Source organism: Nelumbo nucifera, chromosome 4 (assembly GCF_055504915.1).
Source record: "Nelumbo nucifera cultivar China Antique chromosome 4, China Antique-T2T, whole genome shotgun sequence".
Classification (NCBI taxonomy): domain Eukaryota; kingdom Viridiplantae; phylum Streptophyta; class Magnoliopsida; order Proteales; family Nelumbonaceae; genus Nelumbo; species Nelumbo nucifera.
In genome coordinates, this window is record NC_142652.1 from 11,393,484 (window position 1) to 11,465,572 (window position 72,089).

At 36.5% G+C, this 72,089-nt stretch overlaps 4 protein-coding genes across 10 annotated transcripts; 2 read left to right on the forward strand and 2 right to left on the reverse strand.

Moving 5' to 3' along the window:
- Positions 1 to 3,220: 3,220 nt before the first annotated feature.
- Positions 3,221 to 25,477, forward strand: LOC104587213 (phosphoglucan phosphatase LSF1, chloroplastic). The gene is made up of 11 exons (XM_010244730.3): positions 3,221 to 4,191; positions 4,523 to 4,629; positions 6,908 to 7,367; positions 9,477 to 9,548; positions 10,670 to 10,791; positions 12,207 to 12,422; positions 15,035 to 15,140; positions 15,367 to 15,479; positions 19,216 to 19,360; positions 21,674 to 21,839; positions 25,254 to 25,477. The coding sequence occupies exons 1-10, from the start codon at positions 3,865 to 3,867 to the stop codon at positions 21,791 to 21,793; spliced, it is 1,788 nt and encodes a 595-aa protein (XP_010243032.2). The 5' UTR covers positions 3,221 to 3,864; the 3' UTR covers positions 21,794 to 21,839; positions 25,254 to 25,477.
- A 1,384-nt stretch (positions 25,478 to 26,861) lies between these two features.
- Positions 26,862 to 34,638, reverse strand: LOC104587212 (AMSH-like ubiquitin thioesterase 2). 7 transcript variants are annotated; one of them, XM_010244729.3, is made up of 12 exons: positions 34,271 to 34,638; positions 34,076 to 34,140; positions 33,729 to 33,801; positions 33,405 to 33,509; positions 31,482 to 31,519; positions 31,008 to 31,293; positions 30,823 to 30,912; positions 30,011 to 30,073; positions 29,775 to 29,849; positions 28,724 to 28,786; positions 28,287 to 28,339; positions 26,862 to 27,336 (listed from the first exon to the last, which is right to left on the reverse strand). In XM_010244729.3, the coding sequence occupies exons 1-12, from the start codon at positions 34,361 to 34,363 to the stop codon at positions 27,162 to 27,164; spliced, it is 1,179 nt and encodes a 392-aa protein (XP_010243031.1). In that variant the 5' UTR covers positions 34,364 to 34,638; the 3' UTR covers positions 26,862 to 27,161. The 7 variants fall into 7 exon arrangements, with proteins under 7 accessions (XP_010243031.1, XP_088760556.1, XP_088760557.1 ...); XM_088904430.1 differs by having other exon boundaries at positions 30,823 to 30,933; positions 34,271 to 34,519; XM_088904431.1 differs by having other exon boundaries at positions 31,008 to 31,296; positions 34,271 to 34,519.
- Positions 34,639 to 43,761: 9,123 nt separating this feature from the next.
- LOC104587211 (carbonic anhydrase 2-like) lies at positions 43,762 to 50,558 on the forward strand. Its single transcript, XM_010244728.3, has 9 exons — positions 43,762 to 43,852; positions 44,770 to 44,831; positions 45,077 to 45,220; positions 45,660 to 45,708; positions 47,048 to 47,164; positions 47,287 to 47,340; positions 48,384 to 48,469; positions 49,458 to 49,563; positions 50,199 to 50,558. The coding sequence occupies exons 2-9, from the start codon at positions 44,779 to 44,781 to the stop codon at positions 50,361 to 50,363; spliced, it is 774 nt and encodes a 257-aa protein (XP_010243030.1). The 5' UTR covers positions 43,762 to 43,852; positions 44,770 to 44,778; the 3' UTR covers positions 50,364 to 50,558.
- A 3,380-nt stretch (positions 50,559 to 53,938) lies between these two features.
- On the reverse strand, positions 53,939 to 56,111 carry LOC104587210 (transcription factor WER-like). The gene is made up of 3 exons (XM_010244727.3): positions 55,527 to 56,111; positions 55,240 to 55,369; positions 53,939 to 54,573 (listed from the first exon to the last, which is right to left on the reverse strand). Exons 1-3 carry the CDS (start codon positions 55,642 to 55,644, stop codon positions 54,153 to 54,155), a joined length of 669 nt encoding a protein of 222 aa, XP_010243029.1. The 5' UTR covers positions 55,645 to 56,111; the 3' UTR covers positions 53,939 to 54,152.
- Positions 56,112 to 72,089: the final 15,978 nt, after the last annotated feature.

Here is a 72,089-nt window from a genome sequence, read left to right on the forward strand (position 1 = left end):
ATAGTAGTTTTTATGCAAATGGATCTACCAACGCATATATCACATGATCAAGCCCAAATCTGCTTTCCATAAAACGCTGGCCACGAAATCCTAGAGCCACAAGTCAAAACATCTCTCATACTTTACATTGTAATTCATGAAAAAATATTCCGGATGTGCGGTTACAGTGTCTTGAGCCCAATATGTGGCCAGCGTTTTGTAGTCAACGGATCCGAATCCCACATGAAGCATGCTACAAAGTCTCTTTCATCCTAAAAGTACAATACAAAGTTGGTCGGAAACGCTTTGAAAGAGAAAAGGGCCAAGATCTAAGTTTTTTTTACTATGCAGCTAGGGGTGTCAATCGACCGGTTTTGATTTGGATCTAATTCGATTTAAATTTTATTAAATCAGATTTGAACGGTCCATTATAATTATTGGATTGGGCCAATCCAAAATAAATTGGTCCATATTCTTATTAGTTTGAATTAGACCTAAACTAAATTACCAATAATTTGATAATGAGGTCAAACCCTTATCCAATTTGAAAACAATCAAAATTGAAAATAACATAAAATCGCTTTTATGAAAGCACTTTTATGAAAATATTTTTATACAAACATTTTTATAAAAGTAATTTTATGAAAAGTACTTTTATGAAAGCACTTTTATAAAAATACTTTTATGAAAGCATTTTTACTAACTTTTTGACTTGGGGGGAAGTTGTCAATACTTGGATGGGACAAAATTGCCCATTTTAATAATATTTTTTTATGGCCAAAATGGTCATTGTCTTATTTATCTAAGAAATAAAAGAACATGAGTAAATGCACTTACTCAGATAGATAACTTCTCGAATAACGGGGCCTTAAAGATAAAATGGGTTTGGACAAAGTTCAAGAACAAAATAAAAAACCAGGTTTGCAAGTAAGAATGGTTTGGGTGGGACAAGACAAATTTGTGGAACCCTGTTCCCCACGAGAATGCGGATGGGATTGGAATTTCCAACCCTGTGGGGGTACAAGGCAAGGATAAGGGTGTGGTATGTTTATTTGAGGTCGGAGAAAGGGCATGCAAAAACTGGCCTCACCCCACCCTAATGCCATTCCTACTTGACACCCTAAATATGGAGGCATGGGATCAAATTGGTGTAACCATATGCTCTCTCTTACATATGGGGTCATGTGCATCTAAAATTAATTTAAGTTTATAAGCAATAATCTATAGCCTTTAAGTATTAAACAAGATAATATCTAATCGATTAACAATTATAAACCTTTTAATTTCAAGTTTCGAAATCCAAAGTTCTCAAATTATTCAAATGACCAATCATAATGTTTTAGAATTTAAAAAACTCTCCACTATTAAAATTATTTTCACATGAGATCATATGATGAATTATTCATATAACTGATATTAGATTTATGGTCACCCAATTATTTAGAATATATTATTCATATAACTGATAATTACAACAGTACATATTCAAATGACCAATCATAATTGATTTGATTGCAAAAAAAAAAAAAAAAGAAATGAGACAAAGAGAAATTAAGAACTTTGGTCTTATTGTTTGTTTTTTTACTCTTTTTATTTGGTCCATAATTACTAGGGTAACTCTCTCATATTTTTTTGAACCATAAACATACATAAAATATGTACTTTTGTAATTAAGTCACTTAGTAGTCAACGATTATTTAGGCTTGCACCTTTTTTACACCTCATGGTATGCCTCACCCCTTGGAGACCGGATCTGCTCCTCACACTTAGCGCCTCACATGCACATCCTATCATGCATCGGGAACATTTTAGTTATTATTCATGGGAAATATTCTAATGCACGATGGATGTGTATGTGAGGCGCCCATTTGTGAGGAGCAGATCCCGCTTCCACCCCTTGAGGCTTGAGGCGTATTAGGGGTGAGCACATGGATAGGTTTTATTTGGAATCAAATTGAATTGACCTTGAACCAACTTTGAACTAGCCATACCCAATCTATTACCTGGTAGGGTGTGGAACTGGTCCCCACTTAGGTTAATCTAGGGTCTAGAGGTTTAGTATACCCAAACTGACATGGAAAACTGTCCTTAGAACCAAACTTGCCTTGAAATAAATCCCAATATACTTTAGACTTAGTTTGGAAGGAGCACAAATACAAATATGTAGAGCACAAAAATTTTCATTTTGTATTATTTTGTAAGTACTTGTATACATATTTGTAGTTGTACTGATCTTTCTTGACCACTGAGTCACTTAAGTCATTTGTTAATTTTTATTCAACTTGGGCCATATTTGGTTGAAAAAAGAAGACAGGTTTTCTACCCTTTCCTACCTTTTTCTTTTGAACCAAGCCCAACCTTAATACTTGAATTTGTATAATAAGAAATATAAAAGGTAATATTTATAATGATAAGTTTTGAAAAAAAGGTGATATTTACAAAATTTAAATTACAATAATAAGTTTTGAACTACATATTAATATATTATGATAATATATAAATTAAATTATTCAATTTAATCAATCAACATAATTTAAGTTTTGAAATATATTATATTATTGATAATAAAGTTTTTAAATAACAGTTTTCTTTTGGGAGGGAGGGGGTGTTATATACCGTAGAACCGATCTAACCCCTATAAGGTAAATTACAGGTTTTACGTTAGAACGAAACCAAACTAAACCATGTGGCGTACACAAGGAAACAAGCCTTACAACAAAGTTATTAGGTATAAAGCCTCCATATTTGCGTTACCTCTCAAGGTACGTGTCTCACTCCTAATTTTTTAAAACAATGAATGGTTTGGAGTTTGGACAGTGATTTGCTCTTATTTCTCCCTCCTAATAAAAAACCACTAAAATATTTACCAAGATATTGTACAATACCTTCCACCTGTTTTTTTTTTTTCTTTTTTTAAATTTTATTTTTTTGGTAATAGAACGAATCATTTTATTACACAACTGAACCATTTTATTCATAAGCTTCAATTAGTGTATGGAGCTCACATGGTATCTTCTGGTAATAGAACATTGGAGGACCCTGTGCTTGATTCTGGCCCACGAAGACCTACCGCAGGTGGGACCCATCTAATGCTACAACAGTCAACAGGGAAAACGTGGCGAGATAGATGGGTGGATACCAAGAATGCTGTTGGCTGCGTGGAGAAATCAGCTACTCCTCTTTGAGTAGCGCTGGGTTAAAACCATATTCAATCGTGGCCTTTGATGCATTTCTGTAACCTTAAGTTGGCTATCAAGGGCCGTGATTCGCGGTATTAACCCAGCGCTACTCCACCGGAAGTAGTTGATGTTTGGGCGTCGGTTGCTTAGTGCCGAGTGCCGGAGACGAAACCCCTTTCTAGTGTTGGGCGCGTAAAACACAAAGCCAGAATCAAATATCGCGTAGATACAAACAAAAGCTCCAATATCTCCTGGATGCAGACAAATCCGCTAGGTCCGGTACAAGTGAAAAGACGGGTGAGTAGGGTCCACCTTTACCGGCACAAGTGAAAAGCCAGAATCTTCATGTTCACAACTTGTCCTAATAGCCTGTCCTACGTGTCATACATCAGTATACGTGGAATGCAAGCTGCGGCCATCCTACGGGGAAATGCAAGATAACGACTCGATTTTCGCGTTAACGGGCCCACTTAAGTGACGTGGAAATAGACGTGGCTTCCCTTCCTCATCCCCGAAGCAGCGCCAACGCCAACGCCAACGCCAACGCCAACGCCAACGCTCCCCGCCCGCTCCCACTCCCAGGCCAGCGACCATTTTCACATCAACTTCCAAAATGCAAAAGCTCAAACTACAGCGATAATACACCACCTTTGTAGACTAGATTTCTTGAAGAATCCCTGACGATCTCCTGTCGAATTGTCTCTCCATGTCTACTCTGCAGCTCTCTAGTTGCGGAGCTTTCCATGAAAGCTTGTCTTTCTGCAACTTCACTTCACCCGAGAAGCTTTCTAAACCTGCGTTCTCTTCTTCTCTATGGGGCAGGGAATTGTGTTCAACTAACGGAGGTTTTAAGTTCACTGTTAGACGGAAGCTTCATTTCAGTCGGACGACAACTACTAGGGTTTCCGCTTTGTCCAATGGTCCCTTTAAGATGAATCTCAATGAGTATATGGTAACACTTGAGAAGCCACTGGGAATCAGGTTCGCGCTTTCCGTCGACGGCAAGATCTTTGTTCATGCTCTCAAGAAGGGGGTCCGTTCATTATACTTCATCCAAATTCCTTGATTATTACCTATAATTTCATTGTTAATGGCAACAACTTGTTTCCGTTTGGGAGTGTTCTTGGATTTTTTTTTTTCTGCACGGAGGAACTTAATTGATTTGGTTGAAGATCTTGTTATATCGAAACTCGGATGCATCTTTCCAAATTTGCACGATTAGTTCTTCAATTGTTATTCTGGAACATTTAACTTGATTTTGTGGAATTCATTATTCTTTTCTTGGATTGCAGTCAGGTTTATGCTGAGGAGTATTTTGCCATTTAATTTCTTGGTCACTTAAAATATATAGTCCTATTTTGCAGGGCAATGCAGAGAAATCAAGAATAATCATGGTCGGTGACACTTTGAAAAGAGCAAGTAATGTATCAGATGGCAAGCTTATTGAGATGAAAGACTTCGGCGACACACAGTATGGATTATGGAACTTACCTTTTCTTCGTGTTTTAGTGACGTCTAGCCATGAACTTTAAATTGCAGTCGTAATAATATTGTTGTATTGTTAAAATATCACCGGCCATGTTCTGTAGTTAAAGCTGGTGATACACATCTGCCAAGTACTAACAAATAATGGAAACTTCATCTAAACATCTTTTTATTTTCTTTTTATTGCTAGAAACCATATTTATTGTGCTGATAATTATAAGTAAGCAATTTCAAGGAACAAATAATGGAACTCGCCTTTTATTTGTATCTATTCATGTCATAGCGTGTTACGAATAGCAAATTTTCTTTCTTCGTGTCCAAGTGATGTTTAACCATGAACTTTATGTTACGGTGTAATGACATTGTTGTATGGTTAACGGATCACTGGTCATGAATCATTTATCTGTAGTTAAAGCTGGTTGTGCACTTCTGTCAAGTGCTAACTAATTATGAAAATTATATCTAAACAACATTCTTTTCTTTTATTGATAGAAACTGTCTTCAGTGTGCTGATGGTTATGGGTATGCAATTTCAGGGGAGGTAAAATGTGTTTAAGATTTGCATCTTTTCTTCCTTCTCTTCTATAATACATTATTACATACTCAAAATTCTAAATATTTAACATACTCTTCATTTATGCCTGCCTCTGAAATGGATCATAACATTCCACCTATTTGAAAGAACTCCATCATAGAGGCTATAAATTGATTGAGATCCTCTAACTAACAAAACCTTCTTGCACCTTCACATGACATCCATTAAACTCTGAATACCATTAGGATAAAGGCAGTCATTTCTATGGGACTTTCTTCCAATAGGTTATAGATCAGATTGTTGTCCCCAAGTATTTTCCTTTCCAATACCCTGATCCTTAGTTACTAGTTGCACTCAAGGCCATTAGTTCATTAAATTACTCTTCCACAAATTGGTTTTGAATCTAGAAAAGCATGCCAGATTTTTGAACATTTTGTTTTTACTAATATGACCACATGAAGGGAACTCTGACATCTACAGATATGCCACTTTTAATTATATTTCATTAACCACCTCACGAGGCAACTTGTTACCTATCAACCTGAATAAAATTTAATCAAGTCTAAGAGAAGCTTGAGAAACTAAAATAATTTTTAAATCACTGACGTATTTCCATATGTGTCTACCTGTTAAATTACATCATGACAGTAGGAATATGTACTTGCTTTTGTAGATAACAATCAATACTACAAATAGAAAAAAAAGAACTAATTCATGTGAAGTGTTCTACAGAATCTGATGGTAAACCAAAAGTATAGAAAGTGTCTGATCTGATGGAGAAGTCTAGTGTCTAATTTCCACTCGGGAAAGCATTTTCATTTTAATCTGGCTACATGCAGGCACTTTATTTTATATAGCAACTAGGCTTCTACATTTTAATTTCTCTCATATATGCTTCTGCTTCTTTTTTCTTCTGGGTACAAAGAGTTGATGCAAGTTCAAGACATATGCTTGGTGGAATTTTGCAATAAAACAACAATGAGTGAAATTTGAACTGCTTTCTGCTTATAAAATACAAGGAGCCTGGTTAGTTAACATTTAACTACTGATATGGATGGTTAGTTAACATTTAACTACTTATATGAACCTATTCATATTGAGTTGCATCATGCCTTAGGCACGTTTTTAACGAGTTACATGTCTTGGAGCATTCTATTTGCTTGATGGTCTTCAGTAGAATAATGCTTGGTGAAGCATGACCAAATACTGAAGTGTGGCATGATATTTCAAATGGCCTCTATTGTGTATTTGGTAGACAAACTGGTCTAGGACTATCATTCAATGGCCAAATCTCTTGGTTTGGACCATTTGGTTATGACCAAAATCATCTTGATTAAATGACTGACCAAAAAAGACTTTTCCTGGATTTTTCAATCAATAACTTAGAGGTTTAGTGATTTTCTGGATAAATAGAACCATCAATTTGGCTGACATTGCGTTTATCCAAGATTTCCAGTTGGAATCTACATGCTAGAAAGCCTAGGATATACATTGCATTTGTATGAACCACATTGTTTGGTTCCAAAATCAGAGTGTAGAAGATCATGAAACTACTTTATATCTTTATGCATTTTTCCAGCAGTTGATTCTTAATCATGCACCTAGACAGACCATTTTGTCTTTAAAATAGTTCATAACTACATCTAAAATAATTCTTCAGTTGCTTTATTTTTCTTTTTGTCTCATTTGTCTAAGCTCAGCTGGTTACTTGTCTTCAATGCTTCTTCAGGAAGATGCTCAAGGAGAAAACAGGATCCCTTAGCCTGGTCCTAGAGAGACCCTTTTCTCCTTTCCCAATTCAACAATTACATTTCATCAATGATCTTGAGAATATTTTCAACAGAGGTCGGGTTCCTGTGGCTACTTGGAACAGGAATATATTGGCATCAAATTTGCATCCATCATCCGAGGGATGTGGAAATTCTGGTTTTGTTATGTTTTTCACAAAGTTCCTAACATCACAAGGGTGGAAGCTTCTAAATGATCAAAACGGTCGTTCTGATTTGCATATGAAGAACAATGTTTTTCCTGCACCCATAAGCCAATTAGTTTGTATTTTCTCAGAAGAAGAGTCTGGAGATGTTGAGTGGGCTCATGGAAGTTTCCCCTTGGAAGAATATATTAAAGCACTTGATCGTTCTAAAGGCGAGCTATACTATAACCACTCTCTTGGTATGCGGTACAGTAAGGTGCGATGATCTATTTATTTTATGCACTACAGTGGAGAAAAAGGAATTTATCAATTGTTCAATATGATTAAAGTGTTAGTATTTAGCTATTTTTCAATTATTGGTTATGTACTTATTGTTTTTTGGGTAAGGTTTAAAAAAGCATACAAGTCTTTATACAATGTTGTGACTCATTTTTTCATAGTCCATTGAGATTTTATAGAACGATGCTCTTTTCAAGTGAACCAATGTTGTGATTCACGTTTTGATTTCTTGTGATGGTGTTATTCCAATCCCCACCCTTAGTTCATGGAATAAATTTTTTTCCCAGAAAACATTTTCATGTGTTCAAACTATGCTCTCTTAATGGGCATTTTAATTTAATCCAATGTTTATCAATGCAAGAAAGATTCAAATCTCATCATATACTTAGATCCTACCTGTAAATGGTCATTATTATTGGAACATGTTGGATTTACAAGACCTTGGTGTTGTTGCATAGATAACTTAATAGCCTATACAATGAGACCAAAATCATGCAAACTAGAGAAGTTTTGACCCTACAAGATAAACTAAAAGAAGTGATGTAATTGCAACTTCAAGTTTTCAGGCTTTTTTTCATGCTCTCTAATAAGACTTTTTAAACTAGTTTGATCCTTATTAGCCCTATTGATATGAAACCCATAAACTAAGGAAATAACTTTCAAAAAACTTAAATTTACCAAAAGGCAGATAACCCAAAAATTACAAAATTGCTAATGATGCAAGAATCTGAAGGAACTAAATTTCTTTTTCGCATGGTTTCTTTCCGTTTTTCCATGCTTGCATCATTAATGCTTCCCTAGATCACTTCCCTGGCATTGCTATACCCAGTGTTTTGCAGACTTTTGTAGGTGAAGACATGTCCATGTTGGGCATGTTTCAGTTTTCAAAAAACCATGGATTCCTGTTGGACACTTCTGGAGTATGTATTCATTTCTGTTTCTTGCTTGTTTGAAATGAATGGGAATATAAATTATTCATTCCATCTTTTGGTATAAATGTTTCCTGATAAGAATAATATACATGTCTATGTGTACATGTGTTCATAAGGCGCTAGCTAGCCTGCTAGTAAAGTTTTTGGCTGGTTGTAGCCAGTGTTTTCAAAGGCGTGGGAGGCGTCTCCAGGCGAGGTGCTCCCAAAACGCCTTGAGGCGTATGCCAGAGGCGCTGACACCTCTGAGGCATACGCCTCTTGCGCTTTTTTCATGAGGTGTGCTAGAGGCGTACGCCTCATGCACATCTGATATAAAAAGACAGAAAAAAAAGTAAAGGAAAGGAAAGGAAAAGAAAGGGAAGGGAAAGAAAAAGAAAGAGAAGAAAAAAAAGAGAAAAGGAAAGGAAAGGGAAGGGAAGAAAAGATAAGGGGAAAGAAAGTGGTTTGCCCCTTGCCCCTTCAGACTAATGCTATGCATCTTTATTCTTCTTAATATAAAAGATTTTTATTAAAAATAAAGAAAAAATGAGATCCCCCCTTCCTCTTCATCCTCCTCCTAACCCCCCTCCTCTTAAGGAGGCTTACGCCTCCTTGTGTTTGGGAGACTTGCGCCTCTTGCGTTCTGCACTATGCCTCATGCCTCTAGGTAGTGGAATGCCACACGTCATGCTTCCGCGTTTTAAAACATTGGTTGTAGCGGAGACCTAGGAATGAGTCAGGCCTTTGCCCAGGTTGGGAGGGTCTAGGGATTTGGGGGAGGGCTACCCCCCTGTTGTGTAGCCCATTTTCCTACAAAAAAAATGTGCAAACGTGTTCATTGTTCATTAGTGAAAATTTCCTGAACTGCGTCCTATAAGATGTTTTTTTTTTTTTTCAAATTTCTTGTTAGATTCCGTGGTATGCGTTCATTGTGTTGGATTCTGATGCTTGTATTTGTATTTATGCAACATCCAACCTAAGTGGGTGAACAACATAACTCCTGTTCCTCCATTCCACTATGCTTTATGCCATATCTTCTGTTAAAGAATGAAAATGTAATCTAACCAGTATTGGGTCCTATTTGATCCATTAGACTGACAGTTATGCCCTTCACGCTTAGTTTAGCAGATCTCATTTTACTATTCATTTTTCTGTTGCTGATGGTTTTGATACAGATAACAGAGCAAATATATGTTGGATCATGCATACAAAGAGAAGCAGATGTGGAAACTCTGTCTAAAGTTGTGGTATATGCTGCTGCCCTTGTTGTTGTTTCAGTTCAGTTGTCTTGCACTTTGGTCTATAATGTTAGAAATCCATGTTGTTGAGATCCAAACTTGTGAATTCTTCTTCTTCTTCTTCAAAGAAAAAAAACATAGAGCTGTTACAGTGTTACTATACAAAAGGGCCTCACCAATCCCAGATTTAGAAAGCCTATTAGCCATATGGTTAAATTCTCTCTATCCTAAAAACTTAAAAGATGCATCACTGAAGAGGGGATGGAATAAAATACCTTAGGAAACCATCTATCCTAAAGAATTCATATATACTTGAGAATTGTTGCTGAAATATCTTCTTATCCATAATCAGGATCCTTAAAGAATCTCAGATTCAATTGATCCTCCCTCATTGCTGTCATATAAATAAGGACAATAACAAGTTTGGACAAGCTTAATGCAAATATTGATAAAGAAAGGTTGGCTGATCAAAGGTACAGTTTCATCATTTGTAGAGAAAGACAAAGACTTTGTTCATTCAGGCATTTCAGTTCAACCAAGAGATATAGACTTAGAAGATTATGTAAGACAGAAAATTCTGACACTTAGTAAGAAATTCCGAAAAAGAAAAGAAAGGTTTAATAAGAATTTTCAATATTCTGACTGAGGTGGTAAATGGTCCATGTGATTGGAAAGGACATGATAGTGGCTCTCAGACTTGACAGTGGACCAAAAATAGAAGGCTGCTGCAGTGACAGAAAATTCCAACACAAATCTTGACGAAAATATTATATGCTTGGAAAGGGTGTTAACCCATATCATACCTTTTCTAGTACACGTGTAGGTTCTGATGAAGACATCATCATTGAATAGTTGTGGATTTTACGTTCTGAATTTGTATATTTTCATCCTTTAAGTCATAGTTCTAAAGCATGTATTTTTTATTCTAGTAAATTTAGTTTCTTTGTGCAGTATGAAACCAAATTTGCATCTTGATTCTGCTATTATCTATCCGTCCTGCATACTTCATTATTATATTCTTTTCCTTTTTTTCTATTTCCTATTGATACACTGGAATGTTCATTTCATGTGTGGTTCGTGATTTTTTGTTCAATGTTTTCATTAATAACAGTTAGGGCATGTTGCACCAGGGAGTTACTGCTATCCTGAACTTCCAGAGTGAAATTGAATCTACAAATTGGGGAATCAATTCCAAATTAATCAATGATGCATGCTATCGACTTAATATCCTTATGATCAACTATCCAATAAGGTAATTGATATTTATTTCATATACTTATTGATTATATTTAGCAGGTGAATTTTGGCATCCTCTTTTTTGGGAGTTAAACACTTAATAGAAAGTAGAATTATTATTAAGTCCTGCATTTCTTATCACCATCTTTATGGTCCCTTCTAGATGGGAAATGGAGATTATTGGGTCTATTTTTCACCAGATATATTTCCAACTTAAAGGTCTGCCATTTCATTTATGTGATTACAGGTGTTGAATTGCTAAGACTGTTTTAATGACCAAAAACATGTATTTTCTATTCTATTGAAATGCATGTCCACTGCTTGCATTTTTTTAACATTCCTTTATTCTCTTTAGCATTTAGTTCTATTTAATTATTAATTGTTGCAATTTTTAGAAACATGATGGAGGGTTAAGGCAAGGTGTTTGGACCCTTAGATTCATGAGGTGTAAGCCTCAAGACATGGGGCTTAAGTGTCATAGGTTTCCAGTTTTTAAGAAAGATATCAAACTAATATGAAGTATAGAAATATTCCATAAGAGGATATATTTTTTTATACAATAAAAGCATATAAATGAACAAACAACCATATAAAAGGAGTTGAGAATATTAGGAGCTTTAGAAGAAGCCATCACATTCTTACAAATCATTTAATAACTATTAAGAAGCTCTAAATGTTAAAATAATGCCTAAAAATGGCTTTAAATATGTAAAAACATATATATGAGGACTTATATCCATAAATATACATATACCCATATACACATAAAGGGCACCTCAAGGAGTGATGAATGAACTTGATACTTTCAAGGGTGTGCTTGAAGATTGAACCTTGAGGTGTTCTCCTTGACCCTCACTTTGAGGTGAGCCTGAAGGCTAAATTAGAGTTTCTAAGGGGAGATCTGAGTTCTTATGTCGAGTCCATAAACAGAATCATTATATTTGAAAAAAGGAAAGTTGGTTGATAAGTGAAGTTTGGTTTATTAAATTCTTGGTTCTTGTTGTCTATTTTTTTTTTCTCTCCTTTTCCTTTCTTAGTTATTTCTTCTTCTAAGTGATCTGTCTACTTGTCATTAATCCTAATAGCAATGGTGGTTTTCCTTCTTTCTAATCTTTTACTCATTCTTTGGTGGGCAGCAAGCTGTCTTCTTGCTTCTCCATCTCTATTCTTCATCATTAATTACCCAAATCAGCTTTCTTCACCCTACAAAGCTTACTGCTAGATCTGAAAGTTGTAGGACTCCCTACCTGTTCCTATCGGTCTCATATTATTTTTAAAACATTCAATTGTTGAACTTACTGGCTACTGCCATAGTGTCATAGTCAAATATTATTTGTATGTTTTGAAAACTTGCAGATAATGACCTCGATAATTTTCAGAATAATACTTTTCATTGTATCATATTAAGTGGTACTATTTATTTCTTTGCAGGGAGGTAGATTCATTTGACTTGAGGAAGAAGCTTCCATTCTGCGTTGGTCTATTGTTACGGTTGTTGAAAAAGAACCTTCGAGTTTTTGTGACCTGTACCACTGGGTTTGATAGATCCCCAGCTTGTGTAATTGCATACTTGCATTGGATGACAGATACCTCGCTTCATGCTGCTTACAATTTTGTCACTGGATTGCATGCATGCAGGCCAGACAGGTTGGACTTGCAAACTTTATGCGATACCACATATAATGGTTACTGCCAACGGTATAGGGACTTACTCAAACAAAGCCCAGAAAGACCCAGGATGATGCTGATGCTCCCAATTTAAACTCACTGAGAATTTGGGACTGCATGGCCTTTTTTCAATTAAATGAAGTGTATAAAATATTGTTTGAAAAATAATGTCACTCAAGTCGATATTACATGTACATGATGACTGAAGGTTCTCAGAGTGTATCTATCTTGGAACTGAAATCTTTTCTTTTGATGTTAACTGATGCATATTTAGCTTATTGTGTATATGTAGAATATTTCGTTATATTCTGCTAGAACTTTGATCTGATTCTTGTTAACTGCATATACTTCTGTTTTAGGAAGTTGTGCAACTTACATCTTATAGCTTACCCCATATGGTTGGGATAAGGCATGGATGATGTGCAACTTGCATCTTATGCTTTTGAAAGATGAACTGCAATATTAACTATTTTAGTAGTGTATGCTTTTCCATAGATGTTTCCACATGTCCATGTTTTCTCACCTTGCCAAGTCATCCTTTTGGATGCATGTTGGAGTGTTCGTAACTAATGATCAAGAGTGAGTATGAACATGATTACAACATCTGCAAACAGGAAACTTAGTGGGAAATACCAGAACAGAGATAAATACATATAACCATACAACCACAGCTGGGATGAAGCCCCAAAAGAGCAGGTTTACAAGTCTGAAATACATAGAAACTAGCAGAAGCTTTATGGAGATATCAGCACTCAAGTTAAAACAGACCTCATCATTGCTAGGCTTTCCCGTAGCAAGACTATTTGCAAATGAATTGATGGTCATGGATCCATCTAAACTATAGATTCACTCTGGAATCCAAGTCTCTCACCTCCCTGATATGATGCATTGAACAATCAAGGTAACAGGCCATCAAAACCATTTCACATCCATCCAATAAACACTTGGTGAATCTCCCTTTGCCTTGACTTTCTCAAAGCCAAGATAAAATATTAATATGAGGCCTTGGAGTAATGAAAAAGCAGAGCTTCTATTTCTACATCAGTGGCTACAAGGTAGTTATGAGTTACTATTTCCTCTTTCTCAGGCCAATCTTTGTGTGTATTACCATGTAAGATTTTAAGATTTTGTGCTTGGTCTTCCTATTGCATCTTCAATTCAAGGGGTTGAGTGCTTTCTAACACAATTTATGTGGTCTTGTATCCATACTCCTTGATTTGGACAGCTCTATATTATTGTTGACATGGTTTTCTTTAGATATGGCTGCAATATTCTGGTCTCATTTATTGGAGGTGGATAATGGTGTTCGGACCAGCCACTTTTTGAGATCTTTCCATCCCTTTTTGCATTGATTCTAGTAAGGATGGGGCGGTGAAGGAGTTTATGGAGGTGGCTAATGGTGATCCGGTGTGGGCTCAGATTCCAGAGGAACCTGAATGATTGGAAGGTGGAAAAATGGCTATTTTTTTCTACTAAATTTTGTTATAATGCTCTGTGGGGGCCATGTGTCAAGATTGCTTGGTCTTGGATCTGGAAAGCCCATGTTACATCCAAGATTTCTTTCTTTGTGTGTCTAGCTGGTAGGAAGAGGATTCAGACTGTGAATGCCTTAGCAGGACATGGTATGGTTTTAGATGGCACCTGCTGTTTGTTTGGACAAGCTTCAGAGTCTGTCCATCACCTGCTAATCCATTGTTCATTTACTTATCAGGTGTGGTGCCACTTTGTTAGACTCTTTCAAATCCAATGGGCTCCCCCTCGTGCTATAGCTGATCTGTTATCCCCCTGGAGAATGGGTATTCTCTTAGCTAAAGGGAGATATCCATGGAATTGGCTTCCTTTTTCCATCAGTTGGGCAGTTTGGAATGAGTGGAACCTTGGAACTTTTTAGGCTAAATCTGATCCTGTGGAGGCAACCATTGGCAAGGTGGAATGGACATTGAGACAGGCCGGTAGTTCAAAGCTTTTTGTGGGAAGCAGATAACCATTTTGTGGATCAATAGATTTCTCATTTTTTGACTTCTTTTGTATAGGTTCTGAATGTTCATGATCTGTGCATAGTTACAGACACTTCTTTCTACATGCTTTTGACGGTTTCTCCCCCTCCTTTATAATTTATATTAATACTTTTACCAGTTATTTGGTCTCATTTAGGTAAAAATAAAATTTGGAAAGAGCAACAAATAATGTCTTTCACCTTAAACTGTTGGGTGGTGTGATGTTTGGAATTGTTTTTCTAATTATGAATAACTGCACAATCAGAGTTTTAATGATTAATTGCATCACCAAAGATTCTACATTGAAATTATCCATAGAAACATGTTGGCATCATGAGAAGCCACCAGTAGTATCATAAATATTGCCCATCTTGACCTCAAAAAAAAAGCTATTCAATATCTACACTACCAAAGAGGATTTGGTTATATTGTTCTGGTATTAGGACAGCAATTTTCTTGATCCAAGTTTATCTTTTGAATAAATACACTGTAAACAGAACTTTTATTTTTCTATTTGTCTGAGTTACTGCAAGCAGAAATTCTTACCTCTATGTATTAGTTTATAAAAGCATTATGTTGGGCATCTGAATGCAGACCAGCAATTGCCTGGGCAACATGGGATCTTATAGCTATGGTGGAAAAAGGGAGGCATGATGGACCTGCATCTCATGCTGTGACATTTGTGTGGAATGGACAAGAGGTTAGTATGAACTTCTTTGTTCATTTCAAAGTTAAAATCACACCCACCTCAAAATAAAAAAAAAGAAGATAAAATAAAACGAAGAAGGCTAAACTTTGAGACATGATAAAATTCGTAAGATTCACCCTATTATCATTGCAAATGATTTAACACTTTTGCAGGATTACAGGACTGTGAATGCTACTATTGTTCTATATCACTTATTTCATTCTTCTGTTTATTATAGGGAGAGGATGTATACTTGGTTGGAGATTTCACAGGAAATTGGAAAGAACCAATTAAGGCTGTCCATAAAGGTGGCTCAAAATATGAGGTTGAAGTCAGACTTACACATGGGAAGTAAGTTTCACCGAGTTCTATTACCTCTTTTTTCTTCCTCTGAAAAGTCCAAAAGTAAGTTTCCTATTTGACATGCCCTACTCTACCTGGCTCACAAATATCCTATAAATTTATATTCATGCACCTAGGATTTTACCAGTCATTTGATTTGACTAAAGATTGACTTTATATTACTATGCATTGCATTTGATTTTACCGGTCATTTGATTTGACTAAAGATCGACTTTATATTACTATGCATTGAATTTTTTCTGCACATTTCTATTTCCTTGTTCACATGCTGCATTTCTATTTCCATATATTATTGATGGCATCTTATCACCAAGGGAGTAGGGTGCAACTTCTGCAGGCTTGGGTTGAGCATTAGTTAAAATTTGAATGGGACCAGGCCCCTGATGCAGTGTAAATTCTTGAAATTGGGTACCCAACTTCCATCCCTACCAGGGAGAATCTCATATTTTGCTTGTATTTTCATTATGTTAGTTACTTAAGACAGATGGCAAGAGAGGTATCCATCTGCTTGTGCTTGATTCTTCAGACATTTTAAACTTGAGAGAATTCTAAGTTCTTATTACTCAAGTGGGTTGTTGATATTTCATAGACAGAATAAAGTTTTGAACAGCATGAAATATGAGGTCCTTTGAAGGATGAGGACAGGGTAGGAGGGTTTAGGTTTAGGAGATTGAAATTAAGCAGATTTCAGATGAGAAGTACATGGTGGGTTAAGCTACATATGAATAAAGGAAGAATAGAGCAGTCATACCTACACTGCCAATTGCCTAGCTCTTTGAAACAGCGAGATTGAATTGTCTAATCTTTTGAAACAACCTAGCTACCAGGCAGCTGTTTTTAACAATTGGAAGTATATCAGTATCGGTCTGATATGTTGCCAAGTACACATGTAGGCTACAGCCATTTAGGGTTTTATTTAATGTTTACTTTACAACATTTAAATTAGAAAGGGAGACAAAATTTGTGCTTTTTAGCATTTTGCTTGGTTCCTTGGGCTAAAGTTGCTAGTGACTGGAGAAAGTGGAGCTGCAGGGAACATGAATCTCATCTGTTCTTTTACCTGAATAATGTAGGACTGCATGCTCTAACACCAATAGACCGGTATCAAACTAATGAAAGAGCAATTGCTCTGATACTAATGTTGGATGGAAATGGCCCAAAAATGAGACTAGGAGAGTGACGATGGTGTGAGGAAGGTTTAGAGTTGGTTGTAGGACTAAAAGTAGGGATTCATTGGGTTTGGAAAAGTTCTGGTCAAATTGTTGAGAATTGCAAATTCTTTGTGGGATGGTGAAAATATAGAAAATTCAAAAACCAAGTGTTGGGATGAATTTTTTAACAAAACTTATCATGATGAATGTATGTGTTGTGAAGTGAACTCAAAAAAGTATCAAAGAAAACAAGAGCAAAAAGAGAATAGACAAGATTTACAAGGTTCAGCATATTGAGCTTATTATGTCCATGGAGGATCCTTGTGAAAATTTCACTATTTCTCAATCAACTATTACAACCCTATCAAGAATGCAAGTATTTATATTTCATTGAGTTAAGGTTTTTCTTTTTTTTGGTATTCCAATTATACTCCTGTATGGACATTGTACAGACAAATTTCACTGACATTCCCTAGGTTCCCAACACCTTCAGTGTGAACCATGCTGAGTATCTTGTACAAGCTGGAGAGGTTCTGCTCCTCTCCAGCTTGTTTACTTTGCTCACTTGCATACACTTTGATAGAGCCCCCCTTTGCTAATGCTGTTTCCTTGTCCTTAATACAAGGCATCCATTACCAACAGAGTGGTGGCTTGGTTGGCATGTAACTGGGAAAGCCCCAGACCTGATGTGGTTTCGAGCCCCGCTACTAACAACTCCAAATCCACCTTTGTGAAAAAGTATAATCGTGCTAGATAAAGAATTGCGGTACTATGCCACGGGAATTGGATTATGGCCTCTATGGGGGTAAAAGGCGAGTAATCAATACCAAAAAAAAAAAAAACAAGACATCCATCGTAAATATGAAGCAATTTAATTTGAAGGCACTAAACCTTTGGGCGTTAGTGCATTATAGTTTTTCATTTTGTTCTTGAGTGTGTTTTGGATTTTGTAGCTGGAGCTGCTCAATGTAGCATGCTAGCGTGCATAGTAGTTTTTCATTATGTGTCATAGGCTTTACATAAAAGGATGAAGAGCTCCCTTTATGAGAAATTGACATACTTTTCAAAACTAGGGTTTTAGGTGGAATTTTGGGATGAAATACGGTAGAATGAATGGTGATTTGAACTTATGGGGGGAGAATAAATATAAGGGCATTCTGAAGTGGTTTGGCACAAAAAGGATGAAGCTTGCTAAAGAAGAAAAACTTTGGATTTTGATAAAAACTTGAGGAAAGACTTAGATGATATGATGATGTAAACTTGAAAATTTTGCCTCGATTAACTTTAGTCCTTGAGAGATGAGTGAATTTTTAATGAAGACTGGGATGTTAATGGCTGTAATGGCTGCTTGCAGGATTAAAGAGAAGATAGAGAAAAAGAAGAAAAAGAAAGCACAGAATCAGACAACAGGCACCTAAAATCACTCTTATGGTTTATGAGAAGCATTTACCATAACCATTGACTCAAATATGAATCATTAAATGATACGTAACTAAACTATGATTAGACAAATCAAACTCTTAGGCTGCAACCCCCCCTCCCTCCCATCATGCAAAATTATCAAAATTCAAAATACCCCATTGTCTAAAATACATAAAATGTTCAATGTTGATTCTCCGGATTCTGCATCACTGTGTGCTAAGGTAGGAACATCAATGGTTTACCGAAGAAAATAAAGAATTTTGGCAATAGTTCATTCAGTACTTAAGTAGTTTGAATCTGGAAGAGGGGAAGGGGCTGATGGTTATTTTATTCTGGCTTCTTTTGGTCCAGTGGGAGAGGTTGATGCATCATTAGTCCTGGGCCAGTGGGCTTTATCATCGCCAAAGTAAAAGGGTTTGGACACATTTTAGTAGAGGGTCATTCAAGCTATGCTGTTATTAGTCTGAGGTGAAGTTGTAAATTTTCATGGAGGATGCCTCACTGCATTAGGGAGATGCGTTTTTGGTAACAACGATGCTTGTAAAATGGATCTCAAAGGAATTTAATGATTTAGCTGATTCTTTGGCTAGAAATGGGATGGGGAGAAAGTGATTGTATGGTATTAACTTGATACCATTCTAAAGCTCATTTGAAGTGCTTTTGCTTTCTACCCTGCTTTTTCTGTGTTGTATAGTCTTTCATCCTTGATGCAACTTTGCTGTTATGCATAAAAGTAAAGAAAAATGGAAGAAAAAGAAAGAGACAAGTCTTTCTCATTGGACTTGAGTCTATGTTGTCTTTTCTTACTGGAGTTGATATACCTGTTGGGGTTGTCTCATTGATAGAGTTCTTCAAAGATATTTCATTACAGTCTAAGAACCGTTAAAAATACCATTATATCACTTTAATTCTTTGGTCATTAATTCTGAAAATTCCAAGCTTTTGTGTGATCATCATGTAGCAAAACATTTGATGACAGCTTACTCTCCAGAACAATATGAAGTACTTAAACTGTAACTTACTTTGTGTACTCTGGAATCTGGACTAGAACAACGTGCAAGTACTTAAATTGTAACTGTAACTGTAACTGTACTTTTGTGTGACCATCATTAATTTTATTTCTATAAATTTGTAATATAAATTGCTTTCAGGTACCGCTATAAGTTCATTGTCAATGGGAATTGGAGGCACTCAACCTCTTCACCAACAGAAACTGATGAACGGGGAAATATCAACAATATAATTATGGTGGGAGATATTGCCAGTGTAAGGCCTTCTTTTCAACACCAGACAAAGGTAAGCCTGTTTTGGCAGCTATTCTTATTTTACTCTCCTATTTGAGTTTCTAAACTTTTTTTTTTTTGATAAATGAGTAAAAAGTTTTATTAATCCAACAGATAAGAGTTATAGGCAACCCAAGGAAAGGCATGAGATGCGACCTTTCCTTTAAGATTGATCACAGAATTACAATTTCAAAATGAACAGGAGTTAACCATTTGACTTTTTTTAAGGAGATCTCTATAGCCCCAGACCACAGAATCCGGATTCAGAAACCACCCCACAACCACCTGAGAGTCCCCTTCAATAAGCAAATGCTCTATCCCCACTTGGGATCTGCTACCCACTAGTTGTTTCCACAGAGCACCACCACTGTGTATTGGGAATATCTCCCCATGAATGACAAGGGAGATATTCCCAATGCGCAGCTCTAATGTATCGTGGGTAGAGATGTGGGAACGGCTCATGGGTAGCAGATCTGAGCCCCTCTATCCCTAGCTGGTTTGCAAGCTGGATTCCTCGTATAGCAGCAAGCAGTTCAGCCGTTGTAGTCTCTCAGACTCACGGACCTGAATATAAAGAGATGATACTATTGTGGTTATTTCTTAGAACTCATCCTATGCCCAAAGGTCCAGGGTTACCTTTTTGTTTTTTGATCAATAACAAAACTTCATTAATCAAACAAAATAATTAATTACAAAGAGGGGGAGATAAACTCTCTTAACTCCCCTAACAGAGGCTAGAGCCCCCAAAAAGAGAAAAACCAGAATTACAACTGAGCCCAAAATATAGATTCCCTGATCACCCCTTGCTTGGCTAACCCATCAAGCAAACGAGTTAGCAGGTCTCTTCACCCAACTGAACTTTATTTCCATGTCCTTAACCAACCATATGAATTTCCTCCTTTCATTGTTGTAGTTCCATAACCCAATATTGTCTTCTTTCAGCCACCCTACCACCACCTCTGAGTCTCCTTCAATTACAAGCCTTCTAATGTTCATATCCTTTGCCCTTAGGCACTTTCCAAGACCACAAAGATCTCAGCCCTGAGAGAGTCACCTACTCCAATTGGTCCTGTGAACAAGACTGAAACAGTCTCATTCTAGTCCCTAAATACACCCCCAACACCTGAATGCCCAGGATTCCCTCTATTACTACCATCAAAGTTCAGCTTTATAAAACCAGTGGGGGGGAGGGGTCCAAGACAGACTTAGCCCCATTTTGACCTGGGCACAGCTAGCAATCTCTCCATTTTCCCAGCAGATCATTCACTGTAAAATCCTCCCCAGGGTTACCTTGGCTACTCCCATCAAAGTTCAGCTTAATAAAATCCTCCCCAGGTGGCATCCATTCTACCAAATATCTGTTCATCCTGGTAGAAGTATTAGCCACTACTAACCAACTCTTCCAAAGATCATTGAAGGAATAGGTATCAAAAAGGTTTAATGTTTTCAGCCACTGAATTGCCCTTGTCAGAACACAATCATTAACTTCCGAAAACCTTCTTTGGAAAAATAAACTATGCTTATTCTGTAGCAAGCTACTAGAACAAAGTACCAGCATTCTACATTCTATTGCAGTTGATTTTCTGGTTTGAATGAAAGTTCTTTGAATTTTCTGCTCTTGTCACTTGGTTATTTTAAATCATAAAAATTTCCAACACTGTTCCCAGATCTGCAACAGCTAAGATCCATTGGACCGGGGGGGGGGCAATTAAATGTTTTGTTTTAAGGGGATTGGATGATATCACTTTTCTGCTAAAGAAGCATTATTCATTTCCTTTGTAGGACCCCTATTTTACTGGATTTGCACCTTCTAGTTTAATCTCCAATAGTTCCAAGTTTTACGCTTCATATTTTCTTCTAGGCATTTTAATAATTTCTAGTGATAAGTGGACTGCAATCCACCTCAGAAATCTGAAATTGCAGCCCCCTCCTAGTCTACTAGTAGCCCCCCCCCCATAAACCGCATCCTGCCCATGAATTTGGCATCAATCCACGGGCAGGATTCAGTCCACCCCTAGAAATCCTAGCTCCACCCTAGGGGTGGACTGAACTATAAAAACCCCTAATTTCTATTGTCTGCCCTTTAAGCCCCGTACTGTAGGCACCTTTAGCAAAGGTGCCAAATGGAAGGTAAAGAAAACGTTCATAGGGTGTTTTACCATCATCTTGCATGGTCCCTTGATTTAGTCTTTTAAGTTTGTCTTCACTGGCACCAGGTTGATGAAGTCTATAGAATAGATGCTAACTATAAAAATAGTACAAGGTAATTTTGAATTATATTTCTGCATATATTGATTTATTTCGTTATCTGCTCTTAATGCTGTAGGATACCATGATTGTGAAGGTGATTGAGAGGCCATTGACTGAAATTGAACGATTCATGTTGGCAAAGGCAGCTCGATGTGTTGCATTCTCCATCTGTCCTGTCACACTAGCTCCAAAATAGCTGCACTTGATCAATGTTCAAAATATCAGTATCATGTATCATATCGGTAAGTTTGTAAATGGATACATATCGTGATGGGTATGAATGGAAAAATCATAAAAACGATACCAAAGTTTTTAAAACAATTTTTGTTGTATAACACTAAATTTATCAGGGAAACTTCTATAAATCCCATAAATACAATTTTTTTGTTGTATAACACTAAATTTAAGGTTGAAAAAAATCATAAAAACGGTACCAAGGTTTTTAAAACCGAACCAGACAACGAACTGGTCAGGGGTCTGGTTCTCAGGTCGAACAGTCCAACCGTTCAAACCGAATGATGGCCCATTCTGACAAAAAAATAAAAAAGGCCAAAACCGTTAGACGGTTCGAATGCCTGGGTCAATGTTTTGCTGACCAAATCAACGGTTTTTGGCGAAATAACGGTTCTAGGGTAAAACGGAATTTTTCTGGTCCGGTTTTGAAAACTATGGTATAAACATATAATAAATGCATACTTTAATAGTTTATATGAGTAAACATATTACAATCAATAAATATTGGAGAATAGGTATCACATACTTTTTCAATTTTCCTAATTTTTCGGGGAAAAAGACATAAATATACTAATAGAAGCCTAAATTATTACATATCTAACCAGAACTTTAACATACATATAGAGGTGTAAAGTGGGTTGTGTTGTGTTTGCAGGCCCCACGTGCCTTAGTGAGTCGTGTTGTGTCATGTGGACCTAAGTGGGTTATGCTTGCCTAGCCCAGAACCCCTAAAAGGTCAGGCCTAGCATGGCCTATGGCACGAGCTCAGGCGGGCCCTTGCTTAGCCAGGTCGAGTCTTTTTTTTTGTTTTTTCATTTTTACTAAGTCCAAAGATGATACAAACTTTGGGAAAAAAGTAGAAATTTGACAAAAAATACTTGGCAAAATACAAAATAGACAATGAATTGAAAAGAAAATTTTAAAATTTTTATTTCATTTGAATTTAATGATTACAAAGTAAAAAAAAAGTAAATTGAAAAAATACAATGGAATATTAGAATTGGAATAAAATATAAAAATAATATAATAAAATTGAAAATAAAAATTTATGGTGGTATTGAAAAAATAACAAATAAGTAACAAATTTTAAATAAAATTGAAAAAACAAAATTTACAATAATTTTAAAAATGCTATACAATTATTGAGTATACAAAATAACTTCATTGTTTTCTTCAATTTTTACCTACATCTCTTTGACCTTGAGCTATATCATTTTCTTCTAGTGAAACATCAGTTGAAGTGCCATGCCCTCAAGCATATACACATCTCCAAGCTTTCATCGTTTTATATAGCTTCTCAATTAAGTTTAATAAATGAACTTGATGATGAAGTGACAATTGATTTTTTCCTTTTATTTATTAATGACCAATTTTTTTTTCTCTTCCACTATTAGAACTAGATGTTTCAATAGTGGAGGCTATACCTGTATAAATTCTCCTATGTCATAATTATTAAGATTCATATAAACTGTATATTTCAAATAATAAATTATTAGTCTTATCTAATTTTGTTCCAAATTCAGTTCTCATATTTTCACAATAAGATTGAAGCAAAACATTTAAACCATCTTTTATAATCATAGGATCTAATATTGTAGCTAAGCAATATAGAGGATAAATATTTTTCCAATATTTTTTAAATTTAACTTTTATTATATCAATAATATTTTGAAATTTTAAATTATTTCTATATTTTGAAAAATGTTCACTAATTGTAAATAAATGATTAACTAAAATGCAAGAAGTTAGGTAATAAACACCCAAAATTCATTTAAAAAATTTGAAAAAAAAACTTTTATACAAGCAACAATTTCCTAATTGTCATCGGTTATAAAATTATAGGGCATTTTCTCATTATAAAAATTAATAAGAATATCTTTGTATGAAACACAATTCTTTAACATAGAATATTTGGGAATTCCACCTATGTTGAACATTTAATACACAATTTCTATATTTTAGACCATATTTTTGACATAAGTATTTAAGTTCTTTCTTTTTGTACCAGAACTTTTAATCTAATTTTAGAAATATAACGAGAAATAATATTTAAAGCATTTTGAACACATAAGATGTGACATGCACATCTAAAATGAAATAATTTACCATTTAAGCATGGTTTAATTGATATCTTAAAATATTTATTGTTGAATCAATATTATTGGCATTATCAAAACTAATAGGAAAAACTTTATTTTTAATTTCGTATATATGTAAATTATTTAATATACTTGCAACAATAACTGGGCCCAAAGTAAATGTTTATCAATAAAATGCCCTATAACACAAATACAACTTATATTTAGAAGTTCAAATATCAAATGTAAATGCAATTTTAGAATTTGACAAAGTATAAATTAAATTTTGTTTATATGAATAAAAAAATTTTAAAGCATTTTCTATAATTGTATTTCTAGAAACTTTTTTAAATTGGGGATTTACTAATTGTTGTAAAAGTCTTTCTAACCTTAGGGTCTTTAGCGAATAAAAATAATTGTTCAGCATGTATAATATGCTTATCTAATTTTTCTCATTTTTTCTTAGAAATATTGAAAATTACTAAAAAAACCATGACCAATTTGTGATTAATTTTGACTATCATTATTTTTTAGATGAGTGGTCATATGTGTAACCAAATGGCTATTACCACCTTTACTGCTATAACTAAAATCACTCTTACATTTATTGCAAATAGTTTTTTTTTTTTTCTTTCCCCTCGACAATTTTGATAATAAATATTTCCCAGGCTGGGCTAGGCAAACTTTTTCTTTCCCTGGTAGTAGTACTAGGGGTGGTTCCAGCAACATCAATCATAGAACCACTAGCACCCATATTGCTGTTGTCATATTGTGATTGTACATTCTCGAAACCAAACATGTTGGGAAATTGATTTGAGAGGAGCCAATCATTTTTTAAAAATTGTAGTTTTAAAACCCTAAAAAATGAAAATTAATTGTAACTTACTTGGTCCATTGGTCTGGAATCCCAACTTGATTTCAACTGATGAAGTTTTTAAGCCTCCCAAATTGTTAACTTGAGATACTTGGTCTAGCATTCTTCTTGTTGAAACTTGAATAGAGCTGAGAATTAAGGACTAGAGAGCAGGAGATTAAGAGGGTATGAGAGTGTATAAGAGAGTATATGGGAGTAAATGAATGTATAAGAGTATGACAGTATGAGAATGATGGAGGGTAATAGTATTTATCGGAGTTGGAATTGATTCAAATTGATCAAAACACCTTAAAAACTAGTCATTTTATAATTGTTGGGAGGGGTATTCCAAACCTGACATGTCGCATGCACAGGCTGGCATAGCCCACTTTATAGCTCTACATAAATGTTACTTTTGTAAATATTACGGGAGTTGTTTGAATTCACCAGGCTAAACTTACACACTAATGAATCAACCTGATTTTATGCAGGTTAGGTTGGACTTTCATGCTTCAGGTTGGACCAACGTTGACAAACATCAGTCCATTTAAAATAAGTTGGACCAGTGGCAAGGTGCCTAGGAAACCTGATCAAATCCAAACCCATTGTTTTGCCTTTTTCTTTCAAAAATTTGTATATGGTATTTATTACAAGTGACAATGTACAAGAGATTGATGGAATGGCTAAGAGTTGTGCTGAATAGAGTATTTGCAAATTGAGGCTTCTGGTATTCTTGTTTTGTATTCTTATACCGGAATTGACCCTGAACATGACGAAGGTTTTGTTCAGACTACAAAAATCTGGTTAAAGGTCAAAATCTATATCTATGATGTTATGATTCCATACAATAGTACAAAACGTCTTATAAACGATTTTACTTTTGACCCAAAATTGATTTGGGCTCACCACACCACAGGCGATTTAACTTCATATGGCCACATCACATTTTGCATCCTGTTGTGTTCATGGTATTGATGAAACATGAAGAATATTTTATCATTTGGGGTAGGGTTGCAAAGGGATGATGGGTAGACTTTATCATTGGGGTATCCCATGTATTGACACCCTTGCAGCGTCACTTTGTAGTATCCCTGAAGTGGAAGGTGATAACTTGACAAGGTCCTTCCAAGGCAATTTTATTCTCATTTGCCAGTGACCGTTAATCTTGTGAGACCATGGAAGATGAAGCCTAGGAGGGGAGGAAAACCCCTTCCGCCACTAGAAGTTGGGCCATCAATTTGGTGGGCTCCAGCCAAGGCTGTCGGGGTCTTGCTCAGCTAGAGTGTCTTGGACCACATCTCTTGTCAATTGTGAGTTGATTATCAAAGAAGGTATTGTGGGATTTGAAGGGCTCCATATCTTGCCCCTGTGACGCTAACCCTAGGAGCTTTCCTTACAGTGTGAAGCAGCAATGCTGGGGGAAGGCAGAGAAGATCAAACCGAGACCTGGATCGGTGGAGGTGCAACGCGCTCGGCAGCATTGTGTTTTGGAAGCTCGTTTAGGTATGATTTGCGTGTTAAATCCTTCGCCTAAGTTACAGATTACTGTTGCGAACCTGAATCTGTCTGAGTTGCAAGTTGCAACCAACGACTCTAAGCTTCTCTCTCGTGGAAGCGCAGGGATATGTTAAGGTGTAAAACTGGACCTTAGGTGGAATTATGATGAAAGCGGCTACATATTGCAATGTTTAAACAAGTCCTACCTGCCACCTGATAAAATTCAAAGAAAAACAAGTCCCACCTAATGTTCCTTTTTGGATTTTTGCATGCAAATCGACTGTACTTAAGCACGAATTAGTTTTCCTTGCATATTCTTTGTAATAACCATTGACAAATAACAAAGTGAAGTTTTTTTCTTTTTGAAGAAACAAGTGGAGTTATTAACAACTATACTAAAATTATGAACACGACGAAGAAACGTTCAGCGTGAAGCAACTGCTAATCATCTCTTTTAAGATGAGGCGCAACCGTGGATTATTAACGCAAGAAGCACGAGGAAATTTAACAGGCAGGATGAGATATAGAAGATCAATAGAGTGACATAGGTTTAAAGTTTAAACTTTAAATGTCTCGATTTCTGAAACCACCAGACCAGAGAATTCACGTTAACTGCCGGGACGACTTAAAAATCATTTTATTCCTTACTGCTCAGTTCGATCAATCAGACTATGTGACGGATAATACCATGTCAATGTTTTTAGGTAATTAATTACAAATACATGCATCTTTTCAGGAGGATTAATAAACATTCCCTCGTGAGATATAGCTAACATCATGCCTTTAATTTTACAATGTTGTAGAAAAGGATTGCTTTCCAGGTCCAGCTCTCTGACGTGAATTCGCTTTGCATACACATCACCACCCATCAACACGCATGCATAAATGCATATCCTACAATATCAGCGTAGGTCAAATATTTCAAACCTCAGATATGGATTTATATAAATATTATAGCAATCCTCGTAAAGGGGACTTCCATCGGGTGGTTCTTGGTGGGGGTGGAACCCTTTCTCCTGGCATTCTTTCAAGACAGTAATTCCACTAGGGTCAGATAGCCGGAATATTCCATAGTTCCTGTCAGAATGGAACAAAAAAACACCAACATATGGGATCTGTCTTTATTAGTATAACTCTCTAACATCAAAAATTCACAATCAAATATCAACAAACAAAGCATTGTCTCATTTTCAAGAAGTACAAACAGTCATTACGAAATCAACTTAGCAATCAAACCAGATAAGGCGTGATATGTTATGAACTTTTTGCAAAATTAAAGAGGACCAGAAAGTCCAAACGAATCAAACCAGGGGGAAGGGGTAGACACTTTGCAATTTCTGAATTCAGAGGTGATCAAATCAATTTCATCAATGAATTCAGAGTCAGAAGGTGTCCCTATCAAAAAACTAATGATTCCGATGTATTTTTATTTATTTTGGTACTTCTATATAGAGCAACAACTCTTTGGTTTTTTACTCTACGCATCTAATCCGTAGTTGGAAAAGGCACATGCATCATGGGAAGTATATATAAATGGTAAAAAACAATGGTTTCAATGAGTTAACATTTTGACCTAACGAGATAATTAAGGTCTGGTTGTATCATATTTTTAACATTGGAAACTTGGAGGTTTCCAAGCACGGAAAAGGGGCTGGGGCATGGTAAACTGGTCTGGCCGTATGGCATTGACCAGATCTTTCAGCATTGCTTCAACTAGAGCATATTGCAGTACGAGGCTATGAACTTGAGTGCTTGACTGATCTTGATCGGGTGGTTATCTGTTATACAAAGTCTCTGGAGTTGAAAACCTTGTAATTGAACATGGAGTTAATGTTCACCCAATCTGTAACTGGGTTTGCCTCAGAGTATAGCCCTCTCCTTCTAACGTCATAACTTGGGAAGCAACACCTATGTATCTAAACACATATCATCCAACGTTATTAGCTGTATATATTGCACTTCACAAAAGCATGTGCCCTAATCTCCAAGTAAGCTTTATTTCACATTCCGGTGTATGAGCAGTTTACCTTGATTTATCAGTTGGAGCCATGACAATTGCAATGGCCTCGGGTAACATCACCTGAATACAAATTAACCACTATAAATGGGAGGAAGGCCTGGAACTATCACATGCAAAATACTCCATTTTTGTAAGCAATCCATTAAAATAAATTTGAGCATTACTTTTGTTATTTTGGTGAGAGAGATTTCATCAATAAGTGTATCTTGCAAAAGGACTTTAATGGGTAAATTGGAAAAAAGAAATTGAAATCACAAATATTGTTTAAGACCTAAATTGATTGACCAGTTGTTGATTTTCAGGATTCAGCCCACCACTTGGTCACTGCAGGAAAACTGACAGGTCTTGGGCTGAAAAATAAAAATTCTCTATCCAGACAGTCATCTGACCACCTGTTATACAGTATACGTTACCATTCTTAATACTGATCTCAAAGCCAGTTACCTGATAAGAGTAGTGAGTGTGCAAATCTATTGATGACATGAAACAACCTTGAGAAGGATGTGTCTGGAAATAAAAACAAAAAGATTAAGATGTGATCCAAAAACAGGAACAAAGCAATTTAGTATGAGAGTAGAATCACTAGTCCAAGAAAAAGAACACCACCTGATGGGAGTTGTTAATTACATGGAAAAACGTATTTTGGCAATGCCTTCAACCATTCTCAGCAATGGACACAACTATGACAAGCATGTTTAAGCAGTGTTTGTCTAATCAGTGCACAGAAATAAGGGGTAAATTATGAGGCTTATCTCATAGTCGTTGCTGAACTAAGGGCCATATTCTGTAAAGTCTGTCTAGCAGATCTAGTGTCCTGGTTAGTCCCAGGCATTTTTATTTTGGAAAAATTACTGATATGGGCCACTTCAACCTCATAGATACTTTTAAAATGGCTCTTTAGACATCATACAGCCTTTCTATTGATGTTGATTATTGTTTATGAGAAATTTGCCAAAGATGGAGTAGTTTTTTCACTTTATTTTCGTTCATATTTGTATTTTTTCTACAAAGTCAAATTATATTCTTCCTTTGATTTACACTTTTCATCTTTATTTTGTTTAGGCTGTGTTTGGCTTGATAAGAGACAGAAAATTGAAGGAAGTTCTCGAGGAAAACTAGTGCAATGATTTTCCTGGATTATCCTTAGTTGGCACAAGGAATTAAAGTCATACCTTTTTGGTAATCTTCCTTTTTTTAGTTTTTTCTATGGAGTCATGGAGTTTGTATTTAAACCTACTTATATTACACCTCACATGAAGGAAGCAGTGAAAGGAGAATTAATGCCACAAATTGCTTCTTGATAAATTTTCCTTATGATTTATATTATATTTGAAAAACAGTTTGTACTCACATTGATGTTTTATAAGTGCAATTAGAGGTTAGAAAAAAGAAGCAGCAACCATGTAGAGTCTGAAGTCTGAAGCCATCTTTAAAGCTTGCGTTCAAGGAAATGTCAATACAAGAAAGAAACAAATACAACTGAGGAAACACCTACATGGATCCATCCTATGGGAACGAGGGACTGTTCATCTTGTATGGCATAAATCTCCTCCTCATTTAGTGCCTGACACTGTCATTCACCATGCCTGGTTACTTCACACACAGATAAAAAAAAAAAGAAAGAAAGAAAAGAAAAAAAAAAAGGCAGCTTGCAGTGCCAAGATTGGTCCTGCCATAGAAGATGAGCAGAAAAATTTTGCACTAAGAAAGGGAAGTTCCCCATAGACTTACAGAATTGGAAGCTGACTCCTGCTTAGGCACTATTAAGGTGGTCACATAGAAGGTTCCTTTCTTCTGGATACAGGAAATGGAGAATAATATCAGATACATGAGATAGAAGAATTAATAATATAAAATAATTGGAAATAATTTTCTAACTCTCCTTCATGCTGCCATGCCTGACGTGAGCTCTATAGTTGACAGGCTGCAAAAATAATGCAAATGAAAAATTTCTTGTTCTGATAACAGTTGGGAAGATATTTTTTCTTTCTTTCTTTATTTTGTTTTCTCTCCCCTAGTACCCCACATTTGCCATTGAAAGGAATGCAATAGAACTGATGCTTAGGATGATAGGTCAAGGTGACAATTTGCATTATAGCAATTAATTCACATGTAAGTCAAGTTGTAGGTTGAAGGAAAGTAATGAAAAAAGGAGATCAAGTGCTTCAATGTCATTATGAATGAAGCAAAAGATTGAGTCTCCATAGAGTTTGAACATTTGAGATATTGTTCAAGTTTTGGGAGTGACTGGAACAAGGTATATAGGGAATAAGAAACCCCCAAAATTTTGATACCAAAGGGAGAAAAATAAGGATAATAAAGATGATAAATAATAATTGATAGGATCCTTATTAAGAAAAAATAGGTATAATGAGAAAAAGAGATAAAAATCAAGATAGTTAATTATGTTATTTAACTGTTCTAAATATTCTTAAAAGTCTGAACGTGACTATGAAATTCCACCAAAATTTCAATTTCATACCAGGTCAAAGCATGGTTAAAATCAAAATCTAAATCATTGGTATGAAGTATTTGGATCTTACAAGGAAAGCACCGAGAACCCCACAGGTTTCCAGGTCCTTATTTGTGTTATCTCTAGCAAGTTCAAGAAAATCTTCCATCAATCTTGCTGACTGAAAAACAAATGTCATCGACTTAGTAGCCAAGGCAATCTTAAACAACTATAAGAAGGTACAGGAAAGAAACATAAAAAGTTCTGAATACTTACAATATGAATATCTTGAAGGACCTTAGATTCTGACGATCCAGCAACTGAAGATTTTGAATGGTCATTTCTTGAATCTGAAGTGAGAAGCCAAATATGTGCAGCCTGAGGCATGCTCTCAGTGTGGGAAATAGCAGGAGAAGGGACGGACTGTGTGACAACATGCACATGGACATTCCAATCCTTATCAGTAGTAGCGGGGGCAGAACAAAGGGGTTCAAGTGGTGAGGAATCAATGGCTGAACCGACGGTCATTACTGATACCAACCCAGTTTTCTCTTCATAAATTCTGCTGACATTGTTTTATATCACAGGCAAGTTATACAATGAAAAGAAATAAAAATGGAATACCAAAAGACCCAGGCTTTCTAGAAAGTACCCTCTTTGTAAGTAAGATCCCTGTAAATAACTTTTTCCCAGTTTGACCTAGGTTTCCTACAGGGGGTAAACATTGCTTGAAGTTGGAAAGAATTATACCTCAGACTTTTTGTTACTGCTGTACCACAACACTTGACCTATGGAATAACAATATTTAGTAAGAAATAACCACTTTATTGTTTTTTATCAGTAACAACAGTCACAATAAATTCATCAAAAAAAAAAACAACAGTCACAATAAAAGATAACTACTATTTGAAGAGTAGTAATAACTAATAAAATGGCACAAACCATCACAGTACAGAATCCAGAAGAGAGAGAGAGAGACGGAAAAACGATGACAGACCAGCATGTAGCAGACCAAACCCACCAAAAGAAAAGCAGAATCAAGTATGATACTGTACCCCCCAAGTCTGATCTTTCTACACCTCCTCTAGCCAGCATATAGATCCTTTATCAATAAAAAGGGTGTGTTTTTAATGAACAAAAAACATTACAGAACAGATAACACCCAAAGAGTAAAAGGAGTTAATACACCAAGTACTGTTGTATATAAAATGCGAAACAGTTGTACAAAAGTATAAGACTACATAAAATATGATCTGCAAGCTCTAACATGGACCAAGAGCCACTCCCAAATCCATATCCTCAATTCTGAGAACCAAAATCCAGTTGAGAGGTAGAGAATATAAGAGTGAACATCTACAAATAGTTGCATACAGGATTTTTTTTTATCAGTAACTCAGAAAAAAGATTTTATTAATATTAAGAGAAAGCAGAATATCAAGACAATGTGGAAGATACAAGAAGACACCAAGTGTCTAAACCCCCCAAAATATTACAGCTGAACCCAAAACATAGTCTGTCTCTGAACCCCTTGCTTAGCTAGACCATCTGCTAGGCTGTTGGCAGATCTTCTAACCCAATTGACTTGAATAAACATATCCTAGAGAGCCATTTGAATGCCTAAGAACATTCCTTAGATGCCAAGATACTCCTTCTCCCTTCTTCAACCATTCCACAACTATTGAGTCACCTTCAATAACTAATCTTTCAACACCCAGATCTTTAGCTTTCTCAACTCTAAAAACACCTGCCAAGAACTCTGCAGATGCCACATCACCTTGCTCAATTGGACCTGAGAAGAAAGCACGTATATTTCCTTCATCATCTCTGATTATTCCTCCAATTCCAGAGGGGCCAGGATTGCCCACACAACTCCCATTGAAATTCAGTTTCAACCAGCCGCTTGAAGGAGGTGACTAGTCCACTGTTGCTATCATCTTCTAGAAGAGGAAGCAGCTGCGAAGAGGAATGTTTCTGATAAAGGTTGATTATCTACAGGACAATTCCAGGGGAAGGTACTAATGTTGAAGGCTGTGGAACTCTAATTTCCAGCTCAAAGCTTTGTCTCTCAGGGAGTTAATTTCCAAAAGGCAAAGGCTATTTGAAACAATATGAATGAGTTGGTTAATAATGCTATTTGAAGCAATAAGATAGCATATTGCACTTCTTCAAAGTCTCCAAAGAAATCAAGGAAGAGTTGGCTACAAGGCTAATTGAAGCAGTGAACAGTAACCCCATCTCAAACCACTCATAAAACTATTGTTACTAGTTGATATATAAACATTGTGTTTCGAACCCCATTGCACCATTATTGGCAGTAATCCGGTAGCGACAATTGATACAGCCAAAGACAAAAAAAAAGAGTGAATGGGCCAAAATGCGGTTAATCATATAGTTAAGTGGCATGACTCCAAGACAGTCCAATAGATTATGAATTGCCATTTGCCCCAATATTATTCATTCATCCCCCCCTTTAAAAATGATTGCATGCAAAGTCTAGAAGTAGTAGTCAACAATCAGAAATCATAACCTTGTTCCTTATAAAATTATCCTTAACTTTTTTTTAAGTCAAAAACTGGAAAATTAGGGATTTTTCCTATGAAAATTGTACAGTTATAATTGACAAGTTCATGGTGTGTTTGTGTTGTGTTATAAAGCAAAGACTGAAAGGGTTACCTTCCCCTTGTTGGAACATGAAAGGGAATGGTTGTTTGGAGACTGAAGATCACGGCCAAGTAGAGGCTTCAAAATTTCCAATTCTTTGACAAACTCCTTATGTATCTGATCCAATATAGTACGAACAGTCAAAGCTAAGGATTGCACCAAAAAATTCATTAATCAACAGCTTGTCAGATTCCAAGCAGTAATCTTATAGTCGAGCTCGGAGCAAGTAAAGCCCTGAGTATATCTAGACAAACACTGTTTCATGCCCCTGAGCACTTACTTGGCTTAAATAAAGATAAAAATAAAATGACAGATAACTGATTCCGTAGTCCGTACCTTGTTGTGATGAAGCTTCTCTTTTGCAGAATAGATAGAGTAACTCCGATGTTGAGGTATAACATCAAAAAGTCTGTTAATGGAAGTTAGAAATAATTTTAGCTAGCGAATAAAGTCTTGGCAGGAAATTGTTGAGCTTCTCAGAAGCTGAGTAAATCTTATGTAACTCTTCAAAATTTAATAAACATCAACTCTTCAAAATTCATCACAATAAAGCATCATCTATTTCAAAAGAAGTAATAGGAAAAATGGTATAACAAGATTAACTATAGAAATCTAAGAAAGATTTCCTTTTATTTTCCAAAAAAAACGAAAAAAATGGAAGGGGAGATTGAAGAAATATATGCCTGCAATATCTGTTGAGAGTTGTGCAGAGATCATCAACGTTTTGGTCATCCCTATAGACCTTGGCCTAATTAAAAAGAGAGGAGCAAATCAAAGAAAAAAAAAGGAAAAACAATAATTATCACAGAAATAAAGATGAAAAGAAAAACAGAGAAGAAACTAAAACCAAAAAAGAAAAAAGAAAATAAAGAGCACACCTGGTTGACGAGTTGATTGGCGATTCTATAGTAGAAAGAGAGCGGGAACCGATTATCAGCTTCAATCTTCTTTAGGGGGACTGAAATTTCCATTACTTCTTGGTTAAAATTAATAAAATATTCGATTTGCTTCGCTTTCTCTTTCTCTTCGCAGTAGGCTTTGAAGACATTTCTAACAGTGTTTGAGTGTGATATAGAAAGAAGAAAGAAGAAAGAAGAAAGAAGAAAACAGAAATCAAAACCCGGGAGATTCCCACGCCACGCCACACCGGAACTTCCACTTCTAGATTTGTATAATCTCACATGAGCTCCCCACAGAGAACGCCCCACATTCACATCCAACCGTGCATGGGAACATCTCCCATGATAAGTACGAGAGGTATTCCCAGTGCACGGTTATATGTGCATATGGGACGTGTGTGGAGCGCGCTTTGTAGAGCCTATCCGAACTCCGATCTTTGTAACGACCACGTGGTAGCGCATGCCCAAAGTTTAATAATCTTAACGTATCAATATCTCAAGTTAAAAAGTTCTAATCCAACGGGTTCAGATCTCTTACCTTTTTGGGTCATCCATTCGGTCGATGACAAGTGTGTGATTAAATGTACTTATATGCACATTTTTAGGCTTTACAAATATTTATACTTATAATTTTCACATTCAAAGAGAAAAGGAATTGGGATATGCTTTTCACAAAGCGCGCCCTACACCGACCATCCGACCACATCCCACTCTGTACCGGGAATATCTCCATGAATAATAAATATAAGTGGAGATACTAAGACAGAATGTGAGGTCGTTGTGCGTTCTGTGAGTAGTAGATCCGAACCAGGAGAAAAAGTATAAGATATCGGGAGTACAATCAAACGGCTTCACTGTTAGTCACCCGGGCCACTGAGTCAACTCAATCCCGATGCGAATGAGAAGGGCAAAGCCCATGATCTGAAAAAAAAAGCCCATGAAAGTAAAGCCGGCTGTTTACGGGTCAGGTTGGGTTGGTTTATTGAGGTTTTTTCAACCGACCTGATTTGGTCGGGTTACTTGAACTTGAAACCGAAACTGACCTAGTCGGTTTGAGTCAGTTTGGGTCGATTTTGGCTCTAAGTTCAATCATGCTTGACAGAAACTCAACTGCAATATATATGTGGAGACTATGACACCACGGTATGTGAGGTAGTGAACACGGGAAAAGCCTTGTTTTTGATAAACAAGATATACCTCTAGTCCACGGTTTGGACTTTGGAGAGGAAAAGAAGAGCAAAACCCATATATAATAATAATGCCTATTATAGAGGTATATATGTTATATATTTTTTCATTAATTAAGTTTTATCTCCAAAACCACCAACCTATCCCTTTGATTATATATTCATTTTGAAGTTTAATTGTCTTAATTGAGATTTGGGTGAATTCTATAGGAAGCTTCAAGACAGTTAATTACAATCATTAATCTAGCCAATGTAATAGATTTGAAGAGGGACAATTAGTTATGGGAGCTTAATTAATTTAAACTTCATAAAGGGACAATTAGTCGGTTCAGTTTGGGTCGATTTCGGTTTTCACACAAGAAAACCGAAGCCGACTCGAACCATCGGTTTATGATGTTTTACAAACCGACCCGTGCTGAAGATAACTCGCCGCCTCGGGTTGGGTCGGCTGGGTTGGTCGGTTTGGTCGGGTTGGGCCTTCTTATGAATAGCCCTAAAGCCCGAAATAAAAATATTTAAGGTTCGTTTGGTTCGAGGTTAAAATCGGATTTAGAATTAGAATCAAAATGGTGTTCTTTTGATTCAAATGGTAATCGAGAATCAGCTGGAATGGAATCTCATTCCCAAGAGAGGGGAGGGAATGACCATTCCCTCAAATGGATAAATGCCATTCCACCAGGAATAAAGATGGGTTACCAGTTCCATCCAACCAAACAGTTATCATTCCAATTCCGATTCCAGATTGTTATTCCCGTAAATGTAACGGACCTTTAAGCTATGTTTATTTTGAAGGAAAAAGTAGGGAAAGGAAAGAAAACCTTTACAAACCTTGTATAGGTTTCCTACTTTTTCCTTCCTTTTCCCTACTTTTTCCATCAAATCAGACATTAAAGTGGAATCTTATATTTTTTTGTTTCCAATGATACCCAAAAACACAAAACACATCTCCCTCCTTATAACTCAAGGGCCTCGTATGCAATAATAATTATTATTGATTAATAATAATAATAATTATTAAAAGTTAATTAATAACTAATTAATACTTATTATTATAATAATTACTCATTAATCATTTATTATTATTATTATTAACTAATAACAATAATTAATTATTAACAAATAACAAATATTAATTTTTAACTAATTATTATCATGATTAGTATTGATAGCAAATTAATTATTAATTAAATATTAATTATTATTATTATTACAATAACTATTATTTATTAATTAATAAGAATTATTATAATTAAAAATTAAAAATTAATAACTTTTAATTCACCATCATTAATTATTAATTATTAACGAATTATATTAATAATTAGTATTAGTTATAAATTAAATTTTAATTAAATATAATTATTAATTATTAGTTGTTAATATTTATTAAATATTATATTATTTAGTATTATTTAATAATTAGCAATTATTATTAATTATTATATAATAATTCTGATAATTAACTATTAATAACAATAATTAATAGTAACTATTAATTATTAATATTTATAATCATCATTATTAAATATTAATTATTTATTTATTAATCATTATAGCAATTTTAATAATGTTTATTTATTTAATTACAAAAAAATTAATAATTAATTAACAATTATTGTTATTATTAACTCTTAGTTATTAATTAATTAAAATTAATTATAAATTAATAAGAAATATTTTTTAATAACTAATTATTAATTATTATAATAATTAGTATTAGTAATGAATTAATTATTAATTAAACATTTATTATTATTGTTATTGTTATAATAATTATTATTAATTATTACTTTATGAGTTATTACAATTAATTAATAATAATTATTAATTATAAATTATTAATGAACTATGATAATAATAATTATTATTAGTTATAAATTAAATTTTAATTTAATACTAAAGATTAATTAATTATTTGTTGTTAACTAGTTATTAACTATTATATTAATTAATAATTAATAATTAATATTAACTATTAAATAATAATAATAATAAATATAATTAATTATTAATTAACACAATTTATTTATGAATCATTATTAATTAATTATTTATCACTATAATAATTTTAATATTATTTTTTATTGAATTACATAGACAAACAAAAAATCTCATATATGGGATTAAAATGGACATTTGACAATTTTTAGAATTCAGAACAACATTCTTTGTATTCAGAGTTCAAAGAAAAGAAAAGTTCACCAATACCAATATACCTCTTAATGTAATCATTGCACTTGTAGATGTCAGGTGTTGGAGAAAATGAACAGGCCCTATGAGATAAGAGGAAACAAACAACCATTTTTTTTTTAAAATTGCAAAATTCCTTTTAAGAGGTAAGAGTTGAGAGGAAACAAACAAGCACTAAACTAATTTCTTTCTTTTTGGCTCAATTTGGCAAGAGTACAAATAAAGTATCTACAATACAAAACCTCGTATCTGTGCTCTTCCCAAAATGTTTCTTTTTTTTACTTTAAGCGAGTGATTGTTATTTGCAATGAGTTGGGATCTGTTGGCCACACTCATCGGTTGTATTGTGGTCACCAATATTATTGATGTGCGGCTTGATGAGTGTGGCAGAAGTGTATTGTGGTGAGCATATCCGAACTCATTTGCAATGACTTTCTCTTTGTATTTATTTAATTATTTGCTCTTATGGGTAAATCTTTAAAACTTGGATTCAGTCCTCATAAGGCTGTGCTTGTATTGTATTCACAGCCATTTACAATTGTGCATTTAAAATATCTTCCCATGAATAAAAACATACAAATACGAAAATATTTTCAATACAAATTGACTATAAATTTGATGTAAGCATTTATGAGGAATGAATCTAAATTCCAAACTTATATGTGTAATGATCATAACCTTTACCCACAAAGACGTTATATATATATATATATATATATATATATATATATATATATATATATATATATATATATCTCAATTGTCATGTTATCCATATATACCTACAAAACATTACAGCTATGCATTAAGAACATCTCAATTGTCATTTATGAGGATGTGTTTCTGATACAGGTACGTCTTTCTGGCACACAATAACATTTGCATTTACACTTTTTTTTGAAGGATTTACACAATTTCAAAGGGGATAAATAAGGAATCCGTAAAAATATATTAGGTGCTGAAACTAGACCTGTTCATGGGCCGGGTGGCCCGACGGGCCGGCCCGGCCCGGCCCGACCCTCGGACGGGCTTGAACAGGATTTTTGGCCCGCGGGCTTAACCTCGGGCCAAAAAGCCCGGCCCGCATAAAATTCGAGCCGGGCTCGGGCTTTGCCAAAATAGCCCGACCCGAGCCCGGCCCGGCCCGACCTATAGTTAAACTTAAGTAAACCTGGCCTGACCTATAGTTAAACCTAAGTAAAAACCTATGTGATGTCTATTTGAATAAATTTTTTGATTTGAGGTCATTGATTCACTTGTAGATCCATTGTTCATTTAAATAGGGGAAAAACATTTAAATTAAAATAGAAAAATGTCAGAAAATTTTGAATTTCTTTTATTAGGTCGGGCTTCGGGCTCGGGCTTTTTATTAGGGCCGGGCTCGGACCCAAGTTATAGGCCCGTTGATCGGCTCGGGCTCGGGCCTAACAGTTTTCTGTTAATAAAGAGTCAAAGCCCGGCCCGACCCGGCCCATGAACAGGTCTAGCTGAAACCAACATTTAACAATTGAAAATTAAAGGAATATTACTTTATCCTATCTGACAGCTCCATGAGACCTCAAAATTCTTAATACCACTGTATAAGTGGAATAAATTCTAATAATGAATTGATGTCAAATTCATAAATAGAAAGCAATCTATAGGGAACTACTAGTAATTAATAAACTAAGGGTTATAATTTCAAAATTCTGTGGTGGACTGTAATGTACTTTCTCTTTTATTTTTATTATCTATTGCAATAAATCTCAAAACCCGGGGTCATGGTCAAAGTCAAATGGGTTTCTATCACCGTGATTCGAGTTTGATGTGCTGCGACATCCAACCTGGTCTGGGTCTAACTTGGCCCAATGTCTTTGACTAAGCCAACCTGGTTTTCTTAAAACCGTGGCTACACAGCATCCCCAATTTGCCCATGTCACGACTCACGCGCAATCATCAGAACCCGTTTGAAAAATCAACGTTTACTCAATCTCATCTTAAAAGCCAGTCCCACCAATCTCTTCAATTGCAATTTGCAAACCAGAATGTCTAACATGACCCACCACTCCCACCCGATCCACTTCAAAGAATTTTCAGAAAACAATAATCATTAATGGCACCACTACCACCACCATTATCAATAGCAAAAGTTCAAGTAATGATAATAATAATTGAAAATAATGTAGACCAAATAGTTCCAAAATTAGTTGAACACTGATATGTATGTAGTCTCTCTTCCTACCAATCGAGTCAACAGTTATAAAGTGTATATATTCCACAACTAAATCTCTCACATCGTGTGTTCAGCTGATTTTGGACACAAGATCATGTTCAGCTAATCCGGTCTTAAATTCTTGAAGCTGTGTTTGGTTGTAATACTACAATTTTATTTATACTAATACAAATGTAAGGGAATACAAATAAAATAATGCAAATTTTCGTTTAATTTTATTTTAAGTTTTACTTTATTCTACTTCATGCCTTAATTTATTTCATTTGTATTATAAATTTAAAACAAAAAATAGGTCAGAATTTACACTCTAAACATATGCACTATCATAATTTTATGTAAATGCAAGTTTATTTGCATTGCAACCAAATACAGCCTGAATGTGCTGATCATCCAAATGCAACCACAAAGAAGCGAAAGTAGATCATACATGTTCTTGAGTCACATCCATGACCATTTAATGGTCTCAACCATGCAACCATATCTATCTCATTCACCCAGAACATGAATCGTAGTGTTGCAATGTGGATCAAGGCTTCCATGCAACTATGCAAGCCTTTCTACCTTCAGAGTTAGCTCTCGAGTACTAGCAACCAAACATTCTTCAAAGTTATTCCGTCTTTTAGCAGTCCCAACACTGACGTGTTACATTAATTGCCGCGCGGTTATCCACGAGGGTCGCATGAACATTAATGCTTGTTGCCTTGTCCAATTGTCATTTGGCTTTGATATGTATACAGTTGTCATTTGGCTTTGATCATTCAATATTCATCTTCAGGGTAGAAGTCCTTTAGGCCCAGTTTGGAAGGAGTATAAATAGAAATTTGTAGAATGTAAAACCTTGTATTTTGTATGCATTTGCATTCTATAAATTTGCATTTATGCTCATTCCAAACTGAGCCTTATTAACTTAGTAATGACAATGGAGCAGGGGTGGATCGAGTTTTGTATGCTTCCTCACCGATTTCGAAATCAAATGCCCCATCTTGAGCTCCAATGGAGTCTCATCCCCAGTCCCCACAAGGAATGGGGATTTACGAATTTGCCTTATTCCACTCCGGTCATTCTTAATTACATGCTTGCAAATTTATTTATTTTTATTTTTTTAAATATAATATAATATAATATAAATGGTGTCTTAATTCCTTTTCTTTTGCTAAATGAGTGGCAGCTCAATTAATATGTTAGCTGATTCATTCCAATAGAGGCGAGAATTTGAATCCCACTACCATCAAATTTGGAAAGGAAGGTTATAATGTATAAGTGTGATGTTATGCTACTTAAAACAACCTTTATGGGGATTTGGACTATCACCAAAAAAAAAAAAAGCTCAATTTCTCATGCCAAGTCTCACTCAAGAGGATAATACTTAGGGGGTACTTTTTTTTTCTGGATTTTGAGAGGGGGAAAGTTGGTCAATGGGATTTTGATTCCTATTAACCAAGAATCTCATGTTCTTTTTTCAGATTTATATGGGGTCAGGAAAAGTTTATTTTCTTGGGTATTATTTATCCGGATAAGTGATACCCATCTCTTAGATGGGAAATAACTTTTCCACTGGAGGGGGGGAGGGGAATTGCCAATACTTGAATGGGACAAAAATACCCCTTTTAATAATAGATTTTTATAACTAAAATGGTCATTACCTTATTTACATGGGAAATAAAAGAATATGGGTAAATGCACTTATTCGAATAAACCTTTTCTCAAAACATTTACCCTGATAAATACATTTACTTGAATAAATAACTTACCAAAAAGCGAACCTTAATTATTGCATTTCCTTTAGATTCAACCCTTCCTCTCCAACTCCTTCAACCCTTACTAAAAACGAGCCTAGTGCTTGCAGCCTCAGCTCCAATCATCTTTACCAAACATCCCTTTTGGTTACTCTCTCTTTCCCACTTTCTCGTGAATTAAACACTCAAAACTATGTTTAAAAAAACTTGTGCGACGTGGGCTCACGTTATAATATTTTCATAAGATATTATCAAGCTTTGGTTTCATGTAAGCAAATATTGTTAAGTTGTTTGGTAGCGCAGTTATATATTCATTGTTTATTTCTTTTATCAATTTTTCAACTTTGTCTTCTCCCGGAGCTCCAACCCACGAAACCGGATCTCCTGCACATTTTCCTATATACATCTTATCATAATTTGCCACATCAGAATCCCACAATTGAACTTGCCTGTTAGCCTAATCAAGCTTGCCTCTTTGCCAATTTCTCAAATAGAAAGAGGAAAATCTATGCTACAGAAAAATATAGTATTGAAAGAATTTTGATTAATCAAAACCCATTTATGAATTTTAATAAATAATATATGATTGGCTGCCAAATTTATATTTCCATTTGATTCGGATGTCATATTTTTTTTTCCAAATTAACTGAAAACTGATCCGATTCTTCGGTCTTTCAAAAATACTGAACCAATCAATTCAATTAACCAGATTTTATGGCTGGATTTTTTCCATTTTTAGTTTTTGATGAATACCCCTATCTCACATTATACACTATAGTAGAGTAAAAAAAAAAGGGAAAATTTTCAATTAATGTCCTTACTTTGGGCCTAGTGTCATTTTGGTCTCCAAACTTTAAAATGTGACAATTCAGCATCCAAACTTTTAAAACATAATAATTCAGTACTTGTCCTTAACTAGCTATTGACCAACGATTTAAATAACATTTAAAAAAGACATAAATGCCCTTCAAGTGTTATTTAATTTTCTTTATCAATCATCTAAAATTGACAAAAAATTATCAGCCCCAAATCCTTGTCTTTTTTATTCAAGAAAGTTAGGATCAAGTTTGAATGGACATTATAGTGACCCCAATTTTGTTGAATAGAAAAAGCAAATATTTAAGATTGTTAATTTTTCGTCAACATTTAAATGATTGATAAAAAAATTAAATAATTACTAAATTGTCATATTTTGAAAATAAAATTCTGTCATTTTAAAAATTCTGGCACCAAAGTGGCACTACACTCAAATTACAAATCACAGATTACTAATCGAAAAATTACCCTGAAAAAAGTAGCAACGATGTGAGTCCAGTTAACACCTAACCTACATACCCACTCTGACACCAATCTAACGGCTAAAAGACATGAAGGCAACACATAGAATCCTGACATAAATTTGGGAAAGAGATGGAGGTGGATGGTCACATGGGGTGACAGCACTGTTGCAAAGAGATTGTCAAGTGTGAACTTGTGTGTCATGAGGTTGGACCGGATTCACGTTGACAAATGACAATCCATGTAGATGGGTACACGTACCAGCTCTGTTGTCAAACATTTATTACTCAGGTTAGAACAGCTAGCTCTATTCTTCAATGGGTTTAATGCCTTTATGGGATAAACCATTAGAACTTGGCACTTGCTCATTGGATCCTCAGATCAGCCCACCTGTTGCCTGACGGTTACCTATTCTATTAATTTTTTTGGGAGGTGGGATTCGGGGCCGGTTTGTTTGTAAGTTGTAACAGTTATTTATTTAATTAATTATTTTTTTGTTAATTACTCTCTTGAACAATATTTTATCCGTAAAAAACAAAGAAATAAAAATGCTGACTCCGCTGCCATAATATCCTATGTGTACAACGTATAATAACCACGTCACCATTCAGCAACTGATCGACACTTCCCTTTTGATACCACGTTTCAGCCATCAATCACGTACGCTTTCGTCATGATCACTCATGATTAATTTTTTGGCCCATTACAAGATCAAAGAGCCACATTTGTGTAATTACCAGACAGTCCCCACCCCTACCCCTACATTTTTTTAAACTTGCAAAATCTAACATATTCAATCGTCTTTTGCGGATCTCTAATTTAACTACGGTTAGTTTATCCTAAACTAAGAAACTAACCATAGTTAGTAATACGTTGTCTACGCTATAAATGGAGCGAGGGGGTGATTCAGTGACAGATTCTCTCCTTCACGATTCAGCAGAGAATATCCTCAGATAAGGTCTGTCTGCACTTCGAGATTTGATTTCTGCTATCAAAAGATAACTCTTTGGTTCTGTTTTCATGTTTTCTCTTCTAAGGTCTTCATATCCCATCCGCCCTGCGTCTTCTCGTTTTAGATCGGAATCGATCGATCAATTGAGAGTTTTCTTCTGGGTTATTGTTTTCAGGTCTCACGCATGTTGGTCCGGTTATTTAGTTCTTCAAATTTATTCGGTTATGGCCTTTTTTCTTTTAAATTTCTGGGAAATTCCTTATTCCCCCCATGGAATTTGCAGTCTCTTTATTATTGAAGCTGAATTATCCATCTTTTGGAACAAATTCAGAGAAGTTTGGCTACTTTGATACGATGAAACTTACCATCTAAGCTGAATTAACTATTTCCGGGATTTTTGACGAACTACTTACAGGGACATAATCTGTTGACTTCATCTCGTATCCCCTTTGGAGTTTGTGATCGTCATATCATCATTCTCAGCTCGGTTACACGAATTCTGTTCCGCCATTTCGTTCTGTTCAATGCCATATCGATTGTTAAGTTATGAGTTTGCGATCGCGTTTTTCATTTTTTTCTTTCCTTCTTTTTCCCCCTCTCCTAGATATCTCAGGCGACATTTGAGATCCTTTATTAAGCATTTCGATAGAAATTCTTCTTCACTTTGAAGGATATTAAGAACTTATTGACCTTTGCCGATCTATGATCAATGTAGGTATCTTGATTTATCAAGGGCGATTTCGATCAGATACAAACCAAAATTCCTCTTTTCATTCTTTTTCACCTTTTGAAGAACTTTAAGCTTGGAAGTCGCATTTTTAGAAAGTTTACTGTTCTATATTTATTATTTCCTTCATCGGTTCATCCAGCTGCTCTGTTTTGGGAGCTTCCTTCGCTAATATTCGATCGACAATATATTGCAGAGAGAAGACATGGCGAACGATTCAATCGAGGAAGCCATTGCAGGACTGAAGCAGCTTCTGAGGTATATTCTTGCAATTTCTCTCCGTCATCGTGTTATCATAATTCAACATCTCCTTTTTCTAATTTCTACCCCAAAAAAGTCAATATTTCCTCCGCATTTCTACTTTCCACCGGTCTGGATGGCGGAACGTGGATCATGGATGACCCAAAACCGCGTAATTGCCATTTAGGACGAAGACGATCAATGTGCTGTGGCTGTGGCACGCGGGAGTCATGAAAAATTGAATAGTGTGTGTTTGGATGCAGTGAGAAGGGAGAGCTGGAAGCGGTCGCGAAGGCAAAGATAGAGGAGATAACGGCGGAGTTAAGAGGGTCGGTGGCCGATGGAAGTGTGTGCCCGGTGGAGAGGATGAAACAAGGCTTCAGTTACTTCAAGACAGAGAAATTTGAGTAAGTTTGGATTTAGAGTTGGACCTATAGTTAGTTGTTGCTACTTTTTTATAAAGCCACTCAGCCCAGTTTCTACTTTCTACTTTTCTGTCCTATGACCCCACTAGCTCAGAACAGATGACCCATCTCTCCGAATACTAATACGAATACGAATACGGAGCACCTCCGCGGGATGAAACCCGCGTAGCCGCTAACAGTGCAGAACAGACAATGGGTCTTACCAATTTTGTAATTCAGTAATTGTATGTAATAGAAGCAATCGTGCTGTAATTGTGAACTGCCAAAAAGTGGAAAATAAAGACAAAGAAAAAGGACACGGGGGTCTGGAGGTCTAATACTGCGTGCATCGTCCATTTTTCTTCAATAACTTCCATAAGTGGCTGCTGTGTTTTCATCTAATTGTTGCTTTCGGTGTGATCTTCGTTGTGATGTTATACAGGAAGAATCCCGAACTGTACGGCCAGCTTGCCAAAGGCCAGAGCCCAAAGGTAAAGCTTCCTTCCTCCTCAAGATTAAATTTGGCCGTGTTCAAATCCTATTTTTATATTTTTATAAAACGACGGATGGTCAGCTCAGCTGTATTTAGCTGTTTCCCTGCACGCCCCACAGTATCAGTATGGCCTCACATGAGTGTTCTTTTTCCCTCATAAGACCATATGGGGTATTTCCTTTTACGGACCAATTAGAAGATCCCATGCTGGTGGTGGTCTACGTCAGACTAAAGACGAAAAGTACATGGAATTGGGAGACACATCTAAAGCCTGATGGGTTTCCCTTTGTTGTGGAATTATCTCATCTCATCTCATATAAATTAATATATGATTGATTCTAAACCAACTCAGCTTCACATGAGAGTGTGTGAGCTGTGATTTTTGTAGCCAAAAAGAGAAAATACGAGGCTGAATGGCTGATGCTGATCCATGTTTTAGATTTAAGTCTATCATGCTTTAGATTTAAGTCCTGGCAGTCCCAAGTTCCAACCGCCATGAATTTGGCCATTAAGTATTAACAAACAATCAATACATGTAACATGTTTCGGGGATTGAGTTTGTTGGATCTGCTGCCCACTGTCAAGCTACCCACACTTACCCACAAGACATTACAGCCATGCATCAAAAGCATCGATGTTGCTGATGTGCGGCTGTAGTAGTATCATGTGGGTAATAGATCCGTACTCTTCAGGATTCGCGTGTAACTGGGCACGCTTGACCTTTGAATAGAGATTTCAGATTTGTCAAAATAAATACAATTGCATGAATGTTCACCATTTGTCTGAAACATTGTTCATTTTTAAAGCATCCTCCATTTAACGGCATAGCTTAATTTATCACATATATGATGTTCCATATGTGTGGTGTGAGTAGGATTTGTAAGTGATAAATAGCCAACAATGCCACTGTCAATAAATAAGAATCCTATATTATATTATAAATTTATTATACCAAGTGAGTTTGGTCAAAGGTTATATTAACGATGTAGAGGTACTCACGATTTTGGAATTTGTCCTCAAAATCCGTATTCACATACTTTACAGCCGTGTATTGTGAATATCTTTCACAACTGCAAAGGCGGTAATAACGGTGTGAGGACGGATTTTTTTGAAGTTATACTAACAAGTGAAATTCATAGAATCATGGCATAGGAAAATTTTAATAAAATCTATGAATCTCTCGTTTAATCAGGTGCGACGTGGGGTTATAAGGTGACTTTCATACGTGTGGTCTAAATGGATTTTCATATGCTATGAAAATATTCTTCGCCTTTTTTTTGAATTATTATTTGGATCGATATAACTTTGACGAAGTGGTTTGGGTAAATGGGATGCAGTTTATGGTGTTTGCGTGCTCGGACTCCAGAGTGTGCCCGTCGCACATCCTGAATTTCCAACCGGGGGAGGCCTTTATGGTCCGTAACATCGCCAACATGGTCCCACCATATGATCAGGTTCCCATCCACATGATATCCCCCCACATCCCTTCTTTCTAATTAACCTCTTTAACCACCGTTTTGTTTTGCTTATTTGTTTAGTTTCTAACGAAGACTTGATTGGGTTGGTCCTTGTACAGAATAAATACCCCGGAGTTGGGGCGGCCATCGAATATGCCGTACTGCATCTCAAGGTAAATTACTTATTGAACTTAATTACCTGTTCTTTATCTATCCTTTAGTTTAATTTTTTGATAACTCATCAATTCTTTATTGCTTCTTTCTTTCCAAGCTCTTATTTTACTCATCTCCACACACCTTCTTTTATTACTTTTTTTTTTTTTTTTTTTATTACGTTTGATTCCCTACCGCACCAAAGACCAAAGCAGCTGGAGTGGTGGAGGAAACATGAAATACTGGTTGAAGAAGGCTAAGCCACCCACCAAGCTTTCTTTTCTATGACTTGTATATACCTACACTCCATATCACATGTGATATGTCCACCTAACCGTGGAAGAGCACATGTTCTTCCATTTGTTGATACCCTTAGCAATAATCTAAGTACGAAAAGATCTGTTTTCTCGGTTTTTTTTTTTCATAAAGTGGGGATCAAATCATCTTGCTTCCTACCTTATTAGATAATCGTCTAACTTCATTTCATTTTTTTTTGTATGTTTCCTCCTAACGTCATTTTATTTTCTATTTTATTTCTCACTCAAATTTTTGTGAGATGAAGTCAAATCTAAACAGAAGTAAATTAAAATTTACGCTCAACCATTTTGCACTCACACGCGTTTACAACATCCGTGCAAATGAATTTGGAGCCAAGGTCCCGTTTGGTTTGAAAGAATAGAGATCCCAAATCAGGCTATTCCGATTCGAATTATTTGGTTGGGTAAAATAGGAATTCTATTCTGGAATGACATTCCTCTATTTCATGGAATTATGCCCCTTTCTTAGGGATGAAATCCAATTTCCATTACTTGGCCCTTTTGTTGATTCTAATTTTCATTCCATTTTTGTCTTAGCCAAACAAGAATATAGGAATAGATGGGAATAGATCATTCCTATTCCCATTCGAAAGGGTTTTGATTCAGATTCCAACTGCGAATCAAACGGACCCCAAATTAAATGCAATCAAAGAATTAATTAATATCACACAGAAGAGGAAAAGGAGAGCATCTAAATAAGACAAGAAAAGACTGACACTTTTTTTTATAAATGAGATAATGCACAGGTGCAGTATATCGTGGTGATTGGGCATAGCTGTTGTGGTGGGATAAAGGGGCTCATGTCTATTCCCGACGATGGCTCCACCTCCACGTAAGTCCTCCTTCTTATCTTTTACCTTTTTCATCCTTTTTTTATTTTTATTTTTATTTTCTGATGGCAACCTTTTCATCTTTTGGGGTTTCCTCTCTTCTCCCGTAAGTATGATTTTATCCGAATTTAAATAATATATTTTATTCTTTAACAATGTAACCTACTTTTTTTGAGGGTCAACATTTTGTAATAATGTTTCAGCTGACACTTGTTTTAAAAGCTGTCTCGTTTTACTCAGACATCACCAAGAGTGAGTGACACCAAAAATGCTAGTGGTATCAAAGCGCCTTTTCCATCAAAGATGGGGATGACAATGCATCTTGGTCACTTGGTTTTGGTTACACTTTTCATGTGTATTATAAACAGAATAAACATCATAAGTTACCTATAATTTTTTTTGCTCTAAAACTATACGCATATTTTTCATGTATCCTATCTCCATGAAATTAGCGGGAGTTATCTGCAGGAAAGACATCCTAGTGGAATAGCTTTGACTAATCAAAACCTTGTCATGAATTTTGATAAATATCACATAATTAGTTATCGTTTTTATAATATCTTTTAGGGTCAGTTTGGTTCACAGTTGGAATTAAAATCTTTCATAATCAAAATTAAAATGATTTATTCTTCTGTTTAGTTCAGATAGGAATGAGAATGAGAATTGGAATTAACAAGAATGAAATTTTATTTTCAAGGGATGAGAAGGAATGGCTGTTCTCTCAAATGGGAAATGTCATTCTACAAGAAATAAAAATGGGATTCTGATTCCGTTCAACCAAATAATTGGAATTAGAATAATTTATTCTGATTTCGATTCGAGACCCTATTCCTACAAACCAAATGGGGCCTTAATTGTTTACTAGTTTTTCAGGTCATATCTTTTTCTTATCAGAATAAGAACCTAAAATAAAACAGCATTTCTAGATAAAAAGTTAGATAAATGAGGGGAGGACATATGAACTATTGTTTGTTTTGTTGGGATTTGCAGCGACTTCATAGAAGACTGGGTGAAAATCTGTTTGGCCGCCAGGAAGAAGGTGAAGTCTGACAACAACAGTTTGTCTTTCCAGGAGCAATGCACTGAATGCGAAAAGGTAATACCTGCTTATAGTGCCAAAAAAAATGTGTGAAATACAATGATAATTAAATAGAACTTAGATAATTCAAATATCATAGTTGGTCAAATTTGGACATTTGACTAATTGAATCAAATTCAGATTGACCCAAATGAATTCAAGAAATATTCAAATTTGGTCAATTATATAAATCATAATTGATCAACACCAAAAGACCTTACAAGCTGAGCCAGTTGACACCTTCAGAATCATCTGTATACTTTTGCCCCTCTAAATCCTATATATCATCTCGTCCTAAGTTATGATACTGGCCAAATCAATTTCTCCTACCTACGTCATTTAAATCCCTTAACTAAGCATTAAGTAGTTTAATGGGTCGTTTGGCAACAGCTCAAGTAGCTTAAATGAACTTATTGTTTTGTTTTTATTTTTCCTGGGTGAAATAGCAGTAGAATACAATGTGTCATTCAGCCACTTCATTTATGATTTATGTCCACTAAGAAGGCTTTATATAGACTAATAGTACTGTTGGTTGTTTAAATTTCTTACGTAAGCCCTAATTGCACGGATCGGGTTCCAGTGTACAAATGGGACTGTAAATGTTAATCTGATTTGTAATGTTAATGCTTTTATTTGGACTGAAAATGCTACAGGAAGCGGTGAATATATCCCTGAAGAACCTACTAACCTATCCGTTCGTGAGAGATGGATTGATGAAGAAAACCTTAGCGCTGAAGGGAGGATTCTATGATTTTGTTAATGGATCTTTTGAGCTTTGGGGGCTTAACTTCAGTCTCACACCTTCTCTCTCAGTATGAAGTATGAACACCCACCAAGTTAGCACATCAGCGATCCAGCACGTCTCTTTCAGTCTCTTTAGTGCAACATGTATTGAGCTTCGTTGCGCGATAATAAAATTTACAAAAGTAATAAAATTTAAACAAAGCGCGACTCCTTGAATTCTTGTATTCATTAAGAAGTTTTGTATAAAAGAAATCGAGGTGCCCTTTTCATTTCCTGCTCTTGTTTGAGAACGTCTAAACAACTCCAAGGAAGATACCTCGTTGAGCGGATGTGCATTTTGGTCGCCATTTCTTCCTTGGAATAACTTCTGTGTTCAGCCAAAAATCTATGGTGCATGAGCTGCACTACCCAAATGTTCCATTTCACAAAAACATCCTTGGAAGGAAAACTCATCTATCTGATGTGATGAAAGGAGTCGCAAACGTGGCAAATTAGAACAATTGACCTAAAACATCAGGCTGTAGATATCCCTCTTCGAATTCTATACATCATGCATCACTTAACAATTCATGTCCATATATTGAAATTTTACATAAACAGGCTTATATACTTTTTGTGGATGCTGGGCAAATCTTCAATTGGGCCCAAAATTTTTCAGGTGGTATATTCGGAGGACATCGTTTCTTGTCAAGAAAGTCCGATATTTCATTGGACCATGCTAGAACAGGGGCGATCGGATATACTTAGAAGCTAGAACCTAACATTCATAGTGGACCTTGTGTTGATGGGGTTGTTATTAAATCACAATCCTTAACTTACTAGGAATAAGATTTATTTATACAAAAGAATTAATGATGAAGGCATGAAGCCATGAATCATTTTGTAGGTTGTATTGATTGCATTCTCTTTTGAGATACAGTTATCAACGCAATATGCAATTCATCCATCATCAAGGAATTGAGAACCTACTCAATCACTTATTTGCTAAAATACAAAGCAACAAGTCATTCAGTTCAGCCACTTTTCATCTGTGTATGCCACTTTTCCCAAAGTACGTGGGAGATCTGAACTAACTTGACTGCTGGAATTTCACCCAAATAAATACTTGACTGCTGAATGTAGGAGGCCATTTGCCATTGATCAGTGGTTGGGAGGGACAACTATTGACTGTTGAACTTAATTAGAAAAATCCTACTCCTACTGATGTTTCACGCAAAGAAAAAGAGATGCATCATATGACAAACCGAGTACCAAGCATGTGGCATTACAGCACCTATATTGAGACTACATTTCAGAACCTAGGGCCCGTTTGGTTCGTAGGAATAAGGGCCTGGAATCTGAATTAGAATGAGCCTTTTCGTTTCTAACTGTTTAATTGGATGGAATCGGAATTCCACTCTTATTCTTGGTGAAACGGCATTCTCCCATTTGAGGCTCCCTGGTGGAATGGCCCAAACCCACCTTGTTCATAAGGCTTCTTAAATTTGAAGCCCAATATAATTACTTATAAAACCCGATGTGTCTTTACCCCTCAGTGAACTAATTGCTCGGCATGTGCATGGAGTTTCCCTAGTTTGTTGTGTTTGCAAGTGTGGTGTAGAATACTTGCAACACCGTTTCTTTACATACCAACAATGAGGGCCATATGGTTTGGCTTCCAAGTTCAGTGAGTTAATTTTGAATCTTCTTACAGCCTAGAAATTATTTAGCTACATGAATAGCTTCTTACTTGCTTCACTTGTTCTCTGGCACTAGTAGATCACTTGCCAACAAAGGTGATGTTTGGCATCAATGACGATTCTTCTTTGCCGATTATCCAAAAATTGATGATTTCTGGAATCAGTGATTTTTAAAAAATTACCAAAAATTGTCGTTTGGTATCATTTATACCATGTAAGTCAATTTTTGAGAGATCGACCTTGAATCTGTTGGTACTGATTTTTCAAGGGTCAATTATTTTTGCATTAGAGTTATTATTCAATGTTATATCATCCTCAAAAAATCAGAATCAACTAGAAATCAAGAAATCATAAAAGAAACAAAAAAGTGATCCCTGAAAATGGCTGATTTCAATAATCGATTTTTGGTTGATTTCCTGAAAATCATCAAAATCAGCCAACCAAATAGAAATTTCAATGCCATTCATCTAAGGACATGGCTCTAACATGGCAGTGATTTTCAAGAAATCATCATTGATGCCAAACTTCACCTATGTTCCAACACTCTATCAACATCTTGTGACACCGCACATCTCATGTATGAAGGGTCCCACTTTTATGGTGGGCCCCAGTTTCAGAATGAGGTGTGTGGCATCCAATCAAATTGGTAGGGTGTTGGAATGTGTTTTGTTGGCAGGAAATCCCAACTCCGTATTTTGTGAGGAAGAAATCCCAATTCATACTATAGCACGATGAAAACAAATCAGCCACCCACAAGATTGCCCCCCACAATGTCCCACAGCACATCCTAACCATGTATTAGAAACATCTTCTGATGATATCGGAAATGATGATGTCATTATCGGGAAATATTCTCAATACACAGCGGAGATGTGCTGTGGGACGTTGTGGGGGGCTGATTTGAACTCTAGCACGATATAAAGGTTTTAAGGAAGGAGCGAGCTGCTCAATCCGGAGGAGCATCTGCTGCAACCGACGAAATGCAGCATGATCTTGCCACTGCATGCCCAATAAAACACGGCCAAAGTCCACGCTGGATTTTGCTACGACTATGACTCGTTATATTATTGATGGCCATTAAAAGTTGAAGGAGCCTCGGCCAAAGTCCACGCTGGATTTTGCTACGACAATGACTCGTTATATTATTGATGGCCATTAAAAGTTGAAGGAACCTCGGCCAAAGTCCACGCTTTTGAGAGAGGCTGAGATCGTACTACCCACTACCCAGAAAAAGGAAAGAGAAGTACCCAGAATCAGAAAGCGAGTAGGCCAAGACCCAAGCGTTCAATGATGTATAGGAATAGAAGAACGGACAGACTACTGCTTTTCCGCAAGGGCTGATTTAATAGAGAAAAGCTTGTCACCGCCTCACCGGATCCAAAGTTTGGACTCGAACCGATTTTCCTTTCCATTATATTCCACCCATGCATTAATTTTATGACATAGTCAAATTAAGCTCAAGTCACGCACAATTTCTTCCGGGTTTGAAGTTTTTTTTTTTTTGAAACTTTCTTTTGGTTGAACCAGCAACGATTCATCTTTGTTGGAAACAGTTTGAAAAGTGAAATCTAAAGAATATATATAGAATGCTTAATTAACAAATAATAGGATTCCCAAGGTATCATTTAATAATCTTTCTCTGTTGTTTCAGGGAGTGGAACATGGAAAGAGGAGAGATTCGGCATAGAGTTTATCATTGAGGCCCACACTGTGTAGCCTAAATATTTATGGCATGGTTTAATTAAGTAGAAAAGTTGTTGAAATTAATGTGCATTAGAGATCAGCAATGGTAGAACTTGTCCCTTGTTTTGGGTTTGGGTGGTCCTTGTGCAAGCCTAAATATTTATAACTTTTCGCTTTAAACTTTGTTGAAGAACTTGGGACAGCGACTGTACGGTATTGTTGCACTCAAGCCAATTGATTCTTGGGCGAGCAAATTTGTGTAGATTATAGATCATTTGTACACCACCTTTGTATTCGAAAACCAATCCAGTAGACAGCACTCCAACTTCATTTACATTCACTTCAATTCAAAACATTGTTTATCTAGTAAAATAAGTGGTTGGGTGCATCTCTTATTCAGAGATGAAAAGTACTTTTGGAGGCGGCTAAAACTGATCACAGCAAAGGAGTATTTTACTTTTCTATTTCTTGCTCTTTGAGAGAGAGAAAGAGAGAGAGAGGTTACAAGGTATGCCAGGCCGCATCAAAGGGATATCCATCAAGAAGCTCTGTCAAGGTAGGGGAATTTGAATTTAAATCATCAGTGAAAGGCCAAAAAGAACTCTCAAAACATTCACCAACGGCCGGATCTTGTTTGTTCAACGCTTCAACAGTGTTCTGAATGCTTGCCTTCATCAGTTTGGGTTGGACGGGCTTAGTACTGTTGCTGTCACAAGTAGTTGAAAGATCAGAATTCGAATCAGTGGGGAGCTTGAGAACTTCCTCTACTCGATTGCTTTTTTTAGAGCTTGATAGTGACGAAGAGACACCAAGTTTACCCTTTTCCTTTCTTATCCCGAGCTTCTTGCTCAAATGAGTGTTCCAATGGTTCTTCACTTGATTGTCAGTTCGGCCAGGCACTCGGCCAGCGATTAGAGACCACCTACACAAGAAAGCACCGAATTTTAGTGCTATAGCGTAGCTCCACTGCCGTGATGACAGGGGTTACAACAACAGCAACGACAACAATTACTGATGCTGCAGACCCATGTCTGCCACTATTACGCCATACTTGTCCTAGCTAGAACTAGAACTAGAAGAGCTAAGAAGATGGTTGTGCGCAAATTTTGGTCCTAGCTAAACTGATGATTAGGACTAATTCAGCACTTAAGCAAGTCGTGTCCAGAAACTAAACAAGAACCCACCAAAGTGGTTGGACGTTCCTGCTGGGTCTTTACAAGTTCTACTTGGATAAGCCATGTCCACAAGCTTCTGCTGCTGGTTCTAGTTGTTTCTCATAGTACTACTTCTTACTATTAGCACTATCATTATTCACAATATCAAACTAAAAATGATAAGTGCTGAAAGAGAACCTTGGAAAAAGTAGCAACACAACAAAAGGAAAATGGACAAAAAAATCTAGGATATATCAATATATATATAATTATGTATATAATACCCATATACAATTAATTAATTAATTAATTTTCTAAAGTAGCAAATAGTAAAGCTAGATCTAATAGCATAAGAAATGTAAGATAAAACTGTGACGAATCTGAAACAATAATTGTCAATAGGATTAAAACAGGAAAGCTGAAAGAGAAAAGACCTGTTGCCAAGGAGATTATGGAGCCTAATGATAAGGTCATCTTCTTCCACTGAAAATTCGCCTCTCTTCACGGTGGGGCTTAGATAATTCATCCACCTTAACCTGCAGCTCTTCCCACACCTCTTTAAATCTGTTAATACATTGGCAAAACAACCAAACTATCATCTCTACTAAAAGCTTGATAACCCTATTAATACATTTGTAAATCCTAAGAAGGAGGAGGAGGAGGAGGAGAGGAGGAGAAGAAGAAGAAGAAGAAGAAGAAGAAGAAGAATCCTGTAAATTACCTGTCACCTTAGCTATGCGATTCCACTTCCCTTTCCCGTGCACTCGGATGTAGTCCATGAGAATCTTGTCTTCTTCCACTGTCCAGAAACCCCTCTTGTAGTGATTCTTTTCTTCCATTTGCACAGCGAGCACACACACACACAGAGACCCAGAGAGAGAGAGAGAGAGAGGGCTTAAAGTTTGAGTTTGGAATCTTTGTTTGTAATTTTATAGGCGTAGCGTAGCAAAGGGGAGCATTATTCTTGGAACCATTTCACTGTTGATCGTGTGTGTGTGTGGTGCAGCTGAATTTCTTCACAAATCTTCTCTGCTCTAGTGATAATAGCGCAGTACCTGAAAGCTGTCAATCCATGCAAGCTCAGCTTTGTTTGATAGCCAAACATCTCATTTAATTGGTCTGAGCCCTGAGTTCAAATCTGCCCCCCACAAGATAGTGCCCCACGACGTCCCACAACATATCCCGCCGGTGTATTGGAAACATCTGCCGATGATAAGTAACAGAAATGATGAGCATCATCGAGAGATATTCCCAATACACGGCAGGGATGTGCTGTAAACGTTGTGGGAAACTATCTTGTGGGGGGCTGATTTAACTCCTGAGCCCTCACTCTCCTCCGTCCTCCCTCAGCCATTGGCCATGTCCTACACCACCACATTTCATCTCTCTACCTACGTCATTGCCTTAGAGAAAAACAATCAGCATTGAGTATATATTTAGTATTACCCTGGGCCATGACACTGCCTATAAACACGTGCTTTTCACCAAGTGTTTCTCTCCAAATATATGACATGGGAGAATGGAGATGACGCCACTTTGTGTCCTTTTCTCTGAATCCTGGGTCCCCTTTTGTCGTATTCGTTATAATAACTGAAAAGATGCTCAGTTTGTTTGGTAATGCGATCCATGGAATCATTGGAAGAGTTGCATGGTTAGAATTAGAGGGTGTCAATAGACCAGTTCTCGGTTGGACCTTGTGTAAATTAATATCAATTTGAACGGATTGAATTGGATACCCTTCCAGACTTAATGGATCTAAGTGTATGTTTTGAATTGGATCGGATTGAATCAATATCTGATCCACTGGTAGAAGATAAGAATACAGGTGTCAATAGTGGACCAGGTTTGGGTTGGAACTATTAAACATTGAATGGGACTGTTCCAAAATGGTTCAGAGTATTCATTGCATTGGATTGGACCTGGTCCATTCTGCAAAGGACTCCCCCCCACCCCACCCCACCCGCCCCAGTCAGTTAGAATGCCCAGTTAAACCCAATAGCCTCAGTATTATATATAGCACTGTTCTATATATTATAATTCACAGATCTACAACATGGGTGTTTGAGATTTTGAGGGGGGAGATGCATTCACCCCGAAAAGCTCATGGACTCAGGAGGACAGGACACAAGAGAAGGGAATAATGGGGTCACAAATGGATTGTTAGAGGATTTGGCTGGGCTCTCCATGGAAATGTATTATTTGGGTCGGTGGACAAAATTTATATTGAGAACCCATAAAAAATATAGATTTTCAAATCATTTGATGAGGATCGTTATTTTGTTCTTGGCAGAGAAAGTCCTGGTGGATTTTCAAGTTGCATCTGAATCATCTGATTATACTCAATTTTGCTCTTAGCAGGGAAATTCTGTTCAGTGGTGGGTCTTTTTAGATCTTACAGACAGACACATATGGGCGTGGTTGAATGGAAAGCATCTTATGCGCGAGAGAACTTCATTGCAAAAATATTTTCCTGTCTACGAAATAAAAGCATAACAAAAATAACGAGCATTTTATCATTTTTCCATCCAAGTCTAACTCTTTCTAACAGATCTCCAAATCTTTTTTTTTTTTTTTTTTTTTACGTACAATTAATTGTTTTCGTCAATTTAGATAACTATTTCCATGCTCATGTCCCTTTCATGTTTCATCATACATTCAAAACTGTATATAGCAGAAACAACAGGAACTGAATGGATCTAACCCATGGCCCGTCCAATTAACAACCCATAGTGGCGAGCGGCGACCGGCCGGTGAGCTGCTCTTCCGATTATCCGACTGCATTCTGATATATCTAGTCGTTAATAAAAGGTATGATCAGTATCAGTAGGCTTTCTTGATCAGTCTAATAAATGAAGTTCAACATATAAAATTGTCCCCAGGAATTAATGAACACTTGTATTATTGAAGAAAGAGAAAGAACAAACACTACTCATTCATACTTTACATATGGTTCTCTACTTGCAACGCTCTTAATGGCTGAGACCGTGCAAGTCGATCATCAGTGAGTCACACCCGTGAATGAACCGTCCTCTGTGTGGCATTAATCTTTAATTTTCCACTCCACGGACGGTCGAAGCATTTTGGAGAAGAGGAAAGAAACAGTAAAGCTGGCAAAAGGGCAACGCCAATAAATGACGGAAACAGCAACAAAAGAAGTCAGGGAGAGACAGAACCTGAGGCTACTCAACTCACTCTCGGACCACCATCCTGGACTCCACCGATCGATGGACTTATGGCTTGAGGCTCAGCGGCTGGAGTGAAAGTGTGAAAGGCTGAGGCTGAGGCTGAGGCTATGTAAACAAAACGCAATTAATGAGTCGTCCAAGAAGTGGTCCGTCGCCATTTAATGAAGGTTACGACTTTCAAGACAGTCGCAGCAGTGGCATCTCTCCCGGTCGTAGTAGTAACATTGAGTGGATTGATTAAAAGACGAAATAGCCTGAGTGGGTGAGAAAGCTCCAGTCATTTTCGTATGGAAATATATATAGATTTCCTTGCAAGAGAGAGAAAGTGAAAGAGAGAGAGAGAGAGAGAGAGAGGTCAATGGTTTTCTTCAATCCACCCTAGTGAATCTGAAAGTTTTCAAAATCATGAAAAATATAGAGGGATTGAAAAACATATGTACCAATGTATGGTATGAATTGTTGTCTTCGGCCGGGTGTAGATAGAGGGGAGCTTGTTTTTGGTTTTGGTTGATCATATCAAAGGCTTGATTTAGCAATGACGACCCCCATTAGCTGAGTGCTGAGATCGATTGTAACTCTGCGTTCCTCCGAAAATGAAACGTGGGATCTCAAGCCCACGTACACTCTGCTCTGGCTATCAAAGGCTTGATTGTAAACTCTGGCTATCCGTGGTAAGGTCAGTTGATCGACCTCTCAGCTCTCACGTACACCCAGCTGCTCTGTCTCCCAAGTCCCAACCCCGCATTTACAGTTAGGATCGATGTGTTGTGGGGCGCGCGAATGCATGACACTTTTTATTTGATCTTGGGTCCAGCCGGTCTTCACCTTTCACCTTTCTACACAATCAAAGTATATATAGGTAGGTGAAATGTAAATTAAACGAGGCAAAGCAATGAGAGCCGATCATTGAATTAATTGGCTCCTTCCTTGCCTTGGCTCATCTAATGAGAACCGAGTTTAGTTGGCCTTAGTTCAGTTTTGTAAGCATGGGCTCTACGTTGGGAATTCTTTATGACCTTAAGGCTGTGTTTGAATGCCGTATAAAAATCGGTCGATCGAAAAATCCCTTGTGTAAAAGTCCATCGTTTTAAAATTTTCTGGACTGTTGGAGATTTTTAAAGTGAAAATTGATGTAAATGTACACAATAAAATCGATTTTAAATCAAACAAAAAAGTGATTTACATGAAAGTTCAATGTAAACTTTACATCTCAAACAAACAGGTCCATTTTTGCACGGGAAACAAATGCATGTAAATACGAACCAATTACGTCAATTGACATTTACACCCCAATCGAACACAGACTAATATAAAAAACAATGTAAAAATTAACATTAATTTAAGACTAACGAGCCCAAGCCAAGCTGAGCTAAAAGCCTAAAACTCCATCGGTTTAACTTACAGTGTTACCCTCTACATGGACACGATCACATGAACAATAACATTTCTGCGGACTTTGTTTCTATGCACATAACTTCGTATATATATAAAACAAAGCGAAAGAGCCATTTCATCACGATTCACGTATACCGGGTGGTGGAAGTCTGGAAGATGCATGAACCCGATCATTAAAGAAATTAAGGAAGAAGATTTCTGAATCCATTATAATGGAATGAGGCCAAAATAAAAGGAAATAGACAGAATTATTAATTAAGCTCAGTTTGGAAGGAGTACAAATATAAATATGTAGAATGCAAAACTTTATATTCTATATGTATTTATATTGTACACTCCTCCCAAACTGAGTCTTATTACCTTTGAGCTATATATATATATATATATATATACATGAAATGCAGTAATTAATTACTTAATCGGGTGGGTTAGGGCCTAGGGGATCTACTCAGAAAACCATAGTCCACAGATGTTTAAATTTAATGGCCATTGGATATGGAATCCTGTGAATCATTATTGCAGCCCAAATCAGTCCTATTCCCACTTTGTTTTGTCCAATTGTACAAAACCTTCCAAAATAAGAACATTATAATTGAAAATGGGCTTGCCACTTGCAATTAATGTAAAACTAGTACTAAGTACGGAAAAGTTAATTATATATATATATATGAATAAACATTAATGATTTTTATCATCATTTTGTATTACTATTTATAAACTGCCATTTTTTAAGACATTTATATAGTTTACGGGTCCATATAAATTGACCCTTATATGTTAAACCTGTAAATATCATAATAAATAATGTTAATCAATATAACTTTGATAAATTTTGTCAATAAATATTACTGTTAATTATTGTTATTGGCAATTACTGTTAATTATTAGAACATTTTTTAAACACTAGAAATAAAAATTACAAACACGTGTCCTTATATACTGTTAATAGATACCAATAATAAATACTATTTAATCATTTAAAGAATGTATTACACGTGGGATGCATGGATTGTTGGATTTGAATTTTGCTATTTAATCATTTTTTAATTATTTAATCATTTCCCTTTTACCAATTTTTTAATTTTTAAACATTTTATTAATTGATCAGTTTTCTTATTGAATTAGTCAATTTTAATTGCTTGATCAATTTTTTATTTGAATAAATTAAATTATTCAATATTTTTCTTGTTAATTTAAAAACCGAGCTGACCAATTGAATTAGGGGTGGGAATTTTCCCCGTCCCCGACGGGTACCTTGGTGGGGTCGGGGTTGGGGATGGGGCTACCCATGAAATCCTTGATCGGGGATGGGGACGGGGAATGCAATCCCTGCCCCGACCCGTCCCTGATTTATATATATATATAATATTATTCATTTTTAAAATATTAATTATTAAAACTTAAAAAATAATAAAAGTGTAATACTAAATAAGTCTAAAACCCTCGATAGAGAGAAGTCGAGAACTCTCAAATCTCAGCTCGTCTGTCTCTGGAACAGCTTCGTTGATTCGCCTTCCAGCCCTTCCTTCATCTTTGATTCTTCGTCGCCGATTCGCCGACCGCCGGCGCTGTCACCCATCGTCGCCGCAGAAGATTCAGAACCCTAGCTTCGTGCCTTCTCGAGTGATAATAGATAAAGAAGAGTTTCAGTCGTCAGTCCTTCTAACCTTCGCCTGTCATCGCTGACCACCATCGCCGTGACGTCGTCGCCCGTCGGACTCTCTCTTGTCGCCAATCTTAACTCTCCCAACGGTCCTCTCTCTCTTTCTCTCTCTGTCTCAATCTCTCATTCTCTCTATCTCAACCTCTCAATTCGTCGGGGATTCGGGTCTCCGACGGGGAATTCATCCCCATCACGGTCGGGAGTGGAAGGGGGATTCCTTTCCCCGTCGGAGATCGGGGATGGGGACGGAGGATGATTTGGGTGTTGGGGTCAGGGATAGGGAATGTAATCCCCGCCCCGAACCTATCCCGTTGCCATTCCTAAATTGAACGTTAAATAACAGCTAAAACATTAATAAAAAACACAACATAATAATACACTAACCGATTGAAAGATTACTAAACCGAACACCTTCAAGTTGCAGACTTCTCTGTTGTTGCAGTTTCAGAAACCGGAGACCTTAAGTTACAGGCTTCTCTCTTGTTGCAGTTTCAAAAACCGGAGATCTTAAAGTTACAGAATTCTAATGGGCAACGGTTCTTAGCTAGTTGGATCCCTCACTGACCACTTGGCTAAAACAAGTCTTCCTTTATTTATTGTAAATCTTTTAAATTGAAACATAACGAGTTTTTTTTTTGGATAACTATATAACGAGGTCGATTTTGCTCACAAGGTGGGGTCCATGAAAATGACATGTCCAACTTTATCTAATTATGTGGGTCGGGTTAAGTGGTAGGCCCGCACTGACCCGACCACCCGTTGTCTAGGCCCCCGCCTAAAAAAAATTATAAAGCAAATATATTTTATCTGATTTAATTAAAAATTGCTAGCTTCCTATAATGGCTGCCTTGACCAATCAACCTGTCCCTTAGTTGGCCTCTCTATGCTTGTATCAGTGTTTTTGAACCGTCTTTCACCCAGACGATCAGATTATTCGGCCTAGGAACCTTTTAGGCAATCAGTTATATTTTATTCTTAACTTGGTCTTTGGTAAAAAACCGTTGATTTGGTCAATTATGTATTGACTTGGGTGGTTGAATTATTGACACATTCAACCCAAATAATTGTTTTTGGTCATTTTTTTATTTTATTTTTTGAGTTGGAATAGGCCATTCGTTCAAACTGGATGGTCAAACCGCTGACTCAGAAACCAATGTCCAAAACAGTTCTCGTTCGCAGTCTATTTTAAAAACCTTGGATTGTGTTCTACATTGAAATCATATTACGACATCCAAATAAAGCATTTCCATCTTTTTTCAATAAGGTTTGGAGTTGATTTTGTATTCATGTGCCCTCAAAGCGAGATCACATCTGTGCCCCACAGAGAGTGCCTCACAAATGCCCCACATGCGCATCTCAGAATGCATTGGAAGCATCTCCTAGAAGCTCTAAATGGTCTGCTGGCTATTTACAAGCCCGACAGACTGTGTTTCGGTTTTTTTCTGTTTGGTTTGTGGCAGATTTAACCGTCAAAAGCCAATACATCGAAAAAACATGAGAAGCCCAAATCGGGCAATTTTCGAGAAGCTCTAGATGGAGCTTTTGCATTTTTTTCTATTTGTCTTTGTACAGAAAGACATGCAGAAAGATACGCCTTAACCAAACGAGCTTCAAGCTGCTCAGATCTTGATGCAAAAGTTGTCTTTTTACTCTCAAAACTACCAAAAAAATCTTCCCAAAAAAATTTACCAAACAACCCCGAAAATTCATTGATTATAACCTTCTCACTGATGCCTTTAGGTTCAATTATCAAACGAGTCGAGCTCGAGCCTATTAGAGCTCGGCTCGTGAGGCTCGCGAGCCGATTCGAATATATATATATATATAAAATATAAAAAGAGCCGAACCAAATCGAGCTCGAGCTTATGAACTCTTGACTCGAGCCAAACTTGAACTCAAGATTCTGACTCAAACTGAGCTCGAACCTTATAGAATAGTCTCGAACCTGATACTATTCGACTCGGCTCGACTCAAATCCACCCCTACCTTTAGGGGACGTCTACCCAAAAATATGAAAGCATAGAGGGTTCCTTCCATTCATCAAATAGACGAAGACCACACATTCTCGATAAATCCTGCAGACACCATAATGCCATATATGGGTATTAACTTAGCAACTAGGACCACACCCATAGGATCTGTATCCAAGTCTTAGGAGGAGAGATATCCAACGGCGTGGCATGAGTTCTAATGTCAACGTGGTCCACTGATTTACTCTTATGTCTTAACTCGTGGCAATACACACATAAATACATATCACCAAAATAGTTTTCAAAACTGGCTACACTGATTAATACTGTTGAAGATTCACCAAAAATTGGAAACTGCTATCTCTGTATGATCACAGCATGTACCTCGAGTCAATGTGGGCCCCTCCAACCCCACACATCATTTGTGCTGTACCACTTCACAATATTTCATAAATATAACAATGGTGCATCCAATGGTCCTTCTCCCCGCCGAGTTGAAACAAGAAAGAAAAAAAAGGGCCCGTTTGGTTTATAATAGGAATTGGAATCAAAATCTTTGAGAATCGGAATGAGAATGATCTAATTTTATAGTCTGTTTGATTCAGACAAGAATTGAAATGAAAATTAGAATAAACTGAAATGAAGGGGGAAGAAATAGCCATTCTTTCAAATGGAGGAATAACCATTCCAATTCCAATTCCGAACCTCTATCCCTACGAATCAAAAGGATCCTTAGAATAATATATAAGAAGCAAATGAAGTTAAATGCAAACGAAGAAAGAAAGAAGCAGATATTCAGGTGTCATAATAATTTAAACATAAAAGGAGAACTAGATTACAAACATAAGTTTGATTAATTAAACTGTAAGATCTCACATCGGTAAAATATAAATTGAAAGTAAGAATATTGAAATAGGAAGAGTTAATAAGGAAATAGAAAAAATAATGAAGCTTTGAGTTTCAGTTTGAACTTTGAATTACCAAACCAAGTTTTATATAGAATGTACAGACTGCCCACCTTAATTAATAGCTACTTATCTATTAATATTGATATGCCAAAAGAATAATTTAAGATGAGAAACTACACTAGTTCAATTCCTCCATTGCATTTGTGGGGCAGAAAGGAAAAGATAGTATAAATATTCATTTTTCTAGAAATAAATGGAACAGAGGTCTAGAGTGAAATAGATGGTGGACCAATTTAATAGCTCTATCACAAAATCTCTCTGCTCCACCATTATTCTTTGCTATACTCTGCTCGAAGACTTCTGAGCTCACGATTGCATTTGCAAAACTATGGTAGTGCAAATAATTTTTGAGTAAAAATTTTGATCTATTTTTATTTTAAATTTTAGCTTATTTTGTTTGACTGTAGTATAAATGAAGTAAATTAAGATATAAAGTAGAATAAAGTAAAACCCAAAACAAAATTAAACAAGAATTTGCATTATTTTCATTTATACTCCCATGCATTTGTACTAGTGTAAATAAAATTGCATTGCAATCAAATGCAGTAGTTTGAAAAGAATATAAATACAAATATGTGTAGTACAAATACATCAAAATAATATAAAGGGTAAATCTCTTAAACTACCCCTACTATTCACGAAATTGACAAATTGTACTCTTATTGTTTACATATTGTCTTAAGCAAGGTTCAAAATATCGATACGCTCGATATGCCAGTAAGGGCATATCGGGCGAATCGATACACATTTTTATTGTTTTTTTTTATTTTTTTTCGTAACCGGTTCAGGGGGGCGGTTTAGGTCTCCTCTACCCCATGAACCGGTCAGACCTCCGATACACCCACTGTAGGGGCGTATCGGAGGGGTCCCGGAATGATACGTATCGGCCGATACGTGTTGATACTTTGAACCTTGGTCTTAAGCTATCCTTAAGTTCTCTTACAATTGTCTAAAACCTCCCTTGCTATTAATTTTCTGTCACACTCCGTTCACATGTGACATCATGTGAATGGTAATTATTTTAAAATTCCTAAAATACCCTTATTGTTCACCGTCGTTGTTGGAAGTTGCAACAGTGGCGATGATTTTGATATCATCGTCGTAGGCAACGACAGCCACTGCAACTTCCGAACGGCATAAATTTAGTGAGGAGGTGAAAAAGGTCGAAGGAGCTAGTCCTAGTATCGGCCACTAGTTTCTTGGGTGATTTGATCTGCTTCTACGCTACTGTCTCCAAATCGGTATCTTCAAATCAAAGAAAACAATTTAATCAACCCCTAAGGGGGAGCTTGTCCATGAAGATGCCATGCAAAATGAGTGAAAGGACAAGGGGGCTTGAAATGCCATTGCAGAGAATGAGTGAAAGGGCGAAAGGGGGAGGGGGGGAGACCGGATCTGCTCCTCACACGCACATCCTATCATTCATTGGGAACATCTTCCGTTCTTATTAGTTATTATTCACAGGAGATGTTCCCAATGCATGGTGGATGTACATGTGAGACGCTCATTTGTGAGGAGCAGATCCCGTCACAGATTGGGGGAGACAATAGAGAGAGAGAGATTGGGGGAGCAAGCAAAAAAATGCCACTGCCGCTTGAAGTTGCAGCAGTGATGGCGTAGACCCGCCCTCGTAAACCCAGAACAAGCGGATCATTCTTGTTATTTCTTCGATTCATATTCCCCACTTGTTCTGGGGTTTTTTTTGCTAACGGGATTGTTCTGGGACTCGGCGATACAGCCGACGGAAATGGAAAACTTATGTGGAAGATGTTGGACGAAGCCTTCCCACCCAGATGATGCACTTGACATCTCCTTAAAATTTCCCTATTGGAATTTGGCGGAGTTCCCCCTTTCTGGAATCCGGTAGCGCTACGACAGTGCTTTCTGGCGTTCTTTGGTGTCGCTACCAGACCTCGGCTCTCCAGCGTCGCTACTAGTAATGATCGGTTTTTTCGTAAGAAAGACGACCGAGCTGGGGAATCTCTACCAAGGTTCAAAATATTGATATGCCCAATATACCGGTAGGGGCGTATCGAATGAATCGATACATATTTTTATTGTTTTTTTTAACAACCGGTTTAGAGGGATCGTTTAGGTCTCCTCTACCCCCTGAACCGGTCAGACTTGTAGAAGTGTATCGGAGAGGTCCCAGAATGATATGATTGGCCGATACGATACTTTGAACCTTGATCTCTGCCGCTCGAGAGGTTTGAGATCTCCAGTCAAATACAGGCCAACTAAGTTATGAATCTAAGTTGCAATGCACAGTTCATAGACGGGCTCACGCTGAAAGACACCATCGCTACCAGTATTTCAAGGGGAAAGTTGGTTTTCGGGGCAACAAACGATGCAAATGGAACATCGTCGGTGCCAATGTTCGCTAATCCATTATGGACTGAGGTGGCGATACTATCCAATCGATTGATGATGAACGCGAAGTGGATGCGTGTTGGGTTTCCCTCTTATGTGGAGGCCCAAGAAGCCCATGTGGTATTTTTGAGCCCATGGATGAGGGTATTCTTGTTCAAATGAAAATAGGAAAAGAAATAACCTTTTAGTGGTGTTAGTTGCCAAAAAGATTGGGAGAAAAAGAGAAGAAAAAGGAAGAGAATCCCGTGCAAAAACGGAGAGACAAAAGGAGCGGATTCTTGAAATTCCAGTCTGCGCAGTTTTTCATCTTGTGCTCCGATTGAAGGTCGTTTGCGGTCCGATTGAGCTGAAACTTTGCAGGCATGTTCGCGACTTAAGGTTATTCAATATGAACGGTGGAGATCTGGTTTGGCTCACTGGTTTGTGAGATCTGGGTCCGCGAACAGTACCTCCGTTTTGGGTGAGATTTCTCCATTATCTTGAGATATTTGTTAGTTTCCAAGAAACATATTTTTTTTTTATGATTTTCTGATTGTATGCCTCTAGTTTTATCTAGAGAGAACCCTTGTACAATCACTTTCTTGATAGTGAAAGTTTTTTGGGTGATCGTGGTTTTTCTTTCCCACACCGGGAAGGTTTTTCCACATAAATTTGGTTGTGTTCTTGTGTGCTTGTTCTTTGGTTTAAGCTCTACTAAATTGTTTCCTAACAGATTCACACAAAGAGGGAGAAAAATATTTTTCTGCTGTTTTTTTGAAACTTTGTTATAATTTGCTTGATTTTGTGATTCTCCCTACAAGTGGTATCAGAGCCAGGTTATTGTTACTGAATATCTTGTGCTGAATATGGAAGCTAATTTGAGTAGAATGATTAATTTGAATGATGCAAATTATCATACTTGGAAAGGAAAAATGAAATATCTCCTTTATGTTAAACAATTTCATCTACCGGTGTTTGCCACTGAGAAGCTAGAAAATATGTCTGAGGAACAATGGACCTTGTTACATCGACAGGTTTGTGGGTATATAAGGCAGTGGGTATATGATAATGTTTTGAATCATATTAGTGGAGAAACACATGCACAGACACTCTGGAATAAACTTGAAGAGTTGTATGCTCGGAAAACGAGAAATAATAAAATGATTCTCATCAAGCAGTTAATGACTTTGAGGTATCGAGATGGAACTCCGTTGACAAATCACTTGAATACGTTCCAAGGTACAATTAATCAACTAGCTGGAATGGGTATCAAGTTTGATGATGAGATCCAGGGGTTGTGTCTACTGGGTACATTGCCAGACTCTTGGGAGACATTCAGAATGTCATTGAGTAACTCAGCTCCGAATAGTATAATCAATATGGATCTAGCTAAGAGCAGTATTTTAAATGAAGAAACAAGAAGAAAGTCACATGGGTCTTCTCAGCAGTCAGAGATTTTGGTTACAGAAAGAAGAGGGCGGAGTAAGAGCAAAGATTCCAGGAACAAAGATAAAGGAAGAAGTAAGTCCAACAGGTTTGCTAATGTTGAGTGTCATCACTGCGGCATGAAAAGGACACATCAAGAAATATTGTAGACAGTTGAAACGGGAGAACATGAAGAAAGGCAAAAAACAAGAGGGTGGTGATAGCAAGGAATATGATAGAGTTGCTACCACTTCTACTGAAGACTTTCTTGCTGTTTATGATAGTGATATTGTCAACATTGCATGTCATGAGACCAGTTGGGTTATTGATAGTGGAGCCTCCATTCATGCTACATCTTGAAAGGACTTCTTTACATCTAACACGACAGGTGACTTTGGTACAGTAAAGATGGGCAATGATGGCTTAACCAAAGTCATTGGTATTGGAGATGTGTGCTTGGAGATGAACAATGGCATGAAGCTGCTTCTTAGAGGGGTAAAGCATATTCCTGATATTCGCTTGAATTTAATCTCTGCAGGTAAACTTGATGATGAAGGATATTGCAACACCTTCAGTAATGGTCAGTGGAAACTTACTGAAGGTGCTATGATTGTTGCTCGTGGAAACAAGCATTCTAGCTTGTATATACTGCAAGCAGGACTCTCACAAGACGCTATCAATGCTGTGAAAGATAAGCTTACATCAGAGTTGTGGCATAAGAGACTTGCTCACATAAGCGAGAAAGGCTTGACAGTATTGGCTAAGAAGAATCTTCTTTCTGGCATGAATGATCCAAATTTGGAAAAGTGTATTCATTGTTTGGCAGGGAAGCAGAATAGAGTTTCTTTCAGCAGTTCCCCTTCTTCAAGAAAACACGGTATACTTGATCTAGTACATTCAGATGTGTGTGGTTCTATGAAGACAAGAACTCTGAGTGGTGCCTGTTATTTTGTAACCTTCATAGATGATTGTTCAAGAAAGTTATGGGTGTACATTTTGAAGAGCAAAGATCAAGTGTTAGAGGTGTTCAAACAGTTTCAGGCTCTAGTTGAACAACAAACTGGGAAGAAATTGCGATGCATCAGAACAGATAATGGGGGAGAGTATTTAGGTCCTTTTGATGAGTATTGCAAGCATCAAGGCACTCGACATCAAAAGACACCTCCCAAGACTCCTCAATTGAATGGTTTGGCTGAGAGAATGAACAGGACTGTAGTTGAAAGAGTAAGATGTCTTCTTTTGCAGGCTCAGTTGCCAAGATCTTTCTGGTTGGGGTCCATTTAGGAGTAGGTTTGTTAAGTGGTATCAGAGGGCTCCAAAACATCCCAAAAAGGCTTCTCTCGTAAATTTGTAATACAGAAGACTTCTTTGGCAATTGATAATCTGGTCAAGGGAAAACAGCTTCTCCAAAAGGGGAACCTCCGTTTCTAAGTTCTAACACTAATCGTCCCAGGTCCTTTCCCCTAGTGGCGAAATCCTCCCCCTCTTCAGCCCTTAAATAGCTCACCCATTTCCATTAAAGGATGTGATCCTAAAACAATTAATCGGGCTCTAGATGCCAACCCAAATTACAATGTTCAAACTTCTTTCAGTTCTTCATACCTTGATGCGTCGCTCAGATCTGCACTACCTATCGAAGGGCATCCAAGAGCGATGATTAGTAGCAGCTATTGCTACTGAGGGTTTGGTATCAGAACTCAGCGCTATTGCTACTGAGGGTTTGGTAGCAGCTGCATACTGGCGAGGTGTAGGATGAATAACCGCTTCAGAACAAAGAAGCATGGATTTTTTTTTCAAGTAAAACTTTGAAAAAATTGAAAACTAGGGGTTTTTCATCAGTTGAGTTTTATTTTGAAAATTTAATAAATAGTGAAAGGCAGATTCGACATTTTGTTTTCTTCCATTAGCATTTAAGGACAATGTCAATTGTTATTAGAAAACTTAAGAATATCTGAAGACAATATATAAACAATAAAGATACAATTTCTCAATTTAATAGTTTAAGAGATTTACCTTAATAAAAAAGATAAGGTTTTGTATTTATACTCCTTCCAAACTGAGCAAAAGTTCTAAAATGAATTGGTTCATTAAACATCTTCTTATGGGTAGGAAAGCTAAGATTGAACCGGAAGCCTAAGGTTGCAAAACTGCACCTTCCAGTTAAGCCATAGGCTTGATTGGCCAATGCCAGGCTACCAACCATCTTAGCAATAATATGTAAGATCCACAATGATAGATCTCAAAAGAATTAAGATTGTAAGGGAATACAAAAAGGAAGAATTCTTTTTTCTTTTTAGCAACACAGGAACAGATACCATCTACCATGTTTATGATCAAAAAAGTGTCAGATCCACCATATAACTTGGGGAGAAAAATGCTGATAAAAAAATTTTGGGAAATCCAACTGTGGTGCATTCTAAAGATTTTACGCCACGTTACATCAAAATTTCAACCAATGATAGACTAACAATTTGTCACTGTATCATTAGTTCATTTGGTTCACTCAAGTTTAAGGTATGTTGCAGCAATTTCCATAGAATTCGTCATTGATTTTGTTTTTAGACTCGGTTTTGAAGGGATACAAATACAAATACTTAGAATTCAAAACCTTAGATTTTGTATTGTTATAAGGCTCAGTTTGGAAAGAGCGCAAATACAAATATGTAAAGTATAAATACATATAAAATACAAGGTTTTGTATTCCTTCCAAACTGAGCCTTAAACTTTACAATTTAAAGATTCTGCTTTACCTTATTCATCACAGGAGGGAAGTCGATTTGATCATCACAAAGCATTCCTCACATCAATCTCAATTTAAAGATTCTGCTTTACCTTATTCATCACAGGAGGGAAGTCGATTTGATCATCACAAAGCATTTTTCACGTCAATCTCATAGTACATTGCAGCCATGCATTGTGAACATCTCCCCATGAATGACGACACAAGTACAACAGATGTTCCTGCATGTATGGCTGCAGCAAGTGCTGTGAAGTTGGTGTGAGGAGCAAATCCAGATTCCACAGGAGGCTTATCACACAATCCATTGTTGGATCGCCAATGGGAGTCCAGATCTGCTCCTCAGAGTGCTCACGCCAATCTCAGAATGCATCCCTGTTGCACATTGGAAACATCTCTCGTACTTTGTTGTTATTCATGGGGAGATATTCTCAATACATAGTGAGATGGGGCTGTGAGGTGCACTTTGTGAGGAGCAAATCCCGATTCTGCCAATGAGAATGTACATTCAAGCATGTAATTACAGAGTGCAGCGTGGATTCAATGTGTAGTGTGTATTTACATGCTCAGATCTAGAAACCACTAATAGTAATGAAATCGGATTTGGTCCTCACAAGACCATGCTCACAGTCTCTTGCGGCCTTGCACCGGAAATTTCTTCCCATGAAAACAAAAGCATACAAGCATGAAAATATTCTCAATGACGGCTGTAAAAAGCTGTGCAAACAGTGTGAGAACTGAAGCCAATCTCAATAGTAATGGGATGGCGCCAATGCCACCTACACTTCCACAAGTTATAATAGCACCTTTTCCTTGCTATACAACTTCTCTATCAAAATTCTATAATTTCTTTTTAGCAGTTTTATTTTAAGCAACTACTAGTGGGACCCGTGCGATGCATGGGATTTGTTAAGTTAAAGATAAACGATAAATGATTGAAACATGTAAGAGTATACAATTGTTTTATATAATAATTAATAATCATTTATATTTTATATACTATTTTTAATATTTTTTTACAATACAAAAATAACAACAATTAATTTTAGATAGGGTTTTTATCAAACTTATGGATGGCAATTTTTCCATTTCCCTGCCCGTTGGTGGGGACGGTGCGGGGACAGGGAGAGCACTCCTTGCCCCGTCTAGACCCTGATCCCTGCCCCATGGGATCCCACTAATATATATGTATATATACGCATATGTTTATATATGTATATATTTACACATACGTCTATATGTTAATATTGGTTGAATATGTTTGAATCTTTTCTAATAGTATTGTAAATTTTAATTATTCTATTTTTATTTTTTAAATAAAATAACAAACAAAAACATAATGGTTGACATTATGAAGAATCGCGGGAAGTGGGGATCCTATGGGATGGGGACGAGGACGTGGATGGGAATTTTCGTGGGGATAGGGATGGGGAGAGGCTCCTCGTCCCCACCTTGCCCCGTTGCCATTCTGAATCAAACTAATAAAATTGTTAACTGACCAACCCGATTTTTAGTTATTTCCAGTCGGCTTTGGTTCAACAATTTCCCAACCCAACTAGGTTGGATCAATTTTTCTTTGGCTATTTGTAAAC

What these genes read in the sequence shown, in the direction of transcription:
- LOC104587210 (XM_010244727.3), bottom strand. Translation starts at nt 55,644, where the DNA reads ATGGAAGAAAAGAATCACTACAAGAGGGGTTTCTGGACAGTGGAAGAA. An exon ending in TCGCATAGCTAAGGTGACAG is followed by an intron (nt 55,370 to 55,526) that starts GTAATTTACAGG and finishes ATGTATTAACAG; the next exon opens with ATTTAAAGAGGTGTGGGAAG. An exon ending in CATAATCTCCTTGGCAACAG is followed by an intron (nt 54,574 to 55,239) that starts GTCTTTTCTCTT and finishes TTTCTTGTGTAG; the next exon opens with GTGGTCTCTAATCGCTGGCC.
- LOC104587212 (XM_088904429.1), bottom strand. Translation starts at nt 34,363, where the DNA reads ATGGAAATTTCAGTCCCCCTAAAGAAGATTGAAGCTGATAATCGGTTC. An exon ending in GGGTTCTCGGTGCTTTCCTT is followed by an intron (nt 30,074 to 30,822) that starts GTAAGATCCAAA and finishes TCCTGTATCCAG; the next exon opens with AAGAAAGGAACCTTCTATGT. An exon ending in TTCCCATAGGATGGATCCAT is followed by an intron (nt 28,787 to 29,774) that starts GTAGGTGTTTCC and finishes TTTTATTTCCAG; the next exon opens with ACACATCCTTCTCAAGGTTG.
- LOC104587211 (XM_010244728.3), top strand. Translation starts at nt 44,779, where the DNA reads ATGGCGAACGATTCAATCGAGGAAGCCATTGCAGGACTGAAGCAGCTT. An exon ending in TTCAAGACAGAGAAATTTGA is followed by an intron (nt 45,221 to 45,659) that starts GTAAGTTTGGAT and finishes GATGTTATACAG; the next exon opens with GAAGAATCCCGAACTGTACG. An exon ending in CCAAAGGCCAGAGCCCAAAG is followed by an intron (nt 45,709 to 47,047) that starts GTAAAGCTTCCT and finishes AATGGGATGCAG; the next exon opens with TTTATGGTGTTTGCGTGCTC.
- LOC104587213 (XM_010244730.3), top strand. Translation starts at nt 3,865, where the DNA reads ATGTCTACTCTGCAGCTCTCTAGTTGCGGAGCTTTCCATGAAAGCTTG. An exon ending in AAAGACTTCGGCGACACACA is followed by an intron (nt 4,630 to 6,907) that starts GTATGGATTATG and finishes ATGCTTCTTCAG; the next exon opens with GAAGATGCTCAAGGAGAAAA. An exon ending in TTGGTATGCGGTACAGTAAG is followed by an intron (nt 7,368 to 9,476) that starts GTGCGATGATCT and finishes GTTTTGATACAG; the next exon opens with ATAACAGAGCAAATATATGT.